The following is a 60,948-nucleotide window of genomic DNA, read 5'->3' as shown; positions in this document are numbered from 1 at the left end:
AAGACCGACAGGTTTTAAATAGAACGCATACATGCAGACTGATCATCAATGACAGCCAGGTGTCAATCAATAATGTAGGCTACAGGTGTGCGCTTGATGCAAAATGAGGGGGAGGGTGTTAGAGAAGAAGGAAACTTAATATATAATATAATAATATAGAGAATCTGTAATCCTTTAAAGGTTTCCCATTTTCCAACGACAAGCCAAGCGTCCTCTTTGTGAAATTGCGCACACGCATGCTATTCCCGCTAAAGCAAGCCCAGATAGGAACACAATCATCAGCTTTTGCTGATAAGGGGAACTGAGGGGAACTGATAAGTGATGAACTGAGTTGCAATTTTGCCGTTGTCTATATATTTTTGGCCTATTTTGTAAAAATTCTAAAAAACAAAAATGAGCTTTTTGGTCTTAATTTAAGTTTATGGTTAGGCGTAAGGTTATCAGTGTGGTTAAGGTTAGGGTGAGGCCTCCACTGGACAGGGCATCAGTGCAGGGTGGGTGTCGTGGAAAAAGTGGGGTCACTGGATGACAGCTTATTCTATAACTTGTCTGCCTCAGACTCCTAGGAAATGAAAGGGAGAAGGACAGATCAGCCCGGAAATGAAGACTCATTGTGTTGTGAACTCGTTGACAGAGAGATAATTCTTGTAAGGTCTTAATTGGATAATCGCTTCATTATATGACTGTTGTAAACATATTCGCAAATGTCTGTTAAATATAGCCTACTTGTATTGTCCTGTGCAGCAGTAGGGAGTAATTCATGAGTAGGATGCTATTGCCCTCTTGTGGATGACTGCAGTTGCAGACTCTTCATACAGTGTGAGGCAATAACTAAACCTTTAAAGGCCCATTGCAGTCCCTGTGTTTTGTATTGTATTGTACAACAGCTGAAAAAAAATGGTTCAGGGTTATTTCCTGATAGTTGCTTGTTGAAAATACAATCTACACAGGACCTTCTAATCAGCAGGTTTTGCATGGGTGTTGTTTCAGCTTTCCTGGTGACATGATCAATATATGTAATAGGTATAATAGACCAATAACAAAGTGAGAGTGTGTTCCAAATTTCTCAGCCAATAACAGCTACTTTTCCGTTTTCCCCTCCCCACTCAGACCACTCCCAGACAGTCCTAGCTACATTATTGCTTGAGAAATAGGTTTTTGCAATAAAAAAGCTATTTTTGTTTCTTTTTTACTATTTTAATGGAACACTATTCCAGATATTGATATAAAAATGGCTGCATTGGGCCTTTTAAAGATGACCGTCTACAAGCCTGGTGAATATCACCTGTGAATACAGTAATTCTCCAACAGTAATTCTTATGATCTGAAAGTTCTTGTCCACATCTATCCTTCCTCTGAGTAAATTCTCCAGGTTTTTCACTGGAACCTCCACCAGGTGGTTGTTGACACGGTTGTTCTGACCGTAGGCCCCGAACACTGGGAACTTGTACAGTGCGATGTAGGGCTCGTTCTGTTCATAGTCGGTGCAGCAGTACGCCAACCACATGTACTCGGGGACGGCCACACGGTCCCAGCGGATCATGTTCCCGGAAGTCGTGACCCCGGTGACCATGAAGGCTTTGCCACGGCAGTAGTTGTTGAGACGTTTGCGGATGAGGTCCTCGTGCTCGGCCCAGGGCCCGATCTTGGACTTGCGGATCTGCGGCAAGAACATTACTTATATTCCCCATACGTCTTCTGATTATTATTCATCTTCCACCCTCTCCAGCACTAAAACGGTTTAAGGTAGACACACCAAACCTTCTTTAAAATGTGCAGACTGAACCAACGTACCTGGGGCACCACGTTGGTCATTGTGTAGGTGAAGGCCATGTCCAGGGGGTCGGACTGGTGCTTGTCAGGGTTGAGGAGGCCTCTCTCGTACTGGGCCACGTCAGCATAGTCTTCCAGCACGGCTGTCCTCGAAGTTCATGTGCATGTGGGAGGACTGATGGAACGGCTCCATGTTGCTGCTGCCGTTCTCTGACGTCAACTAGAGAGGGAGAGAGAGGAAGGGATGGAGAGAGAGTGGAAGGGAAGGAGGGCAAGAGGAAGGGATGGAGAGAGAGTGGAAGGGAAGGAGGGTGAGAGAGGAAGGGAGGGAGAGAGAGTGGAAGGGAAGGAGGGAGAGAGAGGAAGGGATGGAGGGAGAGAGGGGGTAGAGACACATACAGATAGATAGAGGGAGGTGGGGAGAGATCGAGACAGAGGAAGAAAAGGAGGGGATTTTGATGAAGAGTTGAAGATGGAAAATGAGGGGAGGATCAATTCATTTTGCATATGCACAACACCTGCTTCCTACATGAATGGCTATCACAACAATATCCTATTGTAACACCCATTCACACAACCTATGAAGCTGCTTATCTCCAGTGTCTCATTTTACGTAGAGCAGCAGTATTGTCCTCACAGCTCAGCAAGCCTTACCAACTAGTGTATGGGTATCAGTCATCTGCATCCATGAGAGAACATGTTTGAAATTACATAGGGTTTCTAACTCACTATCTAGAGCATGCAAACATCTTGGCCTATGTTCATTCAAAATCCAACACACACACACATGCACGCACGCACGCACGCACGCACGCACGCACGCACGCACGCACACACACACACACACACACACACACACACACACACACACACACACACACATACCTGTGGCTCAAACATCCAGGGAAAGTCCACCCTCTTCCCGCCGTCAAACTTCTTGAAGGTATAGGCCGAGTAAATGGGGGTGTGTTTGTGGAGGTCGCAGAGGGTGACGAAGCGCAGCTTGTCCTCGTAGCGCTGGCAGATCTTTTTCAGGGAGTTACTGAGGAGGTTGCCCTGCGTGGGGTTCCCAAGTACAGGGAGTCCTTACAGCGCTCCATGTGGTTAAAGTCCTCCACCACCCCAGCTTGGGTCTCCCGCATACAGCCCAGCAGGATCAGCACCACAGCCAGGGACAGAGAAGAGTAGATGGATAGGTGTCTCATGATGACCATGTCTCTCTCTCTTTTCTCGCTCTCTCTCTCTCTCTCTCTCTCTCTCTCTCTCTCTCATTGTCCTTGCACCTATCTTCTTTAGTGGTCTTGTCTGCCTCTCTCAGTTAACACTGTCTCAGCATGTGTTCCCCTCTCTCCCTATGACCTTCACACAGTATTCTATGCTTGAGTCGTATGTCTCTCCCTCCCGCATTTCTAAATTGCCCAGATAGAGCATCATCATCAGATAGACGTATTTTACTGGCTGACACTATCGTGTCCTCTCTTTCATGCTCTGCAGCCTCTGTTAGGCCCTGAAAGGCTGTGTTTTTTGTTATCAATCTCATGCTTTCTGCTCAGTAGAGAGGAACTCAAGGTCCCTTGTGTGTTGGTGTCCATCGATGCAGAACGTGGTCCGAGCTGACGGTCATTCTTCCACGCTGCCTCTCAATCTCTGAAGTGGAGATATGCAAAGTGTGTGTGTGCGCGTGTGTGTGTGTGCTTGAGTCTGTCTGAGCGCGTGTGTGTGTAGATCTGTGGCTAGCCTTCTCAGCTCTTCTCATGTAAAGACTGAGGTGTGAGCCGAACAAGGCTTTGTGCAGTGGTAGATTGGGAGGGAGACGTGAGGAAGGCTCTGAAACAAAATGGAGACCTAGCTGTGCTATGATTATTTCAAATCACAGACATGTTGTGGATTCATTGATTGTCACTGGAATTAGTATGATGGGCTTCTAGTGAATAAGCTTGTAGATGTATAGAAAAACAACATTCCATCCAGGGTCGTCAGTTAAATCAGTAGCAATGACTGAGTTTTTATTTCTACTCATTGTTATTTGTACCAATAACTGTTGCTGTTTTACATATTTTCTGTTTCCAAATCACATGAGGGGAGAGGAAGGTTTTTAATTTCCCCCTGAGGGGTTGTAAACCACATTCTCATATCTTCTGTGTGTATGTACAGCAACAGGACTAGACTACAACCTCTATTTCCTGTTGTATGTTTTAGTTGGTGAGCTGTTCACAAGTTGCATGACACCCCCTCCCACACACCAGCTGAATGTTGCTCTGAATAAGCAGGCATGTCACCCGTGATACAAGTCAGTATTCAACGTCCATCCACGTCTAATGACGTGGAAACCGGCCGCTAGGGGCATCAGTGAGCGCTGTTACCTTCAAGCAAGTTTTAGTGTTGTGGACAGGGATGGAGGATGGGCATAAGTATCTGCTGCTTTTGAGACATGGTTCAACCCCACCTTGGGGCACTACTTGTTGAGTAAATAAAACACTAAACAATCACAATACAGTAACTATTGGTCACTACTATGTATTATAATTCTAATATGTATTCATTATAGAATTGTGTCAGTTATTAATGATCGTAATAATGGAAATAGAGGTTACAGGAAGCATTACAGGAAATAGAGGATGTAGTCTAGCACTGTTGTTGTACCCACACACAGAAGATATGAGAAAATGTGGTTTACAACCCCTCAGGGGGAAATGAAAAATCTTGCTCCCCTCATGTGGTGTGGAAACAGAAAATTTGTAAAACAACAGTTTTTGGTACAAATAACAATGAGTAGAAATAATTGCTCATCCATTCCTTTACTTAGATGTATGTATTAGGTAGTTGTGAAATTGTTAGATTACATGTTAGATATTGCTGACTGTTGGAACTAGAAGCATAAGCATTTCACTACACTCACATTAACATCTGCTAACCATGTGAATGTGACCAATACAATTTGATTTGAATCATAACCTTTTTTAACTGCACTCTCCAGTTGTAGGCATAGATATGTGAGAGAGGAGAGAATGTGTGTTTTCATGTTTTCATATATTTATACATTTGAAGTCGGAAGTTTACATACACTTAGGTTAGAGTCATTAAAACTTGTTTTTCAACAACTCCACAAATTTCTTGTTAACAAACTATAGTTTTGGCAAGTCAGTTACGACATCTACTTTGTGCATGACACAAATTTGTCCAACAATTGTTAACAGACAGATTATTTCACTTATAATTCACTGTATCACAATTCCAGTGGGTCAGAAGTTTACATACACTAAGTTGACTGTGCCTTTAAACAGCTTGGACAATTCCAGAAAATGATGTCATGGCTTTAGAAGCTTCTGACAGGCTAATCGACATAATTTGAGTCAATTGGAGGTGTACCTGTGGATGTATTTCAAGGCCTACCTTCAAACTCAGTGCCTATTTGCTTGACATCATGGGGAAATCAAAAGAAATCAGCCAAGACCTCAGAAAAAATGTAGACCTCCACATGTCTGGTTCATCCTTGGGAGCAATTTCCATACGCCTGAAGGTACCACGTTCATTTTTACAAACGATAGTACTCAAGTATACACACCATGAGACCACGCAGGTCGTCATACCGCTCAGGAAGGAGATGCATTCTGTCTCCTAGAGATGAATGTACTTTGGTGTGAAAAGTGCAAATCAATCCCAGAACAACAGCAAAGGACATTGTGATGCTGGAGGAAACAGGTACAAAAGTATCTATATCCACAGTAAAATGAGTCCTGTATCAACATAACCTGAAAGGCCGCTCAGTAAGGAAGAAGCCACTGCTCCAAAATCGGCATAACAAAAGACAGATTACGGTTTTCAACTGCACACAGGGACAAAGATTGTACTTTTTGGAGAAAAGTCGTCTTGTCTGATGAAACAAAAATAGAACTGTTTGGCCATAATGACCATTGTTATGTTTGGAGGAAAAAGGGGGAGGCTTGCAAGCTGAAGAACACCATCCCAACCGTGAAGCACAGGGGTGGCAGCATGATGTTGTGGTGGGGCTTTGCTGCAGGAGGAACTGGTGCAATTCACAAAATAGATGGCATCATGAGGATGGACAATTATGTGGATATATTGATGCAACATCTCAAGACATCAGCCAGGAAGGTAAAGCTTGGTCGCAAATGGGTCTTCCAAATGGACAATGACCCCAAGCATACTTCCAAAGTTGTGGCAAAATGGCTTAAGGACAACAAAGTCAATGTATTGGAGTGACCATCACAAAGCCTTAACCTCAATCCTATAGAACATTTGTGGGCAGAACTGAAAAAGCGTGTGTGAGCAAGGAGGCCTACAAACCTGACTCAGTTACACCAGCTTTGTCAAGAGGAATGGGCCAAAATACCCCCAACTTATTGTGGGAAGGTTGTGGAAGGCTCCCTGAAACGTTTGACCCAAGTTAAACAATTTAAAGGCAATGCTACCAAATACTAATTGAGTGTATTTAAACTTCTGACCCACTGGGAATGTGATGAAAGAAATAAAAGCAGAAATAAATCATTCCCTCTACTATTATTCTGACATTTCACATTGTGAAAATAAAGTGGTGATCCTAACTGACCTAAGACATGGAATTTCTACTAGGATTAAATGTAAGGAATTGTGAGAAAAAAATGAGTTTAAATGTATTTGGCTAAGGTGTATGTAAACTTACGACTTCAACTGTATATAAACTATGCAAAAAAAGAAACGTCCTCGCACTGTCAACTGCGTTTACTTTCAGCAAACTTAACGTGTAAATATTTGTATGAACATAACAAGATTCAACAACTGAGACATAAACTGAACAAGTTCCACAGACATGTGACTAACAGAAATGGAGTAATGTGTCCCTGGATAAAGGGGGGGTCAAAATCAAAAGTTACAGTCAGTATCTGGTGTGGCCACCAGCTGCATTAAGTACTGCATTGCATCTCCTCCTCATGGACTGCACCAGATTTGCCAGTTCTTGCTGTGAGATGTTACCCCACTCTTCCACCAAGGCACCTGCAAGTTTCCGGACATTTCTGGGGGGGAATGGACCTAGCCCTCACCCTCCAATCCAACAGGTCCCAGACGTGTTCAGTGGGATTGAGATCCGGGCTCTTCACTGGCCATGGCAGAACACTGACATTCCTGTCTTGCAGAAAATCATGCACAGAACGAGCAGTATGGCTGGTGGCATTGTCATGCTGGAGGGTAATATGCAGGATGAACCTGCAGGAAGGGTACCACATGAGGGAGGAGGATGTCTTCCCTGTAACGCACAGCGTTGAGATTGCCTGCAATGACAACAAGGATCAGTCCGATGATGCTGTGACACACCGCCCCAGACCATGACGGACCCTCCACCTCCAAATCAATCCTGCTCCAGAATACAGGCCTCGGTGTAACGCTCATTCCTTCGAAAATAAACGCGAATCCGACCATCACCCCTGGTGAGACAAAAAAGCGACTCGTCAGTGAAGAGCACTTTTTGCCAGTCCAAGCTGGTCCATTGATGGTGGGTTTGTGCCCATAGGCGACGTTGTTGCCGGTGATGTCTGTTGCGGACCTGCCTTACAACAGGCCTACAAGCCCTCAGTCCAGCCTCTCTCAGCCTATTGCGGACAGTCTGAGCACCAATGGAGGGATTGTGCATTCCTGGTGTAACTCGGGAAGTTGTTGTTGCAATCCTGTACCTGTCCCGCAGGTGAGATTTTCGGATGTACCGATCCTGTGCAGTTGTTGTTACACATTGTCTGCCAGTGCGAGGATGACCAGCTGTCCGTCCTGTCTCCCTGCAGTGCTATCTTAGGCGTTTCACAGTACGGACATTGCAATTTATTGCCCTTGCCACATCTGCAGTCCTCATGCCTCCTTGCAGCATGCCTAGGGCACGTTCACGCAGATGAGCAGGGACCCTGGGCATCTTTCTTTTGGTGGTTTTCAGAGTCAGTAGAAAGGCCTCTTTTTAGTATCCTAAGTTTTCATAACTGTGACCTTAATTGCCTACCGTCGTTCCACAGGTGCATGGTCATTAATTGTTTATGGTTCATTGAACAAGCATGGGAAACAGTGTTTAACATTTTACAATGAAGATCTGTGAAGTTATTTGGATTTTTACGAATCATCTTTGAAAGACAGGGTCCTGAAAAGGGACGAGTTTTGATGAGTTTATATATATATATATATGTAAAACACACATCACGACAAGAGACAACACTACATAAAGAGAGACCTAAGACAACAACATAGCAAGGCAGCAACACATGACAACACAACATGGTAGGAACACAACATGGTAGCAGCACAAAGCATGGTACAAACGTTATTGGGTACAGACAAGAGCTCAAAGGGCAAGAAGGTAGAGACAACAATACATCATGCGAAGCAGCCACAACTGTCTGTAAGAGTGTCCATGATTGAGCCTTTGAATGAAGAGATTGAGATAAAACTGTCCAGTTTGAGTGTTTGTTGCAGCTCGTCCCAGTCGCTAGCTGCAGCGAACTGATGTGTTTGCTTTGGGGACCTTTATCAGAATGTGACTTGCAGAACGGGTGTTATATGTGGAGGATGAGGGCTGCAATAGATATCTCAGATAGGGGGGAGTGAGGCCTAAGTCGGTTTTATAAATAAGCATCAACCAGTGGGTCTTGCGACGGGTATACAGAGATGACCAGTTTACAGAGGAGTATAGAGTACTGTGATGTGGCCTATAAGGAGCATTGGTGGCAAATCTGATGGCCGAATGGTAAAGAATATCTAGCCGCTCGAGAGCACCCTTACCTGCCGATCTATAAATTATGTCTCCGTAATCTAGCATGGCAGGAAGGTTAGAGGAAACCAAGTCTAGATTTAACTTTAGCCTGCAGCTTTGATATGTGCTGAGAGAAGGACCGTGTACCATGTAACCATACTCCCAAGTACTTGTATGAGATGACTACCTCAAGCTCTAAACCCTCAGAGGTAGTAATCACACCTGTGGGGAGAGGGGCATTCTTTTTACCAAACCACATGACCTTTATTTTGGAGGTGTTTAGAACAAGGTTAAGTGTAGAGAAAGCTGGACACTTAGAAAGCTTTGTTGTAGAGCATTTAACACAAAATCCGGGGAGGGGCCAGCTGAGTATAAGACTCTATCATCTGCAAATAAATGAATGAGAGAGCCTTCTACTGCATGAGCTATGTTGTTGATGTAAATTGAGAAGAGCGTGGGGCCTAGGATTGAGCCTTGGGGTACACCCTTGGTGTCAGGCAGTTACTGAAACCCCAGATTTTCTGACTTTATACACTGCACTCTTTGATAGAGGTAGTTAGCAAACCAGGCCAAAGACCCCTCAGACACCCATACTCCTTAGCCAGCTCACAAGAATGGAATGGTCTACCGTATCAAAAGCTTTAGCCAAGCCAATAAAAATAGCAGCACAACATTGCTTAGAATCAAGGGCAATAGTGACGTCATTTTGGACCTTTAAGGTTGCAGTGACACATCCATAACCTGATCAGAAACCAGATTGCATACCAGGTAGAATACTATAGACATCAAGAAAGCCAGTCAGTTGATTATTGACAAGTTTTTCCAACACTTTTGATAAACAGGGCAAAATAGAAATAGACCTATAACAGTTAAGATGAGCTTGATCTCCCCCTTTAAATAAAGGACGAACCATGGCTGTCTTCCAAGCAATGGGAACCTCCCCGGAAAGGAAAGACAGGTTAAAAAGGTCAGAGATAGGCTTGGCGATGATAGCGGCAGCAACCTCGAGGCGGCAGCAACCTCGTGGCGGCAGCAACCTCGGGGCGGCAGCAACCTTCCTCTGTTTGCAATCCCAAGGGTCCCAGCTACAATATGAATGGTATTTTTTTTTTAGATAAAATCCTTCTTTAAATCCCAAAAAGTCTGTTTAGAGGCGCCATTCATTTCAGTAATCCACTCGTTCAACTTGCAGACAAAGGAGTCCAAAAAGCTACCGCTAAACTTTGTCCAAACAAGTCAAACAATGTTTCTATTTAATCCTCACATACTCTCAAATGTAAATACACTATAATATTTCATACAGAAAGTAGTATGTTCAATAGGAAGCAAAATTACTTGGCGCGCACCCTCTCCCTCATGCGCCAAAAGGCTGATATTGTTCCGGTGCTCTCTTCACCAAAACTCCAATTTCTTGCTTGTTTTTCAAAAAACATCTAGTGGAAGCCATAGGAATTGCAATCTGGGAGACGGAAGTACATAGGATGCGTAGCTTTACATTGTAAGAGCCTGGGACCTAAAAAAAATGTATTGTTGTTTTTTCTTCGGATTTTGCCTGCCATATCAATTCTGTTCTAGTATTATTTTAACCGTTTTAGAAACTTCAAAGTGTTTTCTATCCAATGCTACCAATTATACGCATTTCCTGGCTTCTGGGCCTGAGTAACAGGCAGTTTACTTTGGGCACGTCAGTCAGGCGGAAATTCAGGAAACTAGACCCCATCCCTAACAAGTTTTAAAGTTTTTTAGCAAGCGTCTATAACAAATCAGGACAGGTTGTTTCTCTGAGCAGCCATTACAAACACAGGCTGTAAAACAGTGATCACTAAGGTCATTACAGAAAACACCAGACTGATACCTATCAGGATTATTTGTGAGGATAACATCAAGGAAAGTAGCCTTTTCTGGGTGTTTGGAGTCGTACCTTGTGGGATTGGTAACAATCTTAGAAAGATTTAGGGAGTCCCATTGCTTTAGGACATGGTCAGGTGGTTTAAGCATGTCCCAGTTTAGGTCACCTAGCAGGACAAATTCAGACTTGGTGTAAGGGGCCAGGAGAGAGCTTAAGGCAGGTAGGGTACAGGCCGGTGCTGATGGAGGACGATAGCACCCAGCAACAGTCAACAAAGAGCAATTTGAAAGTTTAATGCTTGAAACCAGCAAATCAAATTGTTTGTGGACAGACTTGGTGAGACAACCGATCACTGAAGGTGATTGCCACTCCCCCATCTTTGGAAGATCTGTCTTGCTGAAAAAGGTTATAACCAGAAAGGTTAACATCAGTATTCAAAACACTCTTCCTTAACCATGTCTCAGTAATGACCAACACATCTGGATTGGAGCTGTGAACCCACACTTTCAAAATATCCATTTTAGGTAATAAGCTTCTAGTGTTAACGTGCAGAAAACCCAGGCTTTTACGAGAGTAGAAATCAGTGAAGCAGATATCAGAGCACAAGTCAGAATTGGGGCTAGCAACTGTAGATGGGCCAGGGTGTACATGCACATTTCCAGATATCATCAACAGTAATACAATCAAGGCACGCCAGAGGACAGGGATAGCTCTGCAGTGTTGATTGATGACATCTGAACGTACATCAGATGGCAACAAGATCATATTGTACAGCATTTTCATCAGGTAACATGAATACAAAGCCAGCAAGAGGTGGTTAGAATAGGATGGCCAAAAGTCTGTGTAACCAATAGAGAGTCAGAGTCCCGAGTGTGGGAACAAACACTGTCCCTAAACAAACACCAAAGAAAGTTAATAATCAACAAAGCATGCAGGAGTCATGAGACAAATAGCAAAACAGCAAAATGCGCAAGAAAAAAGTAAAATATATAACGACTTGGGGCTAGCCATTGTAAGCTCAGAGTCACTCGCCCCAACAGTTTGTGTGTGCTGGAGGCGAGCAAAAGCTCGGGAGAGAGGGGTGAGTGTGGTGGGGGTACCTGTACCAGACAGGCCAGGGCAGACGGTGAACAGATCGCCAGGTGGAATCCAAGCAGCAGTGCAGCAGGAAACGGGAGTAGGTGTGTGTCACACCCACTTGGGAGAAGCTTTTATTTCTGGAGGCAGATTTATTGTAGAAAATGCCAGTGGATGGTCTTTGAACAGCAGGAGGGGGCTTCAAAGGGGGCTTCAAAGACTCAAAGGCCTTGACACCTTTCACTTCACACCTCAGTGCTAATTGAAGTTGTATCTGGTCTGTCCTAGCAAGCCTGGCAGCCTTAACTCAGCATTCAGTCCCCATAAAGTAAAATATATCATTGTAATTACTTTTACAGTTCTAAAATGTTTCATTTTTTTCTTGGCTTTCAAATAGCATCAGACCAAACACTACTCTCACTCAGTTCCAGGTTGATCATCTATTTTTATTTATTTTATTTATTTCACCTTTATTTAACCAGGTAGGCTAGTTGAGAACAAGTTCTCATTTGCAACTGCAACCTGGCCAAGATAAAGCATAGCAATTCGACACATACAACAACACAGAGTTACACATGGAATAAACAAAACATACAGTCAATAATACAGTAGGGGGCTGACTCTTTTCTCTGAATACATCAATGATGTTGCTCTTGCTGCTGGTGATTCTCTGATCCACCTCTATGCAGACGACACCATTCTGTATACTTCTGGCCCCTCTTTGGACACTGTGTTAACTAACCTCCAGACGAGCTTCAATGACATACAACTCTCCTTCAGTGGCCTCCAACTGCTCTTAAACGCAGGTAAAATTAAATGCATACTATTCAATCGATCACTGCCCGCACCCGCTCGCCCGTCCAGCATCACTACTCTGGACGGCTCTGACTTAGAATACGTCAGAGCCGTATTCGGCTGATATAGACTTTTTGTTTTCTTTTGTTCTACTGTATTATTGACTGTATGTTTTGTTTATTCCATGTGTAACACTGTGTTGTTGTATGTGTCGAATTGCTACGCTTTATCTTGGCCAGATCGCAGTTGCAAATGAGAACTTGTTCTCAACTAGCCTACCTGGTTAAATAAAGGTGAAATAAAAATAAAAATAACAAAAGAAAACAAAAAGTCTATATACAGGGAGTGCAAATGAGGTAAGTTAAGGTAATAAATAGGCCATGGTGGCGAAGTAATTACAATATAGCAATTAAACACTGGAATGGTAGATGTGCAGAAGATGAATGTGCAAGTAGAGATACTGGGGTGCAAAGGAGCAAGATAAATAAATAAATACAGTATGGGGATGAGGTAGGTAGATAGATGGGCTGTTTACAGATGGGCTATGTACAGGTGCAGTGATCTGTGAGCTGCTCTGACAGCTGGTGCTTCAAGCTAGTGAGGGAGATCATCTATTAAAATGTATCATATATTAACATTTAAACGGTCCGGTAAAGGATATTATGGCCCTCCACGTCCTCCTCACTGTGGCTTCATACCCGAAGGCAGACCCACCCAGCCCTTCAGACACAACGGCCGGGCTCTGCCTGGCCAGAGAGGGGGATACTGGTGGCACTCCAGGCCTGGCTTACTGTTAGGGACCACTGCAGTGTTGACGTTAGCACTTGCCTGTTCCTGGTGCCCAGGTACCCTGAGCTGTTGAATGTAACAACTAAAGTGAGCAAGCAATAGTTAATGGATGGCAGATAGTCTGGCGGTTAAGAGCATCGGGCCAGTAACTGAAAGGTTGCTGGTTTGAATCCCTGAGCTGACAAGATGAAAAATCTGTCGATGTGCAATTGAGCAAAGCACTTAACCCTAATTACTCTGGATAACAGTGTCTACTAAAATGTAAATGTCTTGAAGAACAATCTGGCCTAGATGGCTGTATGGTTGATGTTATGGCACCGGATCATGTTCCCCGAGGTGGTGATTCCGGTGATAACGTAGGCGGTGCAGTGGCAGTAGTTGTTGAGGCGCTTGCGGATGATGTGCTCCTGTTCCTTCCAGGAGCCGGCGCTGAATTCTCAGACCTGAAAGACAGTGCCACATCATACGTGTGGATGTTTATTGGTTGTTGGGGTTTAGGAAGTCATTCTAAGCTAACCACTGGTGTTGCTAATTTACTTATTTGATATAAAATGTTTTATGACTGGATGTTGTATTTTTTTGTTAAAAACATTTTTTAAATTTGTAAAGTATTTCAGTACATTATCCCACTGTTGAGAAATTATATTTTGTTCAATACAAATGTGACATTGTCTTCAAGTAAAATGTTAAGTAAATCATTTGAAAACAAAATGGCGGACCTGAGGCACCACATTGGTCAGTGTTTAGGTGGAGGCCTTGTCGTCTGGGTCAGCCCGGTGATCGTCAGGGTTGAGGTGGCCATGTTTGTAAAGTTTGGCGTTGGTGTAGTTTTCCAGCACGGCCTGGGCGTCCTCAAAGTTCCTGTGCCTGTAGCCACGCGGGAACGCCTGCATCTCGCCAGTGTCAGAGACTGTGGACAGCTGGGTGGGAAACAAACAGACAGGCAATATGAGATAATGAATGTTGGATATAAAGTGTGATTGTTATGGATATTGATATGGAGATGAATGAATGTGCTACTTCTTCAAACACATGTTTGCTGTGAAAAGGAGAATTTATGATCAGTCAAATATAAGCCCATGAAATTAGGTGCATTTGCCCATGAAATTAAATGTACTTTTATTGAGTTAGCACCACATACATTCAAATTCAAAAGCTATAGAAAAAAAACATTCATTAAGAAAGAAATACAAATAAATAAACAGTCTAGCAGTGAAAGCCAATCAGTATGGAAAAACACAGACTGATGGGCCCTGGTCAAAAGTAGTGCACTAAATAGGCAATAGGGTGCCATTTGGGATGTAACCATTGACTTGAAATGTCACCAGGTAACCTGTGGCTCGTACATCCAGGGCACGTCCACCCTCTTCTCTCCGTCAGAGCGCTTGAAGGTGTAGGCTGAGTAAATGGGGACGTGGTCGGCCGTGTCGTACAGTGTGACATAGTGTGGCTTGTTGTTGTAGTGTTGGCAGATCTTCTGGAGTGAGTGGTCCTCTAGGCCCATGGAGGGCGTCTCCATGTACAGAAACTTCTTCTCCACCGTCCCCTGAACACCATCCGTCATTGCCATGGTGACCAGTAGTAAGGCCTGTGCCCAGAGTAGGGCCATGATGACTTCAGCTACAAGGTCACGATGTAGAAATGGAGTAAAGCTGTCCCAATGGAAGGAAAGGAGAAGTCTGTGTGTGAGTCTGAGGAGCTTCAATGAGGTGATATGTCCTTTGCGTTCCTGTGCATGTCTCTCTCTGTTACTATCTGTCTGCATGTCTCTCTCTCTCTGTTACCGTCCGTCCGTCCGTCCCTCTTAGTACCTATATGTGTCCCAGAGCTCTTTGTGTCGGCAGCTCTGAAGGAGAGGTACACCTGTGTCTCAGCGTTAGCTCTCCCTAATCTGGGCCCAGTATGCAAAGCCATGCACCTTTTAGCCCAGCTGACTCGCCCATCATTGGCTATATAGAGGAATAAAGAGGTCACTGCTAGCCTGGTCCCAGATGTATTTGTGCTGTACAGGCAATGGCTATGGTTTTTGTCATGACAACAACTATAGAAGTTGGCAATACAGCACAAGATCTGGGACCAGGGTAGACTATTCCCAAACCCTGATGGGTTTTTCCATTGGTTCCATTTGTGGTTGGAGGAAGTGAATTAACTCAGCTGGACTGAAACCTCTAAAGACTGAAAACAGACTCTGATTGACAGGTGACTATTTGGTCACTTTAGAACGAGCGGTTCCTGTCACTTGCCAAAAGCTTTTTCCCCTGAGCACTAGAGGTTGGACCATAGTGCATGGAAAACCAAACTCAGCTCGCTCTGAGGGACCAGTTCCTGTCACTTAATGTGTAAAACGTTTTTTTTTTAGATGTGTTGGTGGTTCATATGTCATATCATATGTGATAGGTTTCAGTCTCTTCCTGGAAGGCTGTGGTGGCTAGACTCATAGACGGCCTTGTATATGGTTTTGCTGCATGACCATGTAAGGTTGTGTTGGTGTCATGTGTACTCAGGCATGACTTGATGGGAAATCAATGAGAGCCCTTCCAGCAAACCCTTATCTTCCTTTAGAGGGGAAATAAGTGTCATGTACCTCAATGACATGAGTGATTCACTTTGAATTTGTATATCAGTTGATCCATTTCCTTGTCAAGGCCATTACAGTTTATGTTTCTGTACGTGTTTATTGGGCATAGCAACAAATTATTGGTGAATGAAAATTGTACCCCCACCCGGTTAACGATACCTCTCCGAATGGTGTTACTGGCGGTGGTGAGGCCGGTGATAACATAGACCGTTCCATGGCAGTAGTTGTTGCGGCGTGGTGGAGAGCCAGTTGTGTTGGAGGAACTCCTTGGCCTGGGGCACCACGTTGGTCAGGCTGTAGGTGGAGGCCTTGTCCCCGGGCCTGGTGCTGGTCGGGGTTCAGCTGGCCATGCCTGGCTCTCCTTCATTACCTGTCCTAGAGCCACTGGACAGCTGGAGTAGATGGAGAGGGGTAGAGCAATGTGTGATTACACAGACAGTACATAGATGCTACACAGTATAGGCACCACTGGATAGCTGGAGAGGAGAGAGAGAGAGAGAGTGAGGAGTAGAGTGCAACAGATGAATGCGTATAAAAATGAGTTATTATAGAAATTGCAAACAGGAATATCAATAGTACTATGTAACAATGTGTACCTTTTTCCTGCACTTTGTTCACAGTGAAACCTGTTCATTGTGAGGGAAGTGTCATTTGGTGCTGTATCAAGACTTCGAACCACCATGTCAGAATACCAGAGGAAGGGTTTCAACTGTGCTCACCGCCACCATAAAGCCCTCTTCTCACCACTGTAGCAGACGGTCTATTCTTTGAATGACTCATCATTCAGGTCCAAAAGGCTCCTTATCAGCTTCTACCCCAAAGCCATAAGACTGCTGAACAGTTCATCAAATGGCTACCCAGACTATTTGCATTGACCCCCCTCTTTTCATGGTGCTGCTACTGGCTGTTTATTATCTATGCATAGTCACTTTACCCCTACCTACATGTACATATTACCTCAATTACCTCGACTAACCTGTACCCCCGAACATTGACTCGGTACCGGTCCCCCTGTATATACCCTCGTTATTGTTATTTTATTTATGTATTTTTTTTACTTTAGTTTATTTAGTAAATATTTTCTTAACTCTTGTCTTTCTTAAAACTAGTTGGTTAAGGGCTTGTAAGCATTTCACGGTAAGGTCTACACCTGCTGTATTCGACGCATGTGACAAATAAAATGTGATTTGATTATCTCTTCTTCAGGTTGATTTGACCACAGAGTTCAAAATATTGTGATATGAGATTTTGACCATATCGCCCAGCCCTATCCACAGATCTCAGAGGGAGAACGACTGCCTAAGCAGTCAAATGGCTCTGTATGTAAAGTGGCAGTGCCAGGGACCGGTTTGATTGGGTGCCTGGTTGACTATTTATGGAGAGCAGTAGCAGACAGGTATAAGTGTGTGCAATTAGAGTTAGGAAACTTCTGGATCAAGTCTTGTTTGTCTGGTGCCATGAGACATTCATTAATGCACAGATATTAACTTTCTTATAAGTGAACACCCACCCCCACACCAAAACACACATAGCAACAGCAGGTGGTGGTTCATAACCAAAGGAAACTGCAGGCCCCATCTATATAAACAAAGCCTTGACCACAACTAAAAACGCAGCCTCCAGGATGGAACCCACAGTTAACATCTTGCTGTTTGTTTCCCTGTAGTCAGTTAGTCAGTCAGTCAGACATCAGACAGACAGACACAGAATGCTCCATTGTTCCATGATCATCTTCATCAAACCCATCATCATCACCAAGAGATTGTGATTGATATTATGTCAGGTAAGAGGTAATATAGCTATACTTACTCTCTAAGTATGTCTCCAAAAGAGAGCAACACTTCTTTTTTCCTCCCCTTTCTTTTTGTAGGGGAACAGGAGTCTGCTCACCCTACACATTGTATAGTTTAATGGAGATAGTTAAAGAGGTGAAGTGAGTAAGGAGAAAGATGAGAGTTGTGCAGTTGACTCAGGGATCGAACCCTTGTCTCCCACGCGGGCATATGTACCCTGGAATTAACAGTGTTTTTCTGCTATACAAATCAAATTACGCCACAATATCTTAACATTAGACACATTTTGAGTTCTGAAAACATCTGACAAACGTTGATATTGGAATGTAATATCCCGTTAAGTTTACCATTTGAATTGACCTTGAATTAAATGTAATGTAATATCTACCTTCTCCTCTCCAGGCACACAGACTTCTCTGGTTGCCCTGCTGTGGCTGTGGGGAGCGTGGCTGTCCCCTGTCCTGTCCTCGTGCACCACGGGCCGGCCAGCGGAGTGCAAGGCTGCGCTGTCAGCTCCCGGTACCAACCTGGCGGGCGAGGGTTTCGACGTTGTCACCATGGAACGTAAGCAGGCCTATGTCATCGACGTGGACACCTGGAGGAAGACCGGTAACGGGACCTGTACCCTCTGTGTTAACCCTTTCATGGATAGACAGGCTCAGAGGCTGCCTGCGGCTGTGGTGGACTGGCGTCCCTCGCAGAAGTGCAACATGAAGTTAGCCAGCATGGTGTACGACTCCAGCGAGGCGTTTGTGAGCAGCAGCCAGACAGAGGTAATACTACTAAACTCAACATGTCAGGTGTTGGTTTCATGAGCTGAAATAAAAGATACCAGAAATGTTCCATACGCATAAAAAGCGTATTTCTCAATATTTTGCAAACAAAGTTGTTTACATCCCTGTTAGTGAGCCTTTCTCATTTGCCAAGATAATCCATCCACTTGACAGGCGTGTCATTTCAATGAGCTGATTGTGCTGCGGACAGTAAAAGGCCACTCTAAAATGTGCAGTTTTGTCACACAACACAATGCCGCAGATGTCTCAAGGTTTGAGAGAGCGTGCAATTGGTATGCTGACTGCAGGAATGTCCACCAGAGCTGTTGCCAGAGAATTTAATGTTAATTTCTCTACCATACGCGGCCTCTGTCATTTTAGAGAATTTGTCTGTACGTCCAACCAGCCTTCCAACCACAGAACAAATGTATGACATCATGTGGGTGAGCGGTTTGCTAATGTCAACTTTGTGAACAGAGTGCCCCATGGTGGGGTTATGGTTTGGGCAGGCATAAGCTACAGACAACGAACACAATTGCATTTTATCGATGGAAATTTGAAAACACAGAAATACCGTGCCGAGATCCTGAAGCTGTCGTGGAAAAATTAGGTCAATCATATTTCACAAATACCGGAGCATGTGAGTTCAAATAGACTTTCATTACCACTTAACAAAAGCCGAGCTGGTTCATGAATACAACTGCCTTCCAGTCTTGGCACACACGTTTATATATTTGTCCTCCTCACGTCACACTCACAGTAACTCCTCTTAATGGCTCATTCCCTCTGGCATTTAGCCACCGTTATCTTATTGGTTTCAAATTAGGGCATGGAACCCGTAGAGCAACAGAAATAGACAAAAATAGACCTGCATTCGCCTTAAGTCAGGTTCATGCATGTAGGAGCATAGTAACAGACCTTGGCACTCTACAGGAATAACCATGCATGTCATCCTGCTAACTCTTCTGAAAGCGACACCCCTGTTCTGGAAAAGACCCAAGAGGTTTAACCATAGCAACAGTACATAGTTGGCCCTAACAACAGTACATAGTTGGCCCTAACACATGTCCACTCCCCAGATAGGTGCATGTCTAATGGCGTCTAATGACCCAGAGCACACATGGAGTGCACTAGTTTTGCTGGCTCCTTCTGAAATAAATTATTGCCACATATGTACTGAAAAATGCACAATGAAGCCCATTGTGAAGCCCATTTTTTCTTAAAGGTTTCTGTGACCAAGAGATGCATATCTGTATTCCCAGTCATGTGAAATCAATAGATTAGGGCCTAATGAATTGATTTAAATTGACAGATTTCCTCACATAACTCAGTAAATTTTTTTGAAAGTGTTACATGTTCCATTCATATTTTTGTTTAGTATATAATATATATAGAGAGAGAGCGAGAGAGAGAGCATTATAATAATAATCATAAGTATAATATAAATAAGAATAATTGATTCAATATATATTTAAATATAGATATTTTCCCAATGCTCAAAGTGCTTTATGTGGGTAAACTCACCTTATCCACCACCAATGTGTAGGTAGATGTCAGTTGGAAGATTGGTCTGGACATTATGACCCCCCAGGCTAAGGGGTCGGTCATGGTGGGGGGCACCCACTCCAGAGCTGCCAAAACGGTGATGAGCCAGTCGAAGAAGGACAAGTACAGCTTCATCAAACAGGATATACACTGCTCTTATTACAGGTGATATACCTTATAAATATAACATCACTTGTATTATAGAAGTTTAACTTTATAGAACCAACACTGCTCTCTACAGGCTATAAACTCTCCATCTTGTGTGTTTCTCTCTCAGTTACCGCCTGCTAGATGACCCTCCCCTGCACCCTGAGTTCTCTCGCTCCCTGGGCCTCCTGCCCCCCCTCTACACTGACAAGACCAAGGTTGACTACAGACGTTTTCTTGACAACTTTGGCACCCACTTCATCAAGAAGGTTCTCCTGGGGGGGCGGGTGAAGAGTGTGACCTCCCTGCGAGTGTGCCAGGCGGCCCTGAGTGGCTACAACGAGAACGAGGTCAAGTACTTTTTAATCAAAATATATTAGTAAATGTATTTATCTATGTATTTTTATTTATTTAAAGAAAATGTACATTACGTTAAAAACAATAATAATCCAGGTCAAGGACTGTCTTGAGGCTGAGGCCTCCGTCGCCACCAGTACCGGATCAGCCGAATTCAAGACAGAGACCAAGTTCTGCAAGAAGGACCTTAAGAAACGTGACACCAAGGACCGCTTCAGCAGCACCTTCCAAGAGAGGTTCGATTGATTTTGATTTGAAAGAGTTTGGGGGTTAATGGGCATTATACAAGACTTATAAAACACATATTTCCATTGTGGTCCTCGTTCAAGACAAAACATGACTAATGATAAACAAACAGGTTTACCGAGGTGGTGGGGGGAGAGACGGACGGGACGCCCGACCTGCTCTTCTCCCAAACGGGTGGAAACTCCAAGGCCTTCGCTGATTGGGCGAGCAGCCTGAAGACTATCCCTGACGTCATCAACTACTCCCTCCACCCCCTCCACCTATTGGTGAAGCAGGGTAGTAAGAGGGCTGGGCTGAAGAAGGCTGTGGAGGACTACATCCTGGGACACGCTCTGGTCAAGCGCTGCTCTGGGAAGTGCAAGGGAGGCTCCAGCTCCAGTGCCCACGACTCCTGCCAGTGTGTGTGCAAGGCCAGCAAGGAGATGACCAGCCAGTGCTGCCCGCAGGAGAAGGGCCTGGCCCACCTTACCGTCACCGTGAAGTACGCCAGGGACCTCTGGGGGGACACCACCTCTGAGACCGACGGCTTAGTCAAGGTATTATCTATTTTATTTTACTATTTTAAATTACTATGAAATTTGTTCTTCAGTGGACTTTAATGTTAAAGTCTAGGATTTTACATTTCCGTAGCCCCATCCCTCAGCTACACAAAATTATGTGGACACCCTTTCAAATGAATGGATTTGGTCATTTCATCCACACCCCTTGCTGACAGGTGTATAAAATAGAACACAGAGCCATGCAATCTCCATAGACAAACATTGGCAGTAGAGCAAGGTCCACACAGAAAGGGTTTGTCGAGATCGGTGTGGAAGAACTTGACTGGGCTGCACAGAGCCCTGACCTCAACCCAATCGAATACCTTTGGGATGAATAGGAACGCCAACTGCGAGCCAGGAACAGCAATAACATCTAGTGGAAAGCCTCCCCAGAAGACCAGAGGCTGTTATAGCAGCATATTAATGTCCATGATTTTGGAATGAGATGTTCAATGAGCAGGTGTCCACATACTTTTGACCATGTAGTGTGTATACCAAAACAAGTGGTAGGGGTCCCGTTTTGTTGTTTTTTCTAATAACATACAGTAGCCTTAAATAAAATTTGATTTGGTTTGATCCGTCAAGGTCATCATGGACAACGAAGCCAGGCAGACCAAGGTGATCCACAACAAGAACAACCCTGTCTGGAACTCATTCTATGACTTCGGATTCGTCAAGCTCTCCCTGGCCAGCGAGCTGAAGTTTGAAGTGTACGATGAAGACAAAAACTGGTACAAGTGGTGGAACGACCTTCTGGGGAATTGCAGTACCCGGCCCATCGTACCGGGGTCTGACAAGCAACTGTGTGCCTTGAATCATGGCAACATGTACTACTCCTACACGGTTGACTGTGCCCCAGGACTTGGGGGTTCCACCTGTGGGGAGTATGTCCCCTCTGGGATGAACTCTGACCTCTCTGACCTCTACACCTCCCGCAACGCCCTCAACATGACCCAGGATCTGCTGGCTCACATCCGGATGGGCCGTCCCCTAGGAGACCCCCTGGCTTTCATGGTTAAGCAGAAGGCTAATGGTCACGAAAAAACCACATGAATCTCACATCGCATGTGAGGGATAATGGTTACCCTTGTATCCTTGCTCTCAGTGAGCTGTGATCAAAACCGCTATGCTATGCATTATAAACCTTATGCTGGCCTATCTAACTTTAAGCCATACCATTTCTAACCTATTGTTCTGAACCATAAATCATTTTACTTTGGTAAAAGAAATTGAAAATCATCAACAAAAACATCCAAAGTACTGTATATCCTATGTATTTCTGAAGGTAATGGTTTATACACATGTTTATATGTTTATTTGACAGGGGCCATGTACAATTACAACATGAAATGTAATGCATTAAACTTGACTTTTATGTTTTCATTCTCTCATGACTGTGCCATGTTGTTTGTGCTACCACTGCAATAAAAAGCTACTTGATTTGAAATATTCAGCTGGTAGTCCAGTACATCAATTCATTGACCCTCACTTGAAAATCAATGTGCTGCTTTTGTGTTGTATTAAATGGAAGCAATTTTTCTCTAAGTATATAATCATTAAATACATTAAATATGAATATTTACAACAGATGGTGTAGCCTACTTTGTTTAAAGACATTCACATTCACCTGTCGAACCTGGAATATCTCCACACCCCCAAGCATCTCAATTCCAGGCAAGCTAGATGGGCTCTGCTTTTCACCCGGATCAACTTCTCCCTCTCACACTGACCGGGATCCAAGAATGTCAAGGCGGATGCACTGTCATGTCACTATAGCCCCATGGCTACAACCCCGGATCCCGAGACCATCCTTCCCACCTCGTGCTTGGCAACGGCACTCAGCTGGGGAATAGGGAAGCAGGTTTGTGAGGTGCAGCGTTCCCAGCTGAACCCCGGGGGTGGGGGGGGGGGGCAGAAAACCAGATGTTTGTTCCATCCAGGCTTGCCTGCCACCCGGGCTCCCGTCAGACCCTGGCCTTTGTGCGACAACGCTTTTGGAGTCTACCATGGTTCCTGACATCTCCGCGTTCGTCACCGCATGCAAGATCTGTGCGCAGATCCGAACCGGTTTCCCAAAGCCGACCACTTCATTCCTCTCCCCAAGCTACCCTCTGCCAAAGAGACGGCCCAGCTCATGGTGCGGCTCATCTTCCGAATCCATGGACTCCAAGTGGACATGGTCTCCGACCGGGGTCCTCAGTTCTCGTCCCGGTTCTGGAAGGCGATCTACACACTCATTGGTTCGTCGGCCAGCCTGTCCTCCGAGGTCCACCCCCAGTCTAACGGCCAGTCTCCGCCAACCCCACCACCTGGAGCCAGCAGCTAGTGTTGGTCAAATACGCCTGCAACACCCTTCCTTGCTCTGCCACGGGGCTCTCGCCCTTTGAGTGTTCTCTGGGTTATCAGCCGCCGCTCTTCCCTGAACAAGAGGAAGAGGTCGGCATACCTTCGGCCCAGATGTTTGTCCGCCGCTGTCGTCGTACCTGGAAGAGAGGCCGGTCGGCTCTTCTCAAGACCACCTCCAGGTATCAACGACAAGCGAACCGCCACCGGACCCCTGCTCCCCGGTATCATCTCAGGCAGAGGGTATGGCTGTCCACCCGGGATCTGCTCCTCCGGGTGAAGTCCCGCAAACTTTCCCCCCAGTTTATTGTCCCTTTTGTTATGTTATGGCGCCAGATCATGTTCCCCGAGGTGGTGATTCCGGTGATAACGTAGGCGGTGCAGTGGCAGTAGTTGTTGAGGCGCTTGCGGATGATGTGCTCCTGTTCCTTCCAGGAGCCGGCGCTGAATTCTCAGACCTGAAAGACAGTGCCACATCATACGTGTGCATGTTTATTGGTTGTTGGGGTTTAGGAAGTCATTCTAAGCTAACCACTGGTGTTGCTAATTTACTTATTTGATATAAAATGTTTTATGACTGGACGTTGTATTTTATTGCTTTAAAACATATTTTTTTAATTAGTAAAGTATCTCAGTACATTATCCCACTTTTGGGAAATCTTATTTTGTTCGATACAAATGTGACGTTGTCTTCAAGTAAAACAAAATGGCAGACCTGAGGCACCACGTTAGTCAGTGTTTAGGTCGACTCCTTGTCGTCTGGGTCAGCCTGGTGGTCGTCAGGGTTGAGGTGGCCATGTTTGTAAAGTTTGGCATTGGTGTAGTTTTCCAGCACGGCCTGGGCGTCCTCAAAGTACCTGTGCATGTAGCCACGCGGGAACGCCTGCATCTCGCCAGTGTCAGAGACTGTGGACAGCTGGGTGGGAAACAAACAGACAGGCAATATGAGATAATGAATGTTATACATAAAGTGGGATTGTTATGGATATTGATATGGAGATGAATGAATATGATTCTTCTTCAAACACGTTTGCTGTAAAAAGGAGACTTTATGACATGCAGTTTATGATCAGTCAAATATCAGCCCATGAAATTAGGTGCATTTGCCCGATTTAAAGAGTCAAGTTAGCACCACATACCGTAATTTCCGGACTATAAGCCGCTACTTTTTTCCCACGCTTTGAACCTCGCGGCTTAAACAATGACGCGGCTAATATATGGATTTTTCCCACTTTCCAATAAAAAAATGAAAAAATAAAAACACATTCTGTGACATGCTCAGTTTTTTGGCGGCATGAAGCTTTCATTAGACCAATGAAATTGCCAAACGGGTTAAGGTCAAACAACTTTTTTGTTTACTGTTTAGATTAAATCGAGCGCACTCAAACTTTCCATCATTCTGATTACGGTAGTCATTTTGTCACCCTCATCATGGCAAAGACAAGGAGAAATGCATATGATGCAGCTTTCAAGTTGAAGGCGATTGATCTGGCTGTTGGAAAAGGAAATAGAGCTGCTGCACGGGAGCTTGGTCTGGAGCAATGACTTTCTTGGTAGGCTACTGTTTACTGCAAATGTTTTATTTTTCACATGATCTGCCCCATGATCTCAGTATATATACACCTGTTCTGAAAGGCCCCAGAGGCTGCAACACCACAAAGCAAAGGGCACCACCAAGCAAGCGGCACCATGAAGACCAAGGAGCTCTCCAAACAGGTCAGGGACAAAGTTGTGGAGAAGTACAGATCAGGGTTGGGTTATAAGAAAATATCCGAAACTTTGAACATCCCACGGAACACTATTAGAAAATGGAAAGAATATGGCACCACAACAAACCTGCCAAGAGAGAGCCGCCCAGCAAAACTCATGGACCAGGCAAGGAAGGCATTAATCAGAGAGGCAACAAAGAGACCAAAGATAACCCTGAAGGAGCTGCAAAGCTCCACAGCAGAGATTGGAGTATCTGTCCATAGGACCACTTTAAGCCATACACTCCACAGACCTGGGCTTTAAGGAAGTGTGGCCAGAAAAAAATTAAGAAAATAAGAAGAAAACACATTTGGTATTCGCCAAAAGGCATGTGCGAGACTCCCCAAACATATGGAAGAAGGTACTCCGGTCAGATGAGACTAAAATGTAGCTTTTTAGCCATCAAGGAAAACGCTATGTCTGGCGCAAACCCAACACCTCCCATCACCCCGAGAACATCATCCCCACAGTGAAGCATGGCAGTGGTAGCATCATGCTGTGGGGATGTTTTTCATCGGCAGGGACTCGGATACTGGTCAGAATTGAAGGAATGATGGATGGCGCTAAATACAGGGAAATTCTTGAGGGAAACCTGTTTCAGTCTTCCAGAGATTTGAGACTGGGACGGAGGTTCAGCTTCCAGCAGGACAATGACCCTAAGCATACTGCTAAAGCAACACTTGAGTGGTTTAAAATGTCTTGAAATGGCCTAGTCAAAGCCCAGACCTCAATCCAATTGAGAATCTGTGGAGCTGGAGCAGTTTTGCCTTGAAGAATGGGCAAAAAATCCCAGTGGCTAGATGTGCCAAGCTTATTGAGACATACCCCAAGAGACTTGCAGTTGTAATTGCTGCAAAATGTGGCTTTAAAAAGTATTCACTTTGGGGGGGTGAATAGTTATGCACGCTCAATATTTCAGTTTTGTCTTATTTCTTGTTTGTTTCACAAAAAATAATATCTTGCATCTTCAAAGTGGTAGGCACGTTGTGTAAATCAAATGATACAAACCCACCAAACATCAATTTTAATAAAAAAAAGAAGAAAAATGCCAATGGGGGTGAATACTTTTGCAAGCCACTGTAGATGGTCTTGTATATGGTTATGCTGCATGACCATGTAAGGTTGTGTTGGTGTCATGTGTACTCAGGCATGACTTGATGGGAAATCAATGAGAGCCCTTCCAGCAAACCCTTATCTTCCTTTTAGAGGGGAAATAAGTGTCATGTACCTCCGGTGATAACATAGACCGGTGGTGAGGCCGGTGATAACATAGACCGTTCCATGGCAGTAGTTGTTGCGGCGTGGTGGAGAGCCAGTTGTGTTGGAGGAACTCCTTGGCCTGGGGCACCACGTTGGTCAGGCTGTAGGTGGAGGCCTTGTCCCCGGGCCTGGTGCTGGTCGGGGTTCAGCTGGCCATGCCTGGCTCTCCTTCATTACCTGTCCTAGAGCCACTAGACAGCTGGAGTAGATGGAGAGGGGTAGAGCAATGTGTGATTACACAGACAGTACATAGATGCTACACAGTATAGGCACCACTGGATAGCTGGAGAGGAGAGAGAGAGAGAGAGAGTGAGGAGTAGAGTGCAACAGATGAATGCGTATAAAAATGAGTTATTATAGAAATTGCAAACAGGAATATCAATAGTACTATGTAACAATGTGTACCATTTACCTGCACTTTGTTCACAGTGAAACCTGTTCATTGTGAGGGAAGTGTCATTTGGTGCTGTGCTTATCAAGACTTCGAACCACCATGTCAGAATACCAGAGGAAGGGTTTCAACTGTGCTCACCGCCACCATAAAGCCCTCTTCTCACCACTGTAGCAGACGGTCTATTCTTTGAATGACTCATCATTCAGGTCCAAAAGGCTCCTTATCAGCTTCTACCCCAAAGCCATAAGACTGCTGAACAGTTCATCAAATGGCTACCCAGACTATTTGCATTGGACCCCCCCCCCCCCCCCCCCTTTTTTTTTACACTGCTGCTACTGGCTGTTTATTATCTATGCATAGTCACTTTACCCCTACCTACATGTACACATTACCTCAATTACCAAGACTAACCTGTACCCCCGAACATTGACTCGGTACCGGTCCCCCTGTATATAGCCTCGTTATTGTTATTTTATTTATGTATTTTTTACTTTAGTTTATTTAGTAAATATTTTCTTAACTCTTATCTTTCTTCAAACTGCATTGTTGGTTAAGGGCTTGTAAGCATTTCACAGTAAGGTCTACACATGTTGCATTCAGCATTTCACACTAAGGTCTACACATGTTGTATTCAGCTCATGTGACAAGTAAAATGTGATTATGTCTTCTTCAGTTTGATTTGACCATATCGCCCAGCCCTATCCACAGAGCTCAGAGGGACAATGACTGCCTACGCAGTCAAATGGCTCTGTATGTAAAGTGGCAGTGCCAGGGACCGGTTTGATTGGGTGCCTGGTTGACTATTTATGGAGAGCAGTAGCAGACAGGTGAAAGTGTGTGCAATTAGAGTTAGGAAATTGCTGGGTCTAGTCTTGTTTTTCTGGTGCCATGAAACATTCACCCATGCACAGATATTCATTATCTGTATGTTTGCAAAGGCTTTCTTATAAGTGAACACCCACCTCCACCCCCACACCAAAACACACATAGCAACAGCAGGTGGTGGTTCATAACCAAAGGAAACTGCAGGCCCCATCTATATAAACAAAGCCTTGACCACAACTAAAAACGCAGCCTCCAGGATGGAACCCACAGTTAACATCTTGCTGTTTGTTTCCCTGTAGTCAGTTAGTCAGTCAGTCAGACATCAGACAGACAGACACAGAATGCTCCATTGTTCCAGGATCATCTTCATCAAACCCATCATCATCACCAAGAGATTGTGATTGATATTATGTCAGGTAAGAGGTAATATAGCTATACTTACTCTCTAAGTATGTCTCCAAAAGAGAGCAACACTTCTTTTTTTCCTCCCCTTTCTTTTTGTAGGGGAACAGGAGTCTGCTCACCCTACACATTGTATAGTTTAAAGGAGATAAATTAGTTACAGAGGTGAAGTGAGTAAGGAGAAAGATGAAAGGTGAGCAGTTGAAGAAGTTGACTCAGGGATCGAACCATGGTCTCCCACGGGAGCATATGTACCCTGGAATTAACACTGTTTCCGCTAGTCAAATCAAATAGCGCCACATTTTGAGGACTGGAAACATTGATATTTGTAATAAGTTTACCACTGGAATTGACCTTGAATTAAATGTAATGTAATATCTACCTTCTCCTCTCCAGGCACACAGACTTCTCTGGTTGCCCTGCTGTGGCTGTGGGGAGCGTGGCTGTCCCCTGTCCTGTCCTCGTGCACCACGGGCCGGCCAGCGGAGTGCAAGGCTGCGCTGTCAGCTCCCGGTACCAACCTGGCGGGCGAGGGTTTCGACGTTGTCACCATGGAACGTAAGCAGGCCTATGTCATCGACGTGGACACCTGGAGGAAGACTGGTAACGGGACCTGTACCCTCTGTGTTAACCCTTTCATGGATAGACAGGCTCAGAGGCTGCCTGCGGCTGTGGTGGACTGGCGTCCCTCGCAGAAGTGCAACATGAAGTTAGCCAGCATGGTGTACGACTCCAGCGAGGCGTTTGTGAGCAGCAGCCAGACAGAGGTAATACTACTACTACTACTACCACTGCTACTACTGCTGCTACAACTACTACTACTACTAAACTCAGACCTTATTTCTCTGAAATGTTGTGAACAAATTTGTTTACATCCCTGTTAGTGGTAATTTCTCTTTAGCCAAGATAATCCATCCGCCTGACAGGTGTGGCATACCAAGAAGCTGATTAAACAGCATGATCATTACACAGGTGCACCTTGTGCATGGGACAATAAAAGGTCACTCTAAAATGTGCAGTTTTGTCACAAAACACAATGCCACAGATGTCTCAAGGTTTGAGAGAGCGTGCAATTGGCATGCTGACTACAGGAATGTCCACCAGAGCTGTTGCCAGAGAATGTAATGTTAATTTCTCTACCATAAGTCGCCTTTGTCGTTTTAGAGAATTTGTCAGTACGTCCAACCGGCCTCACAACCATAGAACACATATATGGCATCATGTGGATGAGCGGTTTGCTGATGTCATCATTGTGAACAGAGCGCCCCATGGTGGGGTTATGGTATGGGCAGGAATAAGCTACAGACAACGAACGCAATTGCATTAAACAATGGCAATTTGAATACACAGAAATACCGTGATGAGATCCTGAAGCTCATTATGAGGCCCATTTATTTGAAGGTGTCGGTGACCAACAGATGCATATCTGTATCCCCAGTCATGTGAAATGCATAGATTAGGGCCAAGATAAAGCAAAGCAGAAGATGAGTGTGCAAGTAGAGATACTGGGGTGCAAAGGAGCAAAATAAATAAATAAAATAAATAACAGTATGGGGATGAGGTAGTTGAATGGGCTGTTTACAGATGAGCTATGTACAGGTGCAGTGATCTGTGAGCTGCTCTGACAGTTGGTGCTTAAAGCTAGTGAGGGTGATATGAGTCTCCAGCTTCAGTGATTTTTGCAGTTCGTTCCAGTCATTGGCAGCAGAGGAAGGAAAGGCGGCCAAAGGAGGAATTGGCTTTGGGGGTGACCAGTGAAATATATCTGCTGGAGCGCGTGCTACGGGTGGGTGCTGCTATGGTGACCAGTGAGCTGAGATAAGGCGGGGCTTTACCTAGCAAAGACTTATAGATGACCTGGAGCCAGTGGGTTTGGCGACGAATATGAAGTGAGGGCCAGCCAGCGAGAGCATACAGGTCGCAGTGGTGGGTGGTATATGGGGCTTTGGTGACAAAACAGATGGCACTATGATAGACTGCATCCAAATTGCTGAGTAGAGGGTTGGAGGCTATTTTGAAAATGACATCTGCAAAGTCAAGGATCCGTAGGATGGTCAGTTTTACGAGGATATGTTTGGCAGCATGAGTGAAGGATGCTTTGTTGCAAAATAGGAAGCCTATTCTAGATTTAATTTTAGATTGGAGATGCTTAATGTGAGTCTGGAAGGAGAGTTTACAGTCTAACCAGACACCTAGGTATTTGTCGTTGTCCACATATTCTAAGTCAGACCCGTCCAGAGTAGTGATGCTGGACAGGCGGGCAGGTGTGGGCAGCGATCGGTTGAAGAGCATGCATTTAGTTTTACTTGCATTTAAGAGCAGTTGGAGGCCACGGAAGGAGAGTTGTATGGCATTGAAGCTCGTCTGGAGGTTAGTTAACTTCCATGGGCTACCACCTGCGGGACACAGCCAGTGAAATATCAGGGCGGAAAATTCAAAAACAACAAAATGTCATAATTCAACTTTCTCAAACATACAACTATTTTACACCATTTTAAAGATAAACTTCTCTTTAATATAACCCCATTGTCTAATTTCAAAAAGGCTTTACAGCGAAAGCAAAACATTAGATTATGTTAGGAGAGTACATAGACAAAAATAATCACACAACCATTTTCCAAGCAAGGACATGTGTCAATAAAACCCAAAACACAGCTAAATGAAGCACTAACCTTTGACGATCTTCATCAGATGACACTCCTAGGACATTATGTTACACAATACATGTATGTTTTGTTCGATAAAGTTCATATTTATATCCAAAAACAGCATTTTACATTGGCGCGTAATGTTCAGAAAATATATTCCCACCAAAACGTCCGGTGAATGTGCACATCAATTTACAAAAATACTCATCATAAACGTTGACAAAATATATAACAATTATTTTAAGAATTATAGATAGACTACCCCTGGATGCAACCGCTGTGTCAGATTTTAAAATAGATTTACGGAGAAAGCACATTTTTCAATATTCTGAGTACATAGCTCAGCCATCACGGCGAGCTATTCAGACACCCACCAAGTTCGGGGCAACCTAAACTTAGAATTAGTATTAGAAATATTCTCTTACCTTTGCTGATCTTCGTCAGAATGCACTCCCAGGACTGCTACTTCCACAAGAAATGTTGTTTTTGTTCGAAATAATCCATATTTATGTACAAATACCTCCGTTTTGTTCGTGCGTACAGATCACTTATCCAAAGGCATAACTCGCGAGTGCGGAACGAGAGACGAAAAGTCCAAATGTTCCATTACCGTACTTAGAAACATGTCAAACGCTGTTTAAAATCAATCTTTATGGTATTTTTAACGTGAAATTGCGATAATATTCCAACCGGACAATAGCATATTCATTCAAGAAGAAAAAGAAGGAGGGGAGCGGGACCGAGCATATCCAATCCCTTTGTTGCCAGGCAGACCACTCAGTAACTGAGCTCCTATTATCTGCCCAGTGACAGGAAAATGCTCAAACCACTTTCTGAAGGCTTTAGACAGCCAATGGAAGCCTTAGGAAGTGCAACGTCCCCCACAGACACTGTAGTTTCGATAGAGAATCAAAAGAAGAACTACAATTCTCAGACTTTCCACTTCCTGCTTGGAATATTCTCAGGTTTTTGCCTGCCATATGAGTTCTGTTATACTCACAGACGCCATTCAAACAGTTTTAGAAACTTCAGAGTGTTTTCTATCCAAATCTACTAATAATATGCATATTCTAGTTTCTGGGCCAGAGTAGTAACCTGTTTAAATTGGGTACATTTTTCATCCGGCTGTGAAAATACTGCCCCCTAGCCCAGATAGGTTAACACAGTGTCCAAAGAAGGGCCAGAAGTATACAGAATGGTGTCGTCTGCGTAGAGGTGGATCAGAGAATCACCAGCAGCAAGAGCGACATCATTGATATATACAGAGAAAAGAGTCGGCCCGAGGATTGAACCCTGTGGCACCCCATAGAGACTGCCAGAGGTCCGGACCACAGGCCCTCCGATTTGACACACTGAACTCTGTCTAAGAAGTAGTTGGTGAACTAGGCGAGGCAGTCATTTGAGAAACCAAGGCTGTTGAGTCTGCCGATAAGAATGTGGTGATTGACAGAGTCGAAAGCCTTGGCCAGGTCGATGAATACAGTTGCACAGTATTGTCTCTTATCGATGGCGGTTATGATATCGTTTAGGACCTTGAGCATGGCTGATGTGCACCCATGACCAGCTTGGAAACCAGATTGCATAGCAGAGAAGGTATGGGATTCAAAATGGTCGGTGATCTGTTTGTTAACTTGGCTTTCGAAGAACTTAGAAAGGCAGGGTAGGATAGATATAGGTCTGTAGCAGTTTGGGTCTATAGTGTCTCCCCCTTTGAAGAGGGGGATGACAGCTTTCCAATCTTTTGGGATCTCAGACGATACAAAAGAGAGGTTGAACAGGCTAGTAATAGGTGTTGCAACAATTTCGACGGATCATTTTAGAAAGAGAGGGTCCAGATTGTATAGCCCGGCTGATTTGTAGGGGTTCAGATTTGGCAGCTCTTTCAGAACATCAGCTATCTGGATTTGGGTGAAGGAGAAATGTGGGAGGCTTGGGAAAGTTGCTGTGGGGGGCGCAGGGCTGTTGACCGGGGTAGGGGTAGCCAGGTGGAAAGCATGGCCAGCCATAGAAAAATGCTTATTGAATTCTCAATTATCGTGGATTTATCAGTGGTGACAGTTTTTCCTAGCCTCAGTGCAGTGGGCAGCTGAGAGGAGGTGCTCTTATTCTCTATGGACTTTACAGTGTCCCAGAACTTTTTGGGAATTTGTGCTACAGGATGCATATTTCTGTTTGAAAAAGCTAGCCTTTGCTTTCCTAACTGCCTGTGTATATTGGTTCCTAACTTCCCTGAAAAGTTGCATATCGCGGGGGCTATTCGGTGCTAATGCAGAACGCCACAGGATGTTTTTGTGCTGGTCACGGGCAGTCAGGTCTGGAGTGAACCAATGGTTATATCTGTTCCTGGTAAAAAAAAATTGAACCAGGTGAGGTCACCGCATGTGTGGGAGGTGGAACTAAAGGGTTAACTAAGGCATACTGAGCAGGGCTAGAGGCTCTACAGTGAAATAAGGCAATAATTACTAACCAAAACAGCAATGGACAAGGCATATTGACATTAGGGAGAGGCATGCATAGCCGAGTGATCATAGGGGTCTAGTGAGTGGCTCAGGTGGGCCGGAAACCCGGCGATTCAGGCAGCATTGCGGGCTGGGGCTAGCAAGCTAGCAGAAGGGGCTTAGAGGGACATCGCAATGGAAGAAGTCAGTTGTAAGTCGTGCTGTAACGTCGGCAGACCAGTCGTCGTGGATCAGCAGGGCCCCGTGTGGTGAAAGGGTCCAGGCCAATTGGCAAAATAGGTATAGTGGCCAAAGAATTTGTCCGATGGGCCTCTTAAGCTAACAGTCCAATATGCCCGAGACAGCTAGCGGGCCGCGGCTAGCAGATGGGCATTCAGGGTATGTCGCGACGGAGGAGCCAGTTGAAAAAAAAACCTTGGTCGAATTACGTCGGTAGTCCAGTCGTATTGGGTCGGCGAGGGTCCAGGCCAATTAGCAAAATAGGTATTGTAGCCCAAGGAGTGGCTGATGGACCTCTTCGGCTAGTCGGGAGATGGGCTTAGCAAAGGCTAGCTCCAGGCTAGTTGGTTTTTGCTTCAGGACAAAGACATTAGTTTTAAGTTACTGGGTGTACACATCACAGACAAACTGAAATGGTCCACCCACACAGACACTGTGGCGAAGAAGGCGCAACAGCGCCTCTTCAACCTCAGGAGGCTGAAGAAATTTGTCACCCAAAACCCTGACAAACTTTTACAGATGCACAATCGAGAGCATCCTGTCAGGCTGGTACGGCAACTGCACCGCCCTCAACTGCAAGGCTCTCCAGAGGGTGGTGCGGTCTGCACAACGCATCACCGGGGGCAAACTACCTGCTCTCCATGACACCAATTTCACCCGATGTCACAGGAAGGCCAAAATGTCACAGGAAGGCCAAAATGATCATCAAGGACAACAACAACAACTGCCTGTTCACACCGTTATCATCCAGAAGGCGAGGTCAGCACAGGTGCATCAAAGCTGGGACTGAGAGATTGAAAAACAGCTTTTATCTCAAGGCCATCAGACTGTTAAATATCCATCACTAACTCAGAGAGGCTGCTGCCTACACTGAGGCCAAATCACTGGACAGTTGAAAAAATGGATCACTAGTCACTTTTAATAATGCCACTTTAAATAATGTCACTTTAATAATGTTTACATATCTTACATTACTCATATCACATGTATGTACTGTATTTGGGGTGGCAGGTAGCCTAGTGGTTAGAGTGTTGGACTTGTATCTGAAAGGTTGCAAGATTGAATCCCCGAGCTGACATTCTGCCCCTGAGCTGTCGTTCTGCCCCTGAGCAAGGCAGTTAACCCACTGTTCCTAGGCCATCATTGAAAATAAGTGATTTGCCTAGTTAAATAAAAGGTAAAATAAAAATACACTGCTCAAAAAAATAAAGGGAACACTAAAATAACACATCCTAGATCTGAATGAATGAAATAATCTTATTAAATACTTTTTTCTTTGCATAGTTGAATGTGCTGACAACAAAATCCCACAAAAATAATCAATGGAAATCCAATTTATCAACCCATGGAGGTCTGGATTTGGAGTCACACTCAAAATTAAAGTGGAAAACCACACGACAGGCTGATCCAACTTTGATGTAATGTCCTTAAAACAAGTCAAAATGAGGCTCAGTAGTGTGTGTGGCCTACACGTGCCTGTATGACCTCCCTACAACGCCTGCGCATGCTCCTGATGAGGTGACGGATGGTCTCCTGAGGGATCTCCTCCCAGACCTGGACTAAAGCATCCGCCAACTCCTGGACAGTCTGTGGTGCAACGTGGCGTTGGTGGATGGAGCGAGACATGATGTCCCAGATGTGCTCAATTGGATTCAGGTCTGGGGAACGGGCGGGCCAGTCCATAGCATCAATGCCTTCCTCTTGCAGGAACTGCTGACACACTCCAGCCACATGAGGTCTAGCATTGTCTTGCATTAGGAGGAACCCAGGGCCAACCGCACCAGCATATGGTCTCACGAGGGGTCTGAGGATCTCATCTCGGTACCTAATGGCAGTCAGGCTACCTCTGGCGAGCACATGGAGGGCTGTGCGGCCCCCCAAAGAAATGCCACCCCACACCATGACTGACCCACCGCCAAACCGGTCATGCTGGAGGATGTTGCAGGCAGCAGAACGTTCTCCACGGCGTCTCCATACTCTGTCATGTCTGTCACATGTGCTCAGTGTGAACCTGCTTTCATCTGTGAAGAGCACAGGGCGCCAGTGGCGAATTTGCCAATCTTGGTGTTCTCTGGCAAATGCCAAACGTCCTGCACGGTGTTGGGCTGTAAGCACAACCCCCACCTGTGGACGTCGGGCCCTCATACCACCCTCATGGAGTCTGTTTCTGACCGTTTGAGCAGACACGTGCACATTTGTGGCCTGCTGGAGGTCATTTTGCAGGGCTCTGGCAGTGCTCCTCCTGCTCCTCCTTGCACAAAGGCGGGGGTAGCGGTCCTGCTGCTGGGTTGTTGCCCTCCTACGGCCTCCACCACGTCTCCTGATGTACTGGCCTGTCTCCTGGTAGCGCCTCCATGCTCTGGACACTACACTGACAGACACAGCAAACCTTCTTGCCACAGCTCGCATTGATGTGCCATCCTGGATGAGCTGCACTACCTGAGCCACTTGTGTGGGTTGTAGACTCCGTCTCATGCTACCACTAGAGTGAAAGCACCGCCAGCATTCAAAAGTGACCAAAACATCAGCCAGGAAGCATAGGAACTGAGAAGTGGTCTGTGGTCACCACCTGCAGAACCACTCCTTTATTGGGGGTGTCTTGCTAATTGCCTATAATTTCCACCTGTTGTCTATTCCATTTGCACAACAGCATGTGAAATTTATTGTCAATCAGTGTTGATCCTAAGTAGACAGTTTGATTTCACAGAAGTGTGATTGACTTGGAGTTACATTGTGTTGTTTAAGTGTTCCCTTTATTTTTTTGAGCAGTGTATATACCATCTACTGCATCTTGCCTATGCCGCTCGGCAATCGCTCATCCATATATTTATATGTACATATTGTCATTCACCCCTTTAAATTTGTGAGTTGTTGGTGGGGAATTGTTAGGTTACTTGTTAGATTTGTGTGTATTACGTAGCTGTTGGGAATTGTTAGATATCACTGCACTGTCGGAATTAGAAGCACAAGCATTTCGCTACACTCGCGTATGTGACCAATAAAATTTGATTTGATGTATAGCTCTTTTCCCAATGCTCAAAGTGCTTTATGTGGGTAAACTCACCTTATCCACCACCAATGTGTAGGTAGATGTCAGTTGGAAGATTGGTCTGGACATTATGACCCCCCAGGCTAAGGGGTCGGTCATGGTGGGGGGCACCCACTCCAGAGCTGCCAAAACGGTGATGAGCCAGTCGAAGAAGGACAAGTACAGCTTCATCAAACAGGATATACACTGCTCTTATTACAGGTGATATACCTTATAAATATAACATCACTTGTATTATAGAAGTTTAACTTTATAGAACCAACACTGCTCTCTACAGGCTATAAACTCTCCATCTTGTGTGTTTCTCTCTCAGTTACCGCCTGCTAAATGACCCTCCCCTGCACCCTGAGTTCTCTCGCTCCCTGGGCCTCCTGCCCCCCCTCTACACTGACAAGACCAAGGTTGACTACAGACGTTTTCTTGACAACTTTGGCACCCACTTCATCAAGAAGGTTCTCCTGGGGGGGCGGGTGAAGAGTGTGACCTCCCTGCGAGTGTGCCAGGCGGCCCTGAGTGGCTACAACGAGAACGAGGTCAAGTACTTTTTAATCAAAATATATTAGTAAATGTATTTATCTATGTATTTTTATTTATTTAAAGAAAATGTACATTACGTTAAAAACAATAATAATCCAGGTCAAGGACTGTCTTGAGGCTGAGGCCTCCGTCGCCACCAGTACCGGATCAGCCGAATTCAAGACAGAGACCAAGTTCTGCAAGAAGGACCTTAAGAAACGTGACACCAAGGACCGCTTCAGCAGCACCTTCCAAGAGAGGTTCGATTGATTTTGATTTGAAAGAGTTTGGGGGTTAATGGGCATTATACAAGACTTATAAAACACATATTTCCATTGTGGTCCTCGTTCAAGACAAAACATGACTAATGATAAACAAACAGGTTTACCGAGGTGGTGGGGGGAGAGACGGACGGGACGCCCGACCTGCTCTTCTCCCAAACGGGTGGAAACTCCAAGGCCTTCGCTGATTGGGCGAGCAGCCTGAAGACTATCCCTGACGTCATCAACTACTCCCTCCACCCCCTCCACCTATTGGTGAAGCAGGCCAAGAAGAGGGCTGGGCTGAAGAAGGCTGTGGAGGACTACATCCTGGAACACGCTCTGGTCAAGCGCTGCTCTGGGAAGTGCAAGGGAGGCTCCAGCTCCAGTGCCCACGACTCCTGCCAGTGTGTGTGCAAGGCCAGCAAGGAGATGACCAGCCAGTGCTGCCCGCAGGAGAAGGGCCTGGCCCACCTTACCGTCACCGTGAAGTACGCCAGGGGCCTCTGGGGGGACACCACCTCCCAGACCGACGGCTTCGTCAAGGTATTATCTATTTTATTTTATTATTTTAACTTACTATGAAGTGCACTTTAATGCTAAAAACTAGGATTTGATGTGATTTACATTTCCGTTGCCCCATCCCTCAGCTACACTACATGGCCAAAGGTATGTGGATACACCTTCAAATTTGTGGATTCTGCTATTACAGCTACACCCGTTGCTGACAGGTTTACACAATTGAGCACAGAGCCATGAGATCTCCATAGACAAACATTGGCAGTAGAATGGCACCATGCACAAAGTGAGGTCCATACAGAAATTGTTTGTCAAGATCGGTGTGGAAGATCTTGACTGGCCTACACAGAGCCCTGACCTCAACCCCATCAAACACCTTTGGGATGATTTGGAACACCGACATCAGTGCCTGACATCACTAATGCTCTTGTGGTTGAATGGACGCAAGTCCCCGCAACAATGTTCCAACAACTAGTGGAAAGCCCAAGAGTAGAGGCTGTTATAGCAGCAAAGGGAGGACCAACTCCATATTAATTGCTATGATTTTGGAATGAGATGTTCAGTGAGCAGGTGTCCACATACTTTTAGCCACGTAGTGTACAGTATGTACCAAAACAAGTGGCGGGGGCCCGGTTTTGTCATTTTTCGAATCACATACTGTAGCTTTAAATAAAGTTTGATTTGGTTTGATCCGTCAAGGTGTTCATGGATGACAAAGCTATGCAGACTAATGTGATCTACAACAATGACAACCCTGCCTGGAACAAAGCCTTATACTTCGAAAACGTCAAGCTCTCCCTGGCGAGCGAGCTGAAGTTTGCTGTGTACGATGAAGACAAACACTGGTTCAAGTGGTGGAACGACCTTCTGGGGGAGTGCAGCGTCCGGCCCATCTTAGTGGGTTCTCACAACAGCATGTGTCCCATGAATCATGGAACCCTGTACTTTTCCTACAAGGTCGACTGTGCCCCAGGACTTGGGGGCTCCAACTGTGGGGAGTATGTCCCATCTGGGATGAACTCTGACCTCTCTGACCTCTACACCTCCCGCAATGCCCTCAACATGACCCAGGATCTGCTGGCTCACATCCGGATGGGCCGTCCCCTAGGAGACCCCCTGGCTTTCGTGGTTAAGCAGAAGGCTAATGGTCACCTTTACGGAAAAACCACATGAATCTCACATCATGTCTCCCTGCTCTCAAAACCGCTATGCTATGCATTATAAACAGCCTGGCATGTCTAACCTTAATGCATACAATTTCTAAACTATTGTTCTGAACCAGAAATCATCAACAAAAACATCCAAAGTATATGTATTTCTGAAGGTAATGGTTTATTTGAATTTTAGTATGTTTACTTGATAGAGGCCATGTACAATTACAACATGAAATGTAATGCATTAAACTTTTGTATTTTCATTCTCTCATGACTGTGCCATGTTGTTTGTGCTACCACAGCAATAAAAAGCTACTTGATTTGAAATATTCAGCTGGTAGTCCAGTATATCAATTCATTGACCCTCACTTGAAAATCAATGTGCTGCTTTTGTGTTGTATTCAATGGAAGCTATTTTTCTCTAAGTATATAATCATTGAATACATTTTAAAAAGGAAAGTTTACTACAGTTGGTGTAGCCTACTTTGTTAAAAGACAATCATAGCTGTTGTTGACTGCACCTCCTCATTGACCAACTGGACCAGTTCAAGGACTCACTGTTAAGATTATTTTCCATTGATATATTATACAAGAAAGTGATTCGTTTATTATGGAATATATTTGGTGGGAAATACTAATACATTAAGCTGGGTTGGGGTCAATTGCATTTCAACTCCCGTCAGATCAGGATGTACAGCACACTAAAATTCCAGATCACTTCTATTAGGAAAAATTAGAATTTGAATTGGCGTTTGGTTCACTTTTTGAATTGACCAGACTTGAAATTGAATTGAACCCAACCCTGACAGTAGGAGGCATCAGGATGATTATGTGTGTACTTCAGGGTATAGTATTGTAAGTACACAATTTAATCTTACTATTCAGCTACTACAAATAGCTAAGCAGTGATATTTCACAGAGACAATATAATCTCAAAGTCTCTTAGAAAAGTGAAACGTTAAGAAAAGTATTATATTCTCAGAGAACACCACAATTTTCCAATTCAATGGTTTCTCAACACTTTCCTGAATCACAGAAGTGTAAGTTAAATATCAGACCATGCTTGATTTTACCAAACCCAATGTTACAGAAAAATGAAAGATAAAAAACACATAAAAACCCCAAACTGTAAATTAATACTAGCACAAATACAAAACATAATTAGAAAATTATTCTCTGTAAATACTACCATTACTTAAATGTAGAAGATTCTCAAAAAAGGGTTGACTTCAAGAGGCAATATTCTGCAGTTCGCATCAGAAAACAGATTCCTTGTTGATTGTTGTCAGTGCCTGCCAAAGTAGACTGATAGTTACATATCAAGTTCAAGGACTGATGTATCTTTTGCGAATTGCTTTCAAGCAAAGAAGCTGAGGCACAGTGTATAACAGATTATCATTCCAACCACCATTTGGTGGCTCTTCGATTAGACTATTCTGCTTAGTGATGAAACAGATGCCTTGTCTTGATTCTGTAAACTAAAACCTGAAACAGAATCAGATTTAAGCATATTTAAGCATCTTTATTATAAATGTATCTTCTTTGTTTAGTGTTAAATCTGTCAATTTCTCTTACCGGCAACGGCTTCTTTTTTTTTTTTTTACTATGGTCCGACACATTATTACTCTTCAAGATGCTATTCCTCATCGAGAGGATGAATGGGCTCTCAATTATAAACTTTTTCAGACGCAGGGATCCCTGGACGATATACCTGAAATTCACTACTTTCATTCTTCTGCTTACTCTGCCCTCATATTTAGCCTCACATTAAAATGTTATACCATATTATTCCAGTGACAACTATGGGGAGTTTGTGACAACAATTTTGTGAGCTTATTACAGTATTATAGACCAAATGTTTTATTTAACTAGGCAAGTCAGTTACGAACAAATTATTATTTACAATGACGGCCTACCCATGCCAAACCTGGACGACGCTGGGCCAATTGTGCGCCGCCATATGAGCCTCCCAATCACAGACAGATGTGATACAACCTGGATTCGAACCAGGGTGACACCTTAGTGACACCTTTTGCACTGAGATGCAGTGCCTTAGACCGCTGAGCCACTATGTCCTGGGATGTACAATGATCTTCTATGTAGAAGAATGCAAAAGAAACACCAGTCTGTAGCTAAAACACACAATGTTTAAAAGGGGTTAGAAGCACTAAAATGCGCTGGCGATACCGTGGGACTCAAAGCATTAGTAATGCTAAAAGACTCTCTAAGGCTCTTTTCTGCCTGTTCCTTTGTGATCAATTTCCAGGCAGGGGGGATATCTCCTGGGCATGCATCATACTCTTTGGAAAATTCCTTGTTGAATTTTGCCATCACATATTTCCAGTAGTCTGAGGCTTGTATGCTGGGATCTGCTGGAATATGCCAATTGGGAAAAATGTCTCTGTACTTTTTGAAAGGGTGGTATTTTCCATTTGTCTCATAGCATCTGAAAGAACTCTCACTGAACACAGAGGAGGAGCAGATATCAGTCACGAGTTCCTTTGAACCATCAAACCTGTATCGACCAAGTCCCTGTGGTCTGTGTATTGAAGCACAGTGATCATTGTGGGCCTCCCCTCCTGCCTCGCATGGTGACTTGCAGAATGGACACTGCTTCCCGCAGCCAAACACTCTTGTGAACAGGATATTCTGTGGTTTAATCCTCATTTGTTCCAATTTCTTACTTACATCTGTTGCATTTCTGAATTCTTCTCTCAGAGACTGTTCCATCTCCACCACAGATGTTTTGAGCCAGTAGGAAAACTGTTCCTGGTTGGAATTGTTGAGGATCATGGTGGCTTCCAATGCATCTTGTGGGATGACCAGCTTCTCTCCAAGTTCCCTGCATATGTCCTGAATTAATTCCTTTATGTTGCCATTCTTATTCGTCTGTACTTTTGTGATTGCCTCAGTGATGACTCTGATGATCCCTTTGAGTTGACAGTCTTCCAACTCAAACATTTTTTTCCCTTGTGAAAATCGTTTCAACATTTCACCCAAAATCCAATTCTTGACAAAGGCTTCATAGTGACAAGTGTAGCTCACGTAGTTGGCAAAGTTGAATTCTGACAGTAGTTGCTTCAGGATAGAGTACTGGAAAAATGTCCGAGAGCTGAATTGAAAGGCATTCTGTCCTGTCAGCATTTCGTCAACAATTTCCGGACCCAGGGAACTGGCAACATAGACTTCTACTGCAGGTTTAAGACACAGGTTGGTGAACTCCACAGATTTCTTCCGACACTGATCTTGTCCATTGAACAAGTCTTTGAAGTTCGCCAAGTATTTACCTTTGAACTGTTCAAGGCACAAACGAGGATTATTGTCACATATGAACTGTTCATGCATTGATTGGAAAGCCCTGGATGCAAACCCACAAATGTACAATTTAATGGAGACTTCAAATTTATCGCTTGTTCCAAGATTTCTGTTGGCGTTCAACTTCTCTTCAATCATGTGTATGATCTCTTGAATGTATGTGTCATTGTAATCTGTTTTATTTTGGATCTTCTCATTCACAAATTGTTTGCATATCTCTATAAGGTTGTCTGCCATGGCCTGGGTTTTTCTTGTGTGCTCATCCATATAAATCCCCGTAATTAATCTCTTGAAAAACCCCTCTGGAGTGACTATGAAGGGTTCTTTTCCATGATCTTCAAGTTTCTCTTTGTTCAGCTTTTCATTCACTGAACCTCCCTTCTGCTTCATGTTAGACCGGAGCTGGTTGAAAACATCGCTCACAATGTCTCGTTTCTTTAATCCTGTAAAAGAGAGCTCCTGCACGGTTTCCTCCCATACCTTTTCAAATTCTCTATCAAGGTCCTTCTCTGACCGCTCAGAATGGCTCTTTCTGCAGTCCTCAAGCAACTTCAGCACCTTCTCCTCCATCACGGCTGTATGTTTTTTCTTGATTCCGTCAAGCTTATTCATTCCTTGTCGAATCTCAACAGCAGCTTCCAGTTTACTCATTATAGAGTTTTCCATCTCCCTTTTCATACTTTTGGTGCTGTTTACAAAATCCTCTCTGTATCTCTCCACAAGATAGACATGGCCCTCTGTCTGTTCGTAGTACTTGGTCAGGTTGTCAAGAATGGTCTTCTCCCATTTGATAAGTTCCGTTGAGGCTGCACTTTTCAATTGACAGAGAAAATCCCTCACATCTCCTGTTTGAGATTTCATTGCTATTGTTCCAAAGTTGGAAATCCTTGTTTCAGCACTTGTCATCCATGTGTGCATGTGTTTTCTGACAGACCATTCCCACTTGTTGAACTCAATGCACAACTTCATGTAGGCATCAGCCACCAGGCTGTTTCTGAAGCTGAAGATGAAGTTTTCATACTTCACAGCATTCCAAAGGCTTTTTGTCCACTCCAGAAAGTCCATGATGTTGTTCCCAGAGGCTTCACAGTTCTGGAAGACCTTGATCATGTTCTTTTTGAACTCGTAGACGGACTCGCTGTATCCGGCATTGACAGGTGCCATTGGAGGGTTTCCATGCCAAAGTCCAGGGATGTACCAGTTACCAGTCTCTGGGTTGTACTCCATCACATCTGTGAAGCTCATGTTCTCCTCCTTGTTTTCCATTCTGGCTGCTGCCTGGGTCATCTCATTCAATTGCTCCAAGAGCATTTTCCAGTCTCTCATGTTCTTGTCATGTGCCGAGACATCTGCCACGTTCTGGTGGACAAATTGGCACCTGGGTTTCTTTCCCACCTCTTTCATTCGGAGAAAAGCGTGGACGACGATCTGCAGGATGTCCTTCATCTCAATCGAGTTCTCCATGGCAATATTGATTATTGTGACATCACTTAGCCCAACAACGAATGTGGCTAGCTCGTTGTCATGCTCATAGCTGTCATCCAGCTGTGCCAACTCTGGAGACTTCAGTCCTTCTGTGTCGATGATCACAAGGAAATCGCAGTTCAGCTCTTTCTTGAAGTCCTCTTTGACTTTGATGAGAAGCATGAAGGCCCCTCTTGTGCATCTGCCACTACTGACTGCGAACTGCACTCCAAACATTGTATTCAGTAGAGTGGACTTTCCTGTGCTCTGAACACCTAGAACGGTTACCACCAGGATCTTGTTCTTCGGTTTCACCAAGACATTGAGCTGATGCAGCACATCACTCACCCATCTCAGAGGTATGTTGGACGCGTCTCCGTCCACCAGCTCCAGAGGAAACCCATCCAGAAGCAGCTCAGCACATAGTTTGGGCAGGTGCTGCAGTTGTTGCCGTGACTCTTCAGTTTCTCCCAGTAAGACTGCAGATTCGTACAGTTGACCCATTTCACGTAGGAAATGTTCGGTTCCCAAAGAACTGTTTGAAATCTGTCTATCAAGGTATGCAATTTCATCTTGGTTTTCAGACCAATTCTGAGACTTTTCTTTGTACAGGTCCCTAAGGCCAGAAAGGTTTTTACGAGCCATATTGTCCAGGTTCATTCTCATCCATTTCAAGAAGTAGGACCTTTCTAGCCCTGTGCCTGATATTCCATGTATGAAGCAGGTCATTGCCTCTGACATGTCATACAATCTTTGCTGTTCCCTAAGTTGTCTCTTCTCTGTTTGCAGTTCACTTTTGTACATCTCTAGGTTCTGGTTCCCAGCTTTCCGCAGTCTGCATTCCTCTTCTCTAGACGTGCCAGCTCCTTCCAGATCTGTCCTTGCAAGGGAAGCTGACGTTCCTTATACTGTGGGGTGTCATGTATGTTTGAGGTAATTCCATCAGCTTTTTGCTTGGCACTCTGACATTCTTGGCAGTCCTCATCAACCAAAATCCCAAGCTCGTGTGCCACTTCAGCGATCTGCTCCAATGGCATTCTGGACTTTGAATTCTTGATCACCTGACCAACTGTGTTTCGCAGGTTCTTCACAAAGTCTGCATCATTCATCTGTTTGGTTTTCAGGATGATGTTGCTTTTCTTCAAGTTCAACTCTGCTGCTGTTTTCTTTAAAGCATCAATGCTGAAACTCTTGCTCTGTGGGTTACCCACCAGAAACAGCTGTGCCTTGGTGTGTTGGCTGGTCAGTAGCTTGTACTTGTTGTCCAGGTTGTCAAAGAACACAAAGACTGCTGCAGAGGTCTGACAAAGAAAGGAGTACTGGGTCTCAAAGGAACTGATGTCCCCTCTCAGATTGGTTACAGCAACAGCTTCACCAAAAATGTCAATATTTTTTTTCCCACTTGGGAGGTACCAGCTTATCTCAACCAATCCATTGGATATCCTCCTTGGGCTATCACCGCATTCCATATCGTGGTGGACAAATGTATCATGATACTGTTGGGGATTACTCAGAAGCTTGTTCAGAATCTGCGACTTGGACAAGGAGCATTTGCCCAATCTGACGAAAGAGACCATGGGGAGGTCAGACAGAACAATCCTGTCTTCAACAAATCCTCTTGGGTCTGCCAATGAATGAGGTCTGAACTTCTTGACAATGTCTCGCATTGCCCAAAGCATGAGCGTGCACTTTTCTGTGTCACAATTGGGGAGAAGAAGGGGTACTGAAAACTGACACATTGACATTTTCAAGGTCATCTCTTGCTGCAGAAAACCATTAGAGCAAAGAAAGAGAGCAGTAACAACGTCTAAAGGGTTCACAACATTACTAGAGTCCAAGTTATTAAACAGACTCTCCACATCTAGGTCTGCATCACAACTTTCCTCACCTCCTGATGAGGTACATTTCACACTTCTAGCTGTTACATTAACCATCATTAACCTCTTTAGGAAAGTCCATGGCAGGGCTGAGTGAGTCTGAGCTGGTTCATCGTCGACGGTCTTCTCATCAATCTGCAGCACAGTGCTCAGGGTGAGCTTCTCAACATAGTGAACTGTTATCTCTCCGGGGGAGGACAGCTCTGTGGAAGAAAGCAAAAAGTTATGAGTCTATGGGCAATGGAAAATAGTTATAGCAGCCATTCACAATCCTGAAAATATTGGTCAAGTGAAGTGACTATACATATTGAAGAGTTTTCAACACAACTCTCTTTTCAGGCATGAAAAGGTTATAAATAAATGCTATTATACTGCATCATCCCTACTGTTGTTGTGCTAGTAGTGAGTTAAAACCTTTGGCACCCTGGGCATAGACAATCTAAAACGAGTGAAAGATGTTTTGAGTACTCACTTGTGCGTGCATATGTCACAGCAGACTTGCTTTTGGTCCCGTTCTTCAGCACCGTAGAGACGTGGAAGGAGTACTTGACACCTGGACTCAGACTGGAGAACGTCAGGGTGTTGGATACAGTTGTTATCTTCTGGACTTCCTCTCCGTCACAGGAACAGGTCACAAGACATGCCTCAGGAACACCAACACGTTTGTCCCAACTCAGAGACACTGATTCACTGCTGACATAATCTATCTTTATCTTTTCCGGTGGCACAGGTTCTGCAAAAAAAACAAAAAAGGACCCAATCAATTATAACTGGAATAATGAAAACACAAATGAAATATCATTCTCCCTGTAATGCAAGAGGACATGTTTGAATCATTGTACTTACTTGACAGTCACAGTCAGTGATGTGGTGAAAAAAATAGGTGGGTAAATGCTGTTCGCCGTTCGCAGTGAATAAAGTAATGCTCCCTATATTTTCATAGCATTTTTCAGCAATAGTTGGGTAAACGCTCATGCAAATAAAAAAGGTGCGAAACCAGCATTAACGTGAGCTTACCTTCCATTAAGCCACTGGTTACAACAATACAATTACAACTACCCAAATAAGCATACATGCAGTGTTTTCATGTGATTGGAAAAAGCAAGTGATAAAATATACTCCAAGCTTGACAATAACTCTGAGATATAGTATATTGTAAATTATATAATTTCCTCTAATATTATTGAAGTACCTGCTACAGCAGCATCCATCTGTTTAGCTGGCTCTGGTTCTAGATCATTAGCTTGTACTCTCTGAGATGTGTCCTCATCTTCCCCAAGGTAGAAGTCAAAGAATTGATCACTGGCATCATGAAATTCCTTCAAATGGAAAGAAAATTACAGGCAAGAATGAAGGGTTTTATCCTTTGGAATGTCAGTCAATTGAATGATTTCACATTGTAAATGGCAATGTCCTTGATAAAAGATGTAAAAAAAAAAAAATGTACTGACAAGGTTATTAATTCTGTATTAGAAACTGGGTGGTTCAAGGCCTGAATGCTGATTGGCTGAAAGCTGTAGTATATCAGACTGTATACCACAGGTGTGACCAAAAATGACTTTTTACTGTTCTAATTATGTTGGTAACTAGTTTATAATAGCAATAAGACACCTCTGGGGTTTGTGGTACATGTCCAATATACCACAACTAATGGCTGTATCCAGGCACTCCTTGATACGTTATGCTTAAGAACAGCCCTTAGCCGCGTTATATTGGCCATATACCACACCCCCTTGTGCCGTATTGCTTAATTATAACAAGTTATACAGCATATTTCCATGGCCGGCGCCAGAACAAATCAGTTGGACGGGCATTTGATTTCCATAGGCGGCATTTTCTTTTCACGGGACATCCTATGCTTATATGTTCAGATTCTTTTAATGGGTGTCATTTCAATAATAAAGTTTTTGTTTATCAAAATCATTGTCACGTGGTTAATCATAAATCTGAATTAAAATGCAAAAAAAAAATCTCAAAGTTAAATGTAAACTAATGTGAGAGCATATGCCTCTGCCATATGGACACATGGATACACCACGATCCATTGGCGGCTAAAGAAATGAGAGCATAGAACTCAGATAGCCTATAGGCCAATGTAGTAGTAGGCCTATAACTTCCATCGTCAAATTTCTATCTGTCTGTACTTGAGACATCGCTAGTGAAGTGCAACATCATATCAAATCAATCAGTTGGGTCTGGCCTGAAGCTGTCGCTAGCGAACTCGCAACTTTACATCAAATCAAATTTGATTGGTCACATACACATATTTAGCAGATGTTGTTGTGGGTGTAGCGAAATGCTTGTGTTCCTAGCTCCAACAGTGCAGTAGTATCTAACAGTGCAGTAATATCTAACAGTGCAGTAGTATCTAACAGTGCAGTAGTATCTAAAAACAATTCACAACAATACACACAATTCTAAAAGTAAAAGAATGGAATTAAGAAATATATAAATATTAGATCAAGCAATGTCGGAGTGGCATTGACTAAAATACAGTAGAATAGAATACAGTATATACATATGAGATGAGTAAAGCAGTATGTAAACATTATTTAAACATTATTAAAGTGACTAGTGTTCCATTATTAAAGTGGCCAGTGATTCCAAGTCTATGTAAACTCAGCAAAAAAAGAAACGTCCTCTCACTGTAAACTGCGTTTATTTTCAGCAAACTTAACATGTGTAAATATTTGTATGAACATAAGATTCAACAACTGAGACATAAACTGAACAAGTTCCACAGACATGTGACTCAAATAAATTGAATAATGTGTCCCTGAACAAAGGGGGGGGGGGGGGGGGGGGGGGGTCAAAATCAAAAGTAACAGTCAGTATCTGGTGTGGCCACCAGCTGCATTAAGTACTGCAGTGCATCTCCTCCTCATGGGCTGCACCAGATTTGCCAGTTCTTGCTGTGAGATGTTACCCCACTCTTCCACCGAGGCACCTGCAAGTTCCCGGACATTTCTGGGGGGAATGGCCCTAGCCCTCACTCTCCGATCCAACAGGTCCCAGACCCGCTCAATGGGATTGAGATCCAGGCTCTTCGCTGGCCATGGCAGAACACTGACATTCCTGTCTTGCAGGAAATTACGCACAGAACGAGCAGTATGGCTGGTGGCATTGTCATGCTGGAGGGTCATGTCAGGATGAGCCTGCAGGAAGGGTACCACATGAGGGAGGATGTCTTCCCTGTAACGCACAGCGTTGAGATCGCCTGCAAAGACAACAAGCTCAGTCCGATGATGCTGTGATACACCGCCCCAGACCCTGACGGACCCGCCACCTCCAAATCGATCCCGGCTGGCAGGGATGTCCTTGTCCCATCGTGCACTAGCAACTCCTGTGGCGGGCCGGGCGCAGTGTACGCTGACACGGTCCCCAGCTGCTTCCTCCGACACATTGGTGCTGCTGGCTTCTGGGTTAAGTGGGCATTGTGTCAAGAAACAGTGCGGCTTGGTTGGGTTGTGTTTCGGAGGACGCACGGCTCTTGACCTTCGCCTCTTCCGAGTCCGTACGGGAGTTGCAGCGATGACTACCAATTGGATACCACGAAATTGGGGAGAAATAGGGGTAAAAAATATATATTATAATTGGAGGGAGACAGCTGAGCACATTGTGGATAGTTGAGTTCTGGAGAGAGACACACTGTATCGTTGCCACACAACTCTCCCCTTCTTCTTGTCAAAACATTTAAAATTATATTCAAGACATTATCGTCACACATACAGTGCCTTCAGAAAGTATTCATACCTCTTGACTTATTCCACATTTTGTATTGTTACAGACAGAATTCAAAATGGATTAAAAAAAGTACACACAATCTCACACAATGACAAAGTGAAAACATGTTTTTAGACATTTTTGCAAATTTCTTGAAAATGAAATGCAGAAATGTCTCATTTACATAAGTATTCACACCCCTGAGTCAATACTTTGTAGAAGCACCTTTGGCAGCAATTACAGCTGAGTCTTTCTGGGTAAGTCTTTAAGAACTCTATACCTGGATGTGCAACATTTGCCCATTATTCTTTTCAAACTGTCAAATTGTTTGTTAATCATTGCTAGACATACTTTTTCAGGTCTTACCATATATTTTCAAGTAGATTTAAGTCATAACTGTAACTCAGCCACTCAGGAACATTCACTCTCTTCTTGCTAAGCAATGCCAGTGTAGATTTGGACTTGTGTTTTAGGTTATTGCCCAGCTGAAAGGTGAATTCATCTCCCAGTGTCTTGTATAAAGCAGACTGAACCAGGTTTTCCTCTAGGATTTTGTCTGTGTTTAGCTCCAATCCGTTTCTTATTTATCCTTCAAACCTCCCCAGTCCCAAACTCCCCAGCCCCAAACATGTCTAAAAACACATTATGGGGTAGTGTGTTTACCAGTGACAAAAATATCTACATTTTATCCATTTTAAATGCAGGTTGTAACACAAAAAATTTTGAAAAAAGTCAAGGGGTGTGAATACTTTCTGAAGGCACTGTATATTTAGATGCTTTTCACTGACAGCCACAACTCAATAATCAGCTAGGCTTATTGCCACACGTGCTTCCCAAATAGGCAATCCACAGCTATTTTTTTTCAAGAAGATCCTCTGTGGCTAAGTCAAGCTCTCTGCTGAAGTATTTTGAATGATTTTATTTAGACAGTAATTGTATAACTTTGGCAAAAACATCAATTGACTTTTGGGGAAGCCAGCATCCGAACAGTGCACTCTGCACCAGCCAACTTTCCTTTCCAATTCGCAAGTGGCTGAAACCAGAGATCTTTATATGATGATGAGATGCTCATGTCTCCACCCTAACAATGGGAATCATTGTCCCAAAGGCGGGAAGGCAGGCAACAAGCTTATATGTGCATATTATGCCAATAGAAATGCATTGGGCTTATTCTGGACAGATTTTGACGAGAGTGAGCCCTCTCACTCAGCCTCTTCCTCTCTCCTCTCACCGGAAAACAGTGCCCCTCTGTCTTAAATATGTAGTCCATGACATGCCATACTCTTTTTGTCCACACAACATCAGATATATGATCTACACATACTGAGACAGGGGGCACAGTTGCGCTCACTCGGAGGATTTATCTAAGATCGATGTGTCTTTCTGTCAGTGCACGTCTCGGTCAAATAAATGATCAATAGTTCAATATTTTATTTGGAAGGAGATACGGTAGGGCGGGCCAAGCCCCCTAAGGCCCATCCGTAACGCCGGCCCTGCACATCTCTATCTGCTAAAACCTGGAAGTTTCATCCTCCTGGGCCTGTTTACAAGTGTGAAAGCACAAAAGCACACCCTACCTCTTCATCTGAGAAACAATCCATTGGCAGGGGGGTGTCTTCAGCTGTCCTACTCCTACCCCAGTCAACAGCCACATCTTTCAGACTGCCTGGGTCTGAAATACGTTTGGGGTAATAGATGAGCTCATGTTACAATGCCAATTAATGTTCCAGCACATTAAAATGACGGTGAAACATTATACGATTATTTATTTTCTGTTATATCGCAGCAAAGAGAAAAAGCACTAATGGAGAATTTCCACTGATGATTTACCCCAGTGTTTTACCAAAAAGACTCAGACTTTTGTGTTTCTACCACCACGGCCCGGCTCCAGTGACTCACTGGGCCATGGCATCAGTGCAGCTGCTCTGAATTGATGCCAAGGCGAGGCCACTGGGACTTTTCAGCTTGCATTTATATAACACTGGCTAACTGTGAACATTGGTTAACATCTTCTACGGTTAATACCTTCTCACAATGCAACGGTGTTGATGGTGCAGATATTTGGTTCCTAGATCAAAACTTAACGACATGTTCTACCTGTTTATTGGTTACCAAACATGAACATCCCTAAGCAATAGTGGACAGGGCCTATAAACTTGCCCTGAAATCATGAGGCGAGCCATTAACACATTAGCAAGGCAAATATTTAGGCAAAGACTAATTTCACCAGATTTTACTTTCTCTATAAAAAGCAGAGTACCCTGTGATTTAAGCCAGTTAAAAAGTGTTAGCAATTTTCTTGGCTTTATTGTTATTCATACTTTGTAAATAATGACAGTACTTTTTAAAGTCTATCAAACGTGACAATTGTGCTTTTGATCATTCCATTTCATTTGATGAATATTATTGGCAAAATGTAATATTCATAAAATGAATAATCAAAAGCCCAATTGTCACTTGTTTGATAGACTATCATGTAATAAAAGGGTTATATATAGACAGGTAAAATATAATATTCATAAAATGAAATGAATAAAAGCTCAATTGTCATGTGTTTGATAGATACATTGTAAATAATGTATCAAAAACAAAGCCAAGAAAATGATGAAATTGCTAACACTTTTTAACTTCCTAGAAGGCTAATAATGCCTCCCTTTTCTACAATTGATGCATTGTTTTTTATTTGATTTGTAAATGTATTCAATCTACTTGTGAATGTGAAGAGATTGTTGTTCGAATGAATACAGTGTGTATTTTAACAATACTGAATAAAAAATAAGGCAGACAAGACTGACTCACTAGGACTCTTCTAAAAAAAGGCCCGAGGCTACAGTACCTACCTCGCTCTCCCTCGACGATTGCGTTGCATCTCAAACAAAACGTCTGTCCCACCTCACAAAGCGTGTTACATCGAAGACACTCCATTTTCAGAAAATGTCTACCACACAATGGACGTCAATAAAATAATTAGATTATATCAAACATTTGCATTCGTAGGCTATAGTATAGCATGCTTAGTATGGAATGTGCTTCTGTGATAGATTTACTTAAAATAAAGATTACAACTTCTTAATTTGCCTTGTGATTTAAGCCATGAAAGAGTTTGATAAACCTGAGTCACCTGCGACACAACTCACCTTTTGATCACACTCCAGCTAAAACGACAACGGATAATCAAATGTTCCAGGGTCTTCCTTTGGGATGAACCATGTGCAAGATTGACTATCTGTTTTTTATTGTGCCTAATAAGCTAACATTCATGCCACCACATTGTCAGTAGGTCCCTGCATTCACATATAACTTTATCCTACGCTATTAGAATGTCATTCATGTGAGAGAAAAAAACATTTAGAGCATCATTTGGTTATCATTTGGTTCAGTCCGTCTGTGCTTTCTTTCGGTTTCACTGAAATGAGAACACAAGCGGATAAATACAAAATTAGGGTGAGTTTGGGCGAGTCAGCGTAGGGCGAGACAGATTCAAGAATGAACAGGAACATGAATGAACATTTAGCAGACTAGTTGGTGTAATGGTTAATATACACTGAGTTAACAAACATTAAGAACACCTTCCTAATATTTGCTTGTTGTCCTTTAGGTGGTTGACCATTCTTGATTCACACGGGAAACTGTTGAGCGTGAAAAACCCAGCAGCGCTGCAGTTCTTGACACAAACCGGTGCGCCTGGCACCAACTACCATGCCCCATTCAAAGGCACTTAAATATTTTGTCTTACCCATTCACCTTCTGAATGGCACACACACAATCCATGTCTCAAGGCTACAAAAATACTTATTTAACCATTTTTTTCCGTAATCTACACTGATTGACGTGGATTTAAAAAGTGACATCAATTAGGGATCACAGCTTTCACCTGGATTCCCCTTGTCAGTCTATGTCATGGAAAGAGAAGCTGTTCATTATGTTTGTACACTCAGTGTATATATCTGTGCCATTGAAAATAGCAACATCTTCTTTATGTTGACTTCTTCAACATTTAAGTTTTAAGCAAATGTGAAAAATGGTGCTCTGGTCAAAAGTAGTGTTTTAATTGTATTGTTTTGCTGTAAAGTGTGGAAGGACGTCTGGGAGCATGTAGGGAAGTTGTTTTCAGGAGGAGGTTCTAAATGGGTGGTGGGAGGGATAAATAAAAAAATCACCTTTATAATAAAGTATTTGCAGACTAACAATAAAATACAATTCCTAATGTGATGAGTAACCGAAGCATAGGACAAGATTTGGTAGCACTGTAGCTTAAAGTAAATTGAAATACATTTGCCAAAATTATATAATTACACCAGAATTATTTTTGGGGGGGCCTACGCTACAGACAGCTACACGGATCCGCTAATACAGGTCTATTAAAGGCCCAGTGCACTACTTTTGTGATATTTATATATATACAGTACCAGTCAAAAGTTTGGACACACCTACTCATTCAAGGGTTTTTCTTTATTTTTATGATTTTCTACATTGTAGAATAATAGTGAAAACATCAAAACTATGAAATAACACAATGTTATTTAACACATATGGAATCATGTAGTAACCAAAAAAGTGTTGAAAAAAATACAATATATATATATATATATATATATATATCTATATATATATATAAATAATTGTATATATATATATATATTATTATTATTAAAAAAAAAAAAAAAAATTCAAAGTGTGCACCCTCAGCACCCACGGCTATGGCTGAATGTACACCTCTTCAGATTAGTGGATTCGGCTATTTCAGTTACACCCGTTGCTGACAGGTGTATAAAATTAAGCACACAACCATGCAATCTCCATAGACAAACATTGCATCAGAATGGCCCGTACTCAGTGTCTTTCAACATGGCACCGTCATGGGATGCCACCTTTCCAACAAGTCAGTTCATAAAATTTCTGCCCTGCTAGAGCTGCCCTGGTCGACTGAAAGTGCAGTTATTGTGAAGTGGTAACGTCTAGGAGAAACAATGGCTAAGCCGCGAAGTGGTAGGCCACACAAACTCACAGAACGGGACCGCCGAGTGCTGAAGCATGCAGAGCGTAAAAATCGTCAGGCCTCGGTTGCAACACTTACTATTGAGTTCCAAACTGCCTCTGGAAGCAACGTCAGCACAAGAACTGTTCGTCGGGAGATTCATGAAATGGTCCATGGCCGAGCAGTCACACACAAGCCTAAGATCACCATGCGCAATGCCAAGCGTGGGCTGGATTTGTGTAAAGCTCGCCACCATTGGACTCTGGAGCGATGAATCACGCTTCACCAACTGGCAGTCCGACGGACAAATGTGGGTTTGGCGGATGCTAGGAGAACGCTACCTGTCCCAATGCATTAAGCCAACTGTAAAGTTTGGTGGAGGAGGAATAATGGTTTGGGCTAGGATCCTTAGTTCCAGTGAAGGGAAATCTTAATGCTACAGCATATGACGTTCTAGACGATTCTGTGCTTCCAGCTTTGGGGCAACAGTTTGGGGAAGGCCCTTTCCTGTTTCAGCATGACATTGCCCCCATGCACAAAGCGAGGTCCGTACAGAAATGGTTTGTCGAGATCGTTCTGGAAGAACTTGACTGGCCTGCACAGAGTCCTGACCTCAACCCCGTTGAACACCTTTGGGATGAATTGGAACACAGACTGGGAACCAGGCCTAATCGGCCAACATCAGTGCCCAACCTCACAAATGATCTTGGAAGCAAGTCCCCGCAGCAATGTTCCAACATCTAGTGGAAAGCCTTCGCAGAAGAGTGGAGGCTGTTATAGCAGCAAAGGGGGGACCAACTTCACATTAATGCCCATGATTTTGAAATGAGATGTTTGATGAGCCATGTAGTGCATTTCAAAACAGAATGGAAGTACTTCAATCAGAATGATTTTGTTTTTAAGAGAGTGTTGTGAAAACACTTTTTGGTGTTTCAGTGCATGTAAAAGAAAGCACCAAAACACAAAATTAATGTTTTGGCAGACTGTGTCTCATTCAATCAGGATGTTTTCAATTTATAATTGGTTTATTTCATAAATATTGATTGTTGACATTCATTTTTAAAGAAGACACTGGGAAATAAATAGTTTAAGGGTAGACTTGGTCACTTATTATAGGCCACAATTGCCAGGCCCATTGTGAGATTATAAATAATGTTACAATCAAAATGTGTAGGGCTATGTAAGTTATAGCAGAGGTAACATGTGTAAATGGGTACTTCTTTACTGGTATTCATGTGAGGAGGTGGATGTGAACCCGGGTCTCCTTCTTGTCAAAACAATGCCTTAGTCCACTTAGCCAGTCTTCAGGACTGCACTGTTGTTCCGAACCACCCTTGTTACACTGAGCACATGGGGCCCGATTCAGACTTGAGATAAGTAGACTTAACATAGAATCAATAAAGCAAGGACTTCAATTCATGTTAAATCACCTTATCTTAAAGGGGCAATCCGTAGTAGCTACATCGGTTTTTGGACATATACATTAATGATATGTACCCATTGATTCTTGAAGAATATAACTTATAACTTAACTTCATAAGGCATTTGCCTTATGAGCTTAGTTCAACCGTAGTATCCCATCAGAATCCAAAATATAAGCTTGTCTTACTCCAATGTTTGTAAACAAAGAAAATTTAACACACTCTGTATATAAACCCTGTAAAACATGGTTAAAACTATAATTTATATGTCATGGATGGTCAGTCCTTGCATCCACAGCTCTGTCTATGAATCCCTCAGCTTTTTAGCGAAACCGTGGCGGGGAGTACGCTTTGTTAAGTCTGAATAGGGCCAATAGAGAATATTTATATCTGAAATTCCACCTTTATTGTTTCTGTGCTTTGTTTAGACCGATTATAAACAGGAGGAGACAGATAAGGAGTGAAAGTTGGACAGGCAGAAGTGGGAAATTAACCCTCGAATCGGCTGCAGTAAAATTGTACATTTCTTTGGAATTTCACCCACTCAATCACACAGCCACATACTGTGTGAGGATCTTGGGCTCCAATATCAGATGCAAAATGTGAATTTCAATCATTGTGCTGCCGCACATTTCAGAATTCACCTAGTCTGAGGCATGGAGGTGTAGAGAGGGTATTCGTGGCAGGTTTGCCCTCTAGCAAACTCTATGGTCAAGTATTAAAACAGGCAAATTTGTGTGCACCTCCCCTGTATTTGGGTCCTTCATGAATTCAGGATGGTAAGAGCAGAAGTGTTATGCAACCAGAAATAAACAAGTAGTAGCTAGAACGCATGGGTGATTCACATTGTACTATGTAAACAGAAGACATCCAATAAGGAAAAACCAAGAAGGAACATATACAGTTGAAGTTGGAAATTTACATGCACCTTAGCCAAATACATTTAAACTCAGTTTCACAATTCCTGACATTTAATCCTACAAAAAATTCCCTGACTTAGGTCAGTTAGGATCACCACTTTAGGAATGTAAAATGTCAGAATAATAGTAGAGAGAATGATTTATTTCAGCTTATAGTTCTTTCATCACATTCCCAGTGGATCAGAAGTTTACATACACTCAATTAGTATTTGGTAGCATTGCCTTTAAATTGTTTTACTTGGGTCAAACATTTAGGGTAGCCTTCCACAAGCTTCCCACAATAAGTTGGGTGAATTTTGGCCCATTCCTCCTGACAGAGCTGGTGTAACTGAGTCAGGTTTATAGGCCTCCTTGCTCGCAAATGCTTTTTCAGTTCTGCCCACAAATTTTATATAGGCTTGAGGTCAGGGCTTTGTGATGACCACTCCAATACCTTGACTTTGTTGTCCTTAAGCCATTTTGCAACAACTTTGGAAGTATGCTTGGGGTCACTGTCCATTTGGAAGACCCATTCGCGACCAAGTATTAACTTCCTGACTGATGTCTTGAGATGTTGCTTCAATATATCCACATAATTTTCCATCTCCATGATGCCATCTATTTTGTGAAGTGCACCAGTCCCCCCTGCAGCAAAGCACCCCTACAACATGATGCTGCCACCCCCGTACTTTCCCACCATAGAACGAGTCACCTTCCTGAGCGGTATGACGGCTGCGTGGTCCCATGGTGTTTATACTTGCGTACTATTGTTTGTACAGATGAACGTGGTACCTTCAGGTGTTTGGAAATTGCTCCCAAGGATGAACCAGACTTGTGGAGGTCTACCATTTTTTTCTGCGGTCTTGGCTGATTTCTTTTGATTTCCCCATGATGTCAAGCAAATAGGTACTGAGTGTGAAGGTAGACCTTGAAATACATCCACAGGTCCACCTCCAATTGACTCAAATGATGTCAATTAGCCTTCCAGAAGCTTCTAAAGCCATGTCATCATTTCCTGGAATTGTCCAAGCTGTTTAAAGGCACAGTCAACTTAGTGTATGTAAACTTCTGACCCACTGGAATTGTGATACAGTGAATTATTAGAGAAATAATCTGTCTGTAAACAATTGTTGGAAAAAGTACTTGTGTCATGTACAAAGTAGATGTCCTAACAGACTTACCAAAACTATAGTTTGTTAACAAGAAATGTGTGGAGTGGTTGAAACACGGGTTTTAATGACTCCAACCTAAGTGTATGTAAACTTCCGACTTCAACTGTAAATAACTTAATTTGGGTAAGGAAATGTTCAGCCTATAATTAGTTAACTAGAAAATGTATATTTAAAACACATTTAATTAGCTAGCTAATTTCAAGCTGCTAGCACGCAAGCTAAAGTTATTAGCTGGCTGGCTTTGGGCTTAACATTTCTAGCTATGCTTAGCTGACATTAGTTGCTATTTGCTAGCCACAAGATTGTAACGTTTTTCAGGTTTCAGTTGTCTGATATGTCACTCGTATATATGTTTTACAAATACATTTAAAAAAAAAACAGGACAAATCTAACAGGGCACATGCCCTTGTATCCTCTATGGGCATGACGCCTCTGGCTGAGAGCACACCAAACACACAGATGAAACTCTCCAAAACAATCCAAGAAAGTATGTGTCAATGAAACATTGTGTTCTCACGTTTATCACATTAAAGAAGGTAAAATAAATTCTCTCAACAAGAGCATTTTGTTTTGTGTAGCATTTCGGCCGTTAATGCTAATAGTCCGAGCCAAACAGCCATTTTGATTCATTTATCAATTTTCATGATGCTACATGTAGTTATTAATTGACACGTCATTGTTTGCCCCTTTCGAGCACTTGTTTTTATGCAAATGAAGGCCTGCTTTAGTTAATACTGCTGGCTTGTTTGCCTACTAGCTTTACCTACTGTTTGATGTGTGACCCACATGTTAAACACTAAATACCACTGCCAATTTAGCCTGTTCTAGCATTGGCCTACCACAATACATGTTAGATGCTACAATATATACCACTTCCAATTTAGCCTGTTCTAGCATTGGCCTACCACACCACATGTTATTGCATCCTACTTTTGACATTCATATTGTTATCTTGTTGCTATATTTGCATAGCTTAATCACGTAGGCATTTTGCATATTTCTATTAATGTTTAATACTTGTGTTATGACAAGGAACATAGGTGGAACATAGGTGTTCCTTTTGTCCAGCTGGGAAAGGGCAGTGTGGAGTGCGATTGCATCATTTGTGGATCTGTTGGGGCGGTACAAGAATTAGAGTGGGTCTAGGATATCCGAGAGGATGCTGTTGATGTGAGCCCTGACAAGCCTTTCAAAGCACTTCATGGCTACCAACGTGAGTGCTACGGGGCAGTAATCATTTAGGCAGGTTACCTTCACTTCCTTGGGCACAGGGATAATGGTGGTCTGCTTGAAACATGTAGGTATTACAGACTCAGTCAGGGAGAGGTTGAAAATGTCAGTGAAGACACTTGCCAGTTGGTCCGCGCATGCTTTGAGTACACGTCCTGGTAATCCATCTGGCCCGTGGCTTTGTGAATGTTGGCCTGTTTAAAGGTCTTGCTCACATCGGCTACCGAGATCGTTATCACACAGTCATCCAGAACAGCTGGTGCTCTTGTGCATGCTTCAGTGTTGCTTGCCTCGAAGCGAGCATAAAAGGCATTTACCTCATCTAGTAGTCTGGGCAGCTCACGTCTGGGTTTCCTTTTGTAGTCCGTAATAGTTTTCAAGCCCTGCCACATCCGACCAGCGTCAGAGCCGGTGTAGTAGGATTCAATCTTAATCCTGTATTGACGCTTTGCTTGTTTGATGGTTAGTCTGAGGGCATAGCGGGATTTCTTATAAGCGTCTGGATTAGTCTCCCGCTCCTTGAAAGCGGAAGCTCTAACTTGTTAATTTGTGTTTTCACAAAACTGTTTTCTTGTGCCCTTTGTTTGAGCATAATACGGTACATTTGACCTTTTGGAATTACCAATGAGGAGTTTATCAGCACACCATATAAGAGTAGGGACTATGCAATAAGATGAGGGTCTCTCATTTACAGTATTTGTAAACTCCAGAAGGGATCTAATTCTGCACTACACAGGACTTGAAACACCAAGTGTTTTCAAACTTTTCCAGGTTTGTGCACCCAGACTCTGAAAGGTGTTGCACAACTCTTGATTATGTGGTGTTACAACACACCATGTCATGTTTGAGAACACCTCAGGATGAATGTTTCAGTACATCTTAAATCTGCCCCAATACCCTCACAACCATGTGTTTCAATACTCCAGCAAAGTTAAGGTTTTGTCTACTTTAGGGTGGTGACAGCTCAGTTGCCACTAGTTTTAGTGTTACAAAACACTTCATTTTAACAGTTTACTACTCCTAAAAGGTTTACTGCGCCCCAGAACTGAGGGGCCCCACCTGTGGGGAGTACATCTCCTCTGGGATAAACTCTGACCTTTCTGACGTCTATACGTCCTGCAACGCCCTCAATATGACTCATATCCGGATGGGCCGGCTCATAGGAGACCCCTTGGCCTTCATGGTGAAGCAGAGGAATAATGGTCACCCTTCATCTCCATGTGAGCTGTGACTCTAACATATGCACTGTAAACCTTAGCCGGCATATTCAACCAGATGCATTGTAATGCACTGTAAACCTTAGTCTGTCTATCTAACCTTAATGCATACCATTTTTAACCTTTTGCTCTGAATCTGAACCAGAAAGCATTTTACTTCGGTCATTTAAAGAAACAAACCAACAACAAGAAAATCCAAACATCAAGTATATCCAAAATATTTCTGAAGGTAATGGTTTACTTAAATGTAAAAAAAAGTTTATTTACAATTACAATATACTTCTCACAGGAAATTTGATGAATGAAACTCAAGTTGTCAGCCTTGTGTTTTCATTCTCTCATGACTGTGCCATGTTGTTTGTGCTACCACCGCAATAAACAGCTACTTGATTGTTTTATATTCAGCTGGTAGTCCAGTACATTTATTACATCAGCTTTTGTGTTGTATTCAATAGAACCTAATTTTCTCTAAATATATAATCATTGAATACATTTTACATGGGAACTTTTACTACAGTTGGTGTAGCCTACTTTGTTAAAAGACATTCATAGCAGAGTGTTGACTGCAACACGTCAAAAAACTGGACCAGTTCAAGGACTGTAAAGATTATTTTTCATTGATATATTATATAAAGTGATTAGTTGATTATGTAATATATTTGGTGGGAACTACTTATACAGTGAGCGTTATCAGGATGATTGTGTGTGTGTACTTAACGTTACAGTATTGTAAGTACACAATCTAATCTAAATATTAAGCTACTACAAATATTAATGATATTTCAAAGGGACAATAACGCAATAGAATATTTAATCTCAAAGTCTCTTTGGAAAGTAAAAAGTTTTGAAAACTATTATAGTCTCGGA

General features: G+C 43.4%; 4 protein-coding genes and 1 pseudogene across 7 annotated transcripts in view; 2 read left to right on the top strand and 3 right to left on the bottom strand.

Moving 5' to 3' along the window:
* Positions 1 to 1,249: 1,249 nt before the first annotated feature.
* LOC106577769 (endonuclease domain-containing 1 protein-like) lies at positions 1,250 to 3,265 on the bottom strand (annotated as a pseudogene).
* Positions 3,266 to 17,198: 13,933 nt separating this feature from the next.
* Positions 17,199 to 22,441, top strand: LOC106577762 (perforin-1). Its single transcript, XM_014156086.3, has 7 exons — positions 17,199 to 17,371; positions 17,784 to 18,154; positions 19,701 to 19,864; positions 19,977 to 20,196; positions 20,300 to 20,439; positions 20,562 to 20,985; positions 21,574 to 22,441. The coding sequence occupies exons 1-7, from the start codon at positions 17,365 to 17,367 to the stop codon at positions 22,039 to 22,041; spliced, it is 1,794 nt and encodes a 597-aa protein (XP_014011561.1). The 5' UTR covers positions 17,199 to 17,364; the 3' UTR covers positions 22,042 to 22,441.
* A 5,433-nt stretch (positions 22,442 to 27,874) lies between these two features.
* On the top strand, positions 27,875 to 39,095 carry LOC106577765 (perforin-1). Its single transcript, XM_045701407.2, has 7 exons — positions 27,875 to 27,975; positions 28,358 to 28,728; positions 36,374 to 36,537; positions 36,650 to 36,869; positions 36,973 to 37,112; positions 37,235 to 37,658; positions 38,331 to 39,095. The coding sequence occupies exons 1-7, from the start codon at positions 27,969 to 27,971 to the stop codon at positions 38,802 to 38,804; spliced, it is 1,800 nt and encodes a 599-aa protein (XP_045557363.1). The 5' UTR covers positions 27,875 to 27,968; the 3' UTR covers positions 38,805 to 39,095.
* A 1,695-nt stretch (positions 39,096 to 40,790) lies between these two features.
* On the bottom strand, positions 40,791 to 46,465 carry LOC106577770 (interferon-induced very large GTPase 1-like). The gene is given in 4 exon segments (XM_082964568.1): positions 40,791 to 44,406; positions 44,409 to 45,644; positions 45,914 to 46,174; positions 46,459 to 46,465. Coding segments are annotated over 4 exon segments (4,977 nt in total). The 3' UTR covers positions 40,791 to 40,933.
* A 13,846-nt stretch (positions 46,466 to 60,311) lies between these two features.
* Positions 60,312 to 60,948, bottom strand: part of LOC106577766 (interferon-induced very large GTPase 1) — a 10,710-nt gene continuing 10,073 nt past the window's right edge. For all 4 annotated transcript variants that reach the window (XM_014156095.3, XM_045701406.2, XM_014156093.3 and 1 more), the window contains exon 7: positions 60,312 to 60,948. This exon is cut by the window's right edge and continues 5,481 nt beyond it. The gene's annotated coding sequence lies outside the window, so the exon portion shown is untranslated.

Source organism: Salmo salar, chromosome 18 (genome assembly GCF_965601325.2).
Source record: "Salmo salar chromosome 18, fSalSal1, whole genome shotgun sequence".
Classification (NCBI taxonomy): Eukaryota; Metazoa; Chordata; class Actinopteri; order Salmoniformes; family Salmonidae; genus Salmo; species Salmo salar.
This window is presented reverse-complemented; position numbering and strand designations above follow the sequence as displayed.

Coding starts and splice junctions, on each gene's coding strand:
- LOC106577762 (XM_014156086.3), top strand. Junction 20,197..20,299: donor GTGGCTACAACGAGAACGAG/GTCAAGTACTTT, acceptor ATAATAATCCAG/GTCAAGGACTGTCTTGAGGC. Junction 20,986..21,573: donor AGACCGACGGCTTAGTCAAG/GTATTATCTATT, acceptor TGATCCGTCAAG/GTCATCATGGACAACGAAGC.
- LOC106577765 (XM_045701407.2), top strand. Junction 36,538..36,649: donor ATACACTGCTCTTATTACAG/GTGATATACCTT, acceptor TTTCTCTCTCAG/TTACCGCCTGCTAAATGACC. Junction 37,659..38,330: donor AGACCGACGGCTTCGTCAAG/GTATTATCTATT, acceptor TGATCCGTCAAG/GTGTTCATGGATGACAAAGC.